This window comes from Microtus pennsylvanicus, chromosome 2 (assembly GCF_037038515.1).
Source record: "Microtus pennsylvanicus isolate mMicPen1 chromosome 2, mMicPen1.hap1, whole genome shotgun sequence".
NCBI classification, from domain to species: domain Eukaryota; kingdom Metazoa; phylum Chordata; class Mammalia; order Rodentia; family Cricetidae; genus Microtus; species Microtus pennsylvanicus.
This window is the reverse complement of record NC_134580.1, coordinates 83537356-83599440: the sequence shown is the minus strand read 5'-3', so window position 1 is coordinate 83599440 and position 62085 is coordinate 83537356. Positions and strand designations below refer to the sequence as shown.

Here is a 62085-nt window from a genome sequence, read left to right as displayed (position 1 = left end):
TCTATATCCAAAATCAACTGTAAAAAAAATAAAATCCTTAAATTAAAAGAGATAACAAGGGGCTGGAGAGATGGCTCAGTGGTTAAGAGCTCTGGCTGCTCTTCCAGAGGTCCTAAGTTCAATTCCCAGCAACCACATGGTGGCTCACAACCATCTGCAATGAGATCTGGTGCCCTCTTCTGGTATGTGGGCAGAACACTGTATACATAGTAAATAAATAAATCTTTAAAAAAAATGATTAACAAGAAAAAAGGGACCAGAAGCCTGTGCTGTGTGGGACAGAGTAACAAGAACATGGATTCAATCACAGAACAATGCACAGAGCGAAAACATCAAGCTGCATGTTAGCTGTTTTTCATATTTATTTGTTCATTTGTTTACTTACTCCTTAGTACTGAGATCTAACCCATATGCTAAGTTTTCACTCTACAGCTATACAACATCTCTAGCTTCAATATTTGGGAGAAAGATTTTCTCCCATCCCTCATAAATTTTCTAATAAACCCAACATTGATGGCTAAACGGTTTTCATGAAGAGTTCTGTTAAGTTGAGTATAAATGAGCTGAGTCCTGACACAGTTTCTCTGGTAGGAAGCACAGATGCACAGATAATACCTAGGTTACATGTTTTTTTTCTGACTGTTGCTTGGGTTGGTGTGGGATTTGGGGGTTAAGCAACTCTCCTGTGGTGTGGGATTCCCCTCTGTATCCTGTGAATATGTTTTATTACCATTGGTTAATAAAGAAACTGTGTTGGCCTATGGCAGGGCAGAATATAGCAAGGCAGGAAATCCAAGTAGAGACAGAGGAGGAAAGAAGGCAGAGTCAGGCAGACGCCACGTAGCAGCCAAAGGAGAAAGACTTCAGAACCTTACCAGTAAGCCAAATCCTCATGGTGATACCCAGATGAATAGAAATGGGTTAACTTAAGATGTAAGAGTTAGTTAATAGGAAGCCTGAGCTAACAGGCCAAACAGTGTTGTAATTAATATAGTTTCTGTGTGATTATTCGGAACTGGGTGGCCAGGAAACAAACATGCAATCTATACTCCTGCCTCAGTCTCCTCAGTAGCTTGCTGCAGGCCAAAGCGTATGTTTGTCTTTGATAGTGATACAAGTAACATCATTGGAGTGCTGGCTGTGCAATCTCGAAGACTACCCTTGGCACAAATTTCTATACATTAAAGGGAACAGTTTTGTTTGTTTGGTTGGTTGGTTGGTTTTTGTTGCTGTTGAGACAGGTTCTGTAACATGGGTTGGTCTTGAACTTACCACATAGAACCATTTTGGCCTTGAATTTGTGTCTGTAGTCTACTTCAGCCTCCCAAATGATGGAATTACAGACATGCACCACCACTGCTGACAAGAATAGATCATTCTAAAGGCTTTGTATACATGTTCATAAGTTACCCTTGGGAGTAGTTGAACCAATGTATCACTAGTAGAATATTCAGGATTCATTTCCTCATAGTTACATTTAACCTCTATCAAATTCATGGAGGGAAAGGTAGTTCCCTGTTGTCATGGGATTTTATCTCCAACTGCTGACTTTGTTCAATATTGCCCTAAATAGCATTTTCCCTTGTGTTTAGTCTTTCTCCATATCAGTTCATCTTGCATGCCCCACCAGTTCTGTATCAGAGTGTCTGTGCTCTAGTCCCCTGTTCAGAGAGCTTCAATTCGCTGTCTGTGAACTGAGGGTGAACTCTTCAGCCTGTTATTTAATGCACACCAATGCAGCCTCATTGCTCATCTCTTACCTCAGCCTCCACTTTCCTGCACATATTGTAGGACTCAGGGTCACAGGATTGTCACTCTCTTCTAAAGCATGACCCATAGTTTCTCAGCTCTTTGTCATCAGTCAGTGATGAAAGTTCACGTCACCAGCATGACACATCTCCCTTCCGTCACCTGTGGCAGACACTGCTAATGAATCATCCCACCTTTTCCCACTGAGCAGGGATACAGTGTCTCAGTGTTGAGCCACAGGCTGCTGCTACCAACGGAATGAACTGGGCACGGGAGGTGAAACTGACTTGCCAACTTTCCAATGGCCCTTTCACTTAGTTGGCATTCACCCTAGCTCCTCTTCTTGAATTTGCTGATTGAGATTCATTTCAAAGGCCCCTTCTTCTCATACTCCACTCTCCACCTCCAGTTCTCTAAACACATTCCATGGCTCCTCTACTTCTCCCTTCACTGTGCCTTCAAAAGAATAAAAAACTGTGTGCTATGTCATGTGTGCTAAAATAATAAGGATAACAACATCTCAGGTTCTGAAGCCAGACTATATTACATTGATGCTGGATCTGTGAGCTTTTGAACAAGTAGCTTAATATCTTTGAATGTCAGAATCCTATATGATGAGCAGAATAATGAGATAATGAGACCTACTACAGAAAGTTGTGAAATTCAATTTTTAAAAAAATGCAGGCCAAATGCTTACCCAAGTGTCTCTCTTTCTCACAAGCACACACACACACACACACACACAATAAAAAATAAAAACAGAAACCAAGCAGGGTGGCACACACCTTTAATCCCAGTACTTGGAGGCAGAGGAAGGTAGATCTCTGTGAATTCGAGCCACATAATAAAGAGACCTTGTCTCAAAAAGACCAGAATTAGTTAGAATTAAACTAAGGATTGGGAAAATGGCTTTGTGGTTAAGAGCACTAGCTGATCTCCCAGAGGACATGAGTTCAGTTCCCAGCAACCTTGAACACAGTACCCACATATTTCTCAAGAACTTAATCATAGGATTACCATATGACCTAGCAATTCAATTCGTAAATGTGTACCAAAAAAATTAAAACACGTTTACACCAGACCTTGGTGGTGCACGCTTTTAATCTCAGCACTTGGGAGACAGGGGTGTATCTGAGGCCAGCCTGGTCTACAGAGTGAGTGTCAGGACAGGCTCCAAAGCTACACAGAGAAGCCCTATCTAAAAAAACAAAAAACCAAACAGATTCAATGCAATGCCCAGCAAAATTCTTCAAAGACCTCTAAAGAATGGCGCTTAACTTCATATGGAAAAGCAAAAAACCAATGATAGCAAAAACAATCCTGTACAATAAAAGGCATCACAATCCCTGACTTCAAACTCTACTACAGAGCTACAGTACTGAAAACAGCCTGGTATTGGCATAAGAACAGAAAGGAGGACCAATCGAACCAAATAGAAGACCCGGATATCAATCCACACATCTTCAAACACCTGATTTTTGACAAGGAAGCAAAAAAAATTATCAAATGGAAAAAAGAAAGCATATTTAACAAGTGATGCTGGCATAACTGGATATCAACATGTAGCAGAATGAAAATAGACCCATATCTATCACCATGCACAAAACTCAAGTCCAAATGGATCAAAGAACTCAACATAAAGCCAACCACACTGAACCTCATAGAAGAGAAAGTGGGAAGTACACTTGAATGCATTAGCACAGGGAACCACTTCCTAAATATAACCCCAGCAGCACAGACACTGAGAGAAACAATTAATAAATGGGACCTCCTGAAACTGAAAAGCTTCTGTGAAGCAAAAAACACGGTCAACAAGACAAAACGACAGCCTACAGAATGGGAAAAGATCTTCACTAACCCCACATCAGACAAGAGGTCTGATCTCCAAAATATACAAATAACTCAAGAAATTGGACACCAGCTCTCTTTGCCCCATCTACTGAGAGACTGAAGACCATTCTCAGCAGTCAGACGGTCGACATTCCAGAAAATGTGGACATCACTCTGAAGGGGCGCACAGTCATTGTGAAGGGCCCCAGAGGAACCCTCCAGAGGGACTTCTATCACATCGATGTAGAGCTGAGCCTTCTTGGGAAGAAGAAGAAGAAGAAGAGACTCCGGGTTGACAAATGGTGGGGCAACAGGAAGGAACTGGCCACCATCAGAACCATCTGCAGCCACGTTCAAAACATGATCAAGGGTGTTACGCTGGGCTTTCGCTACAAGATGAGGTCCGTGTATGCTCACTACCCCATCAACGTCGTTATTCAAGAGAATGGGTCTTTGGTTGAAATCTGAAATTTCTTGGGTGAAAAATACATCCACAGGGTTTGGATGAGGACAGGTGTTGCTTGTTCTGTCTCTCAAGTCCAGAAGAATGAGTTAATTCTTGAAGGAAATGATAATTGAACTCATTTCAAACTTGGTGGCTCTCATACAACAAGCCACAACAGTTAAAAACAAGGATATCAGGAAGTTTTTGGATGGTATCTATGTGTCACAGGCTGATGAGTAAGAGAACTTATGAGGACACTAAGAGAGACTCACATAGATCTCATCTAATGGGAAGTAGAAAGTAGGAAAAGACAAGATATCCTGAGTAAATTGGGAGCATGGGGACCTTGGGGAAGGCTGAAGCAGGGAGGGGAGAGGCAGGGAGGGGAGCAGAGAAAAATGTAGAGCTCAATAAATATCAATAATAAAAAAAGGAAAACCAAACTACATGTTTACATAAAAACTTGTACTTATGTGTTTACACTCACATTATTGATAACAAGCCAATCGAAATCATCAACTGGTTAACAGATATGATAACTCACCTATGCAAGAAACTCAACCATACAAAGGAATGAAGAGTCTGGGGATGTAGCTCAGTGGTAGCACAGCTGCCTCCCGTTCTCAAAGCCATCAGCTCTAAACAAGAAAGTACTGATACACGCTAAAGCATGTACAAACTGCAATGAATACTGAGAACAAGTTATTAAGAACACATACTACACGATCCCATTTATATAAAATATGCAGAGAAGACAAATCCTTACAGAGAGACAGTAAAGTCATGGTGTCAGAAACTGGCAAAAGGGGGCATGGGGAGTGATTAACAGCTATGGGACATCTCTTAAGGAAATTGAAATGCTCTAGGTGGTGATGATTGTGCACAGCATTATGCGCAGACTGAAAGCTCCTGAATTGTGCATATAAAATGATGACTTGGGCTGGGCGGTGGTGGCACACGCCTTTAATCCCAGCGTTTAATCCCAGGGAAGCAGAGACAGGAGGATCTGTGTGAGTTTGAGATCAGCCTGGTCTACAGAGCAAGTTACAGGACAGGCCCCAAAACTACAGAGAACCCCTGTCTCGGTGGGGGGAAAAAAGAAAATAGAAAAAAGATAAAAGACAAAAAATGATATGATTTTCAATATGTAAATTTTAAATAAATTTTAAAAAAACAAAACAATACCACCTTATTGCACATGCCTGTGATCCCGGCATTAGTGAACTGAGGTAGGAAGAATGAAAGTTAAAAGCAAACCCAAGCCACATCTTGAGGCTTTGAGGCTCAATGCAGCACTAACCCAGCATGAACAAAACCCTTTGTTTAAAGCCGGAGAGATGGCTCAGCAGTTAAGAGCATTGGGTGTTCTTCCAGAGGTCCCAGATTCAATTCCCAGCACCCACATGGCAACTCACATCTGTCTGTACCTGCAGTTCCAGGGTTTCTAATACCCTCACACAGATATACATGCAGGCAAAATATCAATGATGATAAAATTAAAAAACAAAAACCTGTTTATATCCCCCAACACCACAAAAGGAAAGGAAAAAAATGTCAGGATAGCCAAACTACATATCAAGAACTTGTCTCAAAAAACAAACAAACAAACAAAACACCTAAATAAATAAATATGTGTTGACCGAGGTTTCTGTCTTGCCCAGTCCCACAGTTGTTCAGTTCCAAAGAAACACAGAGGTCTACATTAATTATAAACTGGTTGGCCTATTAGCTCAGGCTTCTTATGAACTCTTATATCTTACATTAACCCATAATTCTTGTCTGTGTTAGCCATGTGACTTGGTACCTTTTCTCAGTGAGGCATTCCTCTGTCTTGTTTTGTTACATAAACATTTATAATCCTTTCTGGAGGTTAATTTGAAAGCATGTGTAATATATACGCACATGATTAGGGCCAGCAATGGTCACCTCCAACTAGTGTACTTAGAGTTGAAATTTTTATTCTCCCCCCATCTTATTTTTCTATTCTAAATGCAGCTATTGCTTCTTTTCCCTTTTATTAATTTTTCATGGATTTCACATCATGAGTCCTGATCCCACTTTTCTCCCCATATCCTCTCATCTGCTCTCTGTCCTTGCAACCGCCCTCCAAATCATAACCAAATTTAAAAAAAAGAAAGAAAAGAAATAAAAACAGGGGGAAAAGGGAAGAAGGAGGAGAGAAGAAGAAGAAGAAGAAGGAGAAGGAGAAGGAGAAGGAGAAGGAGAAGGAGAAGGAGAAGAAGAAGAAGAAGAAGAAGAAGAAGAAGAAGAAGAAGAAGAAGAAGAAGAAGAAGAAGAAGAAGAAGAAGAAGAAGAAGAAGGAATCTTATAGTGGCAGCTGCACAGGGGCCCATGAGTCACAGTTTACCTTTAGCCCATACGTCTTACTTGCAAGTGTTCATTGCCACAAACCATTGTGACTCAAGGCCTCTGGTTTCTGCTACACCACCGATAATGGGCTGCAGCTATTACTTTTATAATAGAAATGATAAAACGTCTGTTTAGTTTTTAGAGTTTTGGTGTCTCAGAGATGGGGTTTGATTACTTGTTTTGAGGCAGGTCTGTAGCCCTGGCTGGCCTGGAACTTGCTATGTAGGTTATGGTAGCCTAGAAGTCGTCATTTCTAAGTACTGGTATCTCAGCCTTTGTCACCCATCAAGGCTGATGAAAGACATTTAATTTTTTGAAGATTCACGGAGGTCAGGATTGAGCTAGCTCAATTTTATTGAGGTCTCTCTAATTTTTTTTAAATTCATGAATAAACTAGAACTCTTTTGAGCTTGTGATTGTATGTCCAGAAAATGATGAAGTTGTAAACTACAGAAGGAACTGAAGAGACACGGTCTGCAATTAAACAATGACTCACGAGGTGCCTAAGGAAATCATCCGCCAAGTGCAATGGTTAAGTTCACAGAAATGGATGAGGCAAGGCTGAGGTGTCGGAAGAGCAGCATCCCCACAGTTACAGAAGTGCACAGCTGCCATCTGAAGCCGTGACTCCAGCTGTGAACTGAGAACGCCCTGGAGCCACGCCCTTCCCAGCCCTGATGGTGTCACTTTTTATGCCAACCAAAGCAGTAGAAACGAACCTTATTGTTTCGCTTACTACAGGCTAGTAATCTCCTAAAATTACTGACGACTTCGGTTTATTCTTTTATGAGTTGTCTGTTCGTAAGCCTGGAACTTGCTACATAGACCAGGCTGGCCTCATACTCACAGAGTTCCGCCTCTCTCTTTCTCCTAAACGCTGGAATTAAAGGCATGTGTCATAATGCCTGGCTTGTTATATCTTCGAGATTTATCTTATAATTTAGTTATTTGTATGTATGTGCCATGTGTGGGCGGGTACTCGTGGAGGTCAGAAAGAGGCATCCGATGCCCTGGAGGTAGGGTTACAGGCAGCTGTGAGCCGCTTCACTCTGGTCCTCGGCAAGAGTAGCAAGCTCTCTCAACTACTCAACATGTTGACTTCCGCACTTTAAAGATTAATCATCTTAACCTTTCATTTCTCATATACGATGCTAATATTTTTCCACTTATCATTTGTTTTAGTGGTTTATCATGATACCTAAATGTATTTGATTCTTATGAGGCAAAATCTATTACTGTTTTCTTTAATAATTTTCTTTCACTTTTATTATGAATCCTTTCCATACCAGAAGGATATTAGGGACTTGCATTTTTGTTGCTAAAATTCCTTCCTCAGAGGAGATGTAAACAGCATCTACCCAGCTCCCCAGGGTCCCAAACCAAACACAGTTCCACCAAAGTTTACTTTGGGAAGCCATTGAGTTTATTGGGCTTACCTGAAGAGCTTAGATAGGATGACTTACAAAGGCGTGGGTGCTCCTCCCCCAAAAGGCAGTACCTGGAAAGCCTTTACCCGGCAGGAATGAGAGCTTCCGTGTAACTGCACAGACGGATTCTGTCCTCTGGTTGGTCTGGACTCTCTACTCTAGCCCCTCCCTGAGGTCTCATGGAATTAACACACAGTTACATATAACAGGTAGCAGGGAGTGACTGGGTACTCAGATGAGTCTTGTGACCCCACCACCACCACTTTATAAGGGGATATAAACAGTCTATAAGGCCCATTTTATAAGAGGGTACACTTGAACTCCCCGAGAATGTAGCTGCTTGGCTCACACACAGTTTTTTTCTAGTGTTTCATTTAATATTTATTTTTTAAATTTCACTTCTTTAAAGTCATTTGGAATTTATTTCAGAGTGGCTACTAAAAATGTGTCTTAAAACACATTTACAAGGGCTAGACAGATGGTTCAGTAGTTAAGATCACTGACTATTCTTCCAGAGGACCTGGGTTCAATTCTTGCACCTACATGGTGGCTCACAACCATCTGTAACCCCAGTTCCAGGGAATCCAACACCATCTTCTGACCTGAGCAGCAGGCACTAAGAGGTACACAGACTTCCATGAAGGCAAAACATACATTCATATAAAATAAAATAATTTTTAAAAAAATCAACATTTAGAACTTTAGGTATCACAACAGATGCTATACAAAGAAAATAGTTACAATATTAAAGTGTCCAAGCAATCACCAGTTAACACTGCAAATTTTCCTATAACATAACTATTTAAAACTATTCTTCAGCCAGGCCTGGTGACAAAAGTCTTTGATCCCAGCATTCAGAAAGCAGAAGCAAACAGATCTCTTGGTCTGCATAGCAAGTTCCAGGCCAGCCAGAGCAACATTGTGATACCTCAAAAACCCAACAAAACAAAGCAAACTAGTTCTAACTGGTTCATTTTAATAGGTGTGAGCTATGCAAAAACTTCCCTTAGGGCTGAAGAGATGGCTCAGCAGTTAAGAGCCTTGCTGTGATAGATGCCTGGGGTTAGGTTCCCAGCACTCACATGATAGCTCACAACTGTTTCTAAGTCCAGTTCCAGGGGGATCCAACACCCTCCGTGGTCACTAGGCATGCACATGGTACATATATATACATACCTGCAGGCTAAACACCCATGCACTAAAATAAATAAATCTAAAAAAATAATTAAAAAAGGCTTTTACCAAACTGACTTTAATAGTCTTACTTTAGGAAAGGCATCCTTCTATATTATGTGATGTCTTTTGAAATGTACAGTTGCAGCCAGGTGGTGGAGGGACATGCCTTTGATCCCAGCACTCAGGAAGCAGAGGCAGGCGATCTCTATGAGTTCAGGGCCAGCTACAAAGCGAAAGCAAACAGATCTATGAGTTCAGGGCGGCGGCCAGGGCTACACATAGAAATCTTGTCTCAAACAAACAAACAACAACAAAATTAAATTTAGCTGGGCAGAGGTGGCGCATGCCTTTGATCCCAGCACTCTGGGAGGGAGAGGCAGGCGGATCTCTGAGTTCGAAGCCAGCCTGGACTATGAAGTGAGTTCCAGGATGGCCAAGGCTTACAAAGAAACCCTTTCTCGAGGAAAAAAATAAATAAAAAAGTACAGTTGCCTTGATATCAAATACTTGGAATTTTCTTTTTAAAATGAAAATATAAGGCATGTTGTTCATTGCATGAGCAGTTGATGCCCTTGGCAGGGTAGAGTTTGAATTTCACCTGTTTGTGACCGAAAGAGAACAAAAGCCTCCCTTCATGATTCATGGGGCAGGAATCACAAGAGCAATTACTGAATGATTAAGCAGAATCCAAATGCCAAAGGGGTGAAGTCAAAATCCTACTACGGTAGAAACCAGAAACCCTGGTTTCATTGCCCCTCCTAACTCACTTACCCAATTTCCTTAAACTAACCTCTCACAATATCTGCACCTGTTGGCCAGTGCATTAAAGAAAGATCTCGTTTGATTTGTCCGAAGCCACGAGCGTATGAGTTACCATATTAAAATACTAAAAGCACCTTGAAGTCCAAGTCTCCGCGGACAGGGTCAGCAGTCATCAGCAACTCGGGAGCCTTCAGTGTTTTCCCAAATTAGGAAATCTCCTTTGCAAGCCTCATCTGTAACCTCAATGCTCAAACGTTCTGAAGCCCACCGCGGATAGCAGAGTGCCAGAAGGAACGGCTTGGGAATCACAGATATGCCACATTTGCTAATGAGACTGAAATGATAACTCATTTTAAGGAACATAACCTTCCTTCCAACACCTGTGATATGTTAACAAGCTTTTTATCTCTTTCCTAATAGTTCAGATCTGTGAGATGTTAGTTTGTGGATATGTATCTGTAGGACCGCTCGCAAGAAGATGCGTGTCTGTAGCATTGTGAGATGTTAGTTTATGTATATGTACCTATAGGACCACACACAAGAAGATGCGTGTCTGTAACTTTGCTCACTGCCGCCCAAACATGTAGAGAATAGCACTGAGGTAGGGAACCAGGAGACTATCCTGAGCCTTCTCTGCAGCGCATTAGTGACAAGGATAAAGGAATGAACAGTCGGTAAGTGTACTGTAACAGTCTGTGATTACACACTCTGTGTCCAGTGGTGGCACTTGCCTATCACCCCAGCATTCTGGATGGAGGAGCAGAGGTGACAAATTTGAGGATAGCCTGGAATACTTGGCAAAAAAAAAAAAAAGACCTCCTGAATTCACAGCTGATACCAAGTCCTTGGACTCTAAATGTAAATTTCCTAGAATCCTTTCATGAGAAAAGCCTTTGCTTGGTCATCCATTCGGTCAATGTGGAGTGCTGAGGAAAACTGTTAGGCTGAACTGTGTGGAACTCCAAATGCTGGAGTATTGGATTTATGTTTTACTTTCAGTTTACAAAAAATGGTATTTTCATATGGTTGAGCACAGAAAGTTACACAAATCCTTAGAGAGGGAAAGAATATAGCTGAGGATTGAGACTCCAGGACACCGCTCTGTGGGAGAGCACATGTATAGCATGCATGAGGTATGCAACCCCAACATCAAAACAGGAAGGAAGGAAGGGGAGGGAGGGAGGGAAAGATAAAAAATAACAATCATTAGAATATTTACCAGGCCAATTTTGAAGCAATTCAAAGGGATAAAAGGAGAAAAAAGTTAAAATTGGGAAGGGAGAAAAGGAATATACAAAAACAAAAAGAGAACAGGATATCAAAAGCAATAGTCTTGAGATTGAGGAGATGGTACAATGGTCAAGAGCACTGGCTGTTTTTCCAGAGGACCTGGGCTCAGTTCCCAGCACCCTCCTGGCAGCTCCCAAATGTCTGTAACTCCAGTTCCAGGGGGTCCGACACCCTCCTGTGGTAATTACAGACACCAGGTACATGTGTGGTCCAAAGACATTATATATAGGCAAAACACTCATACACATAAAATTTTTAATTTTAAATTAAAAAATAAGTTATTTGTTTGGAGACAGAATCTCACAGAGATCTGCCTGCCTCTGCTTCACTAATGTTGACGTTAAAGGCATACCTTACCATGCCTAACCCAAAGATAACTTCTTAATAAATAATTTAATTCATTTAGAATTTTTAATGTGTAAGACTTTATAAAGAAAAGACATTGAGACTTTATAAAGGAAAGACACTGTTCTCTTCTTCTTCTTCTTCTTCTTCTTCTTCTTCTTCTTCTTCTTCTTCTTCTTCTCCTCCTCCTCCTCCTCCTCCTCCTTCTCTTTTCTTTTCTTTTCTTTTCTTTTCTTTAGAGAAGAAAGTTTATTTCAGCTTACAGCAGTTCCAAGAGTAGAGCATGGTGGGGAAACCATGGCACAGCAGTAGGGGCAGGAAGCTGACTGACAGGTTTCATTAGCATGGGAAGCAGAAACAGAGAGAGAGAGAGAGAGAGAGAGAGAGAGAGAGAGAGAGAGAGAGACAAAGAGAGAAAGGGAACAGGAAGTCAGAAAAGACAGTGTTCATAATTATGTATTCTTTATGTTTTTCAAATCTAAATTCTGAAAAGAGAAGATAAATCTTTAAAAAGGAATATTGAGGAAGTAGAACAGTTTTTTAAAAAATCATAGAAGTCCTTAATAATGCGCACATGCTGGCATTTGCCTGTAATCCCACCCATCTAGAGCAGGAAAACTCCTTTCGTGCTCAAGGTCAGGCTAGGGTACACAGTAAAATCCTATATCCAAAACAAAAATAAGAACGGAAAAACAAAATCCCCAAATTACAAAAAAAGCAGGTGATTCAAGACTATCCAGATGGGAAGAACAATCAGCAAATTACTGAAAAACCTACACTCCATATCTTAACATTTGAGAGTTTAAGACAGGATGCTATGAAATAACTCAGTATTAAATAAAAGAGAACAAAGGAACCCTGTGTGCACGTTACCTAGGAGGGCTCCCGCGCAACCTGTCTGTCAGCCAGGAGCAGCTCCACTGCCACTGCGTTACTGTGCTGTACAGCTGTGCTGCCCAGGTGACTCCAAGCTCATGATCCCCCTGCCTCAGCTTCCAGAGTAGTTAAGAGTATAGGAACTCGCTATGTGGTTTCTTCCTCATCCTACTGGTGTGGAGAATGGAACCCAGTGCCTTCCAAAAGCTAGACAAATGCTCTCCTGGTGACTGCATCTCTCACCCATGCTAACGTGTGGGTGCCTCACAGACAGAAATGCATGGCTTGCTTCAGTTCCTATATGTGACTTGTATGGAAAGTTAGCTTTTGCAAATGATTCTGCATAAAATCTGCATTAAAAAATCTGTTCATTCGGAATACTATGATTATTTGAATATGTGTTTACAAAAGAAGCCAGAAGAATTGTGTGGCATCAGGAGTGGTGGTGACTACCTGTAATACCAGTTTTGAGAGGTTTAGGCAGGAGTAATGAACTAATTACAGCTGTAAAAAAAAAAATGCAACGTCCACATGCACACAGAAAGTTCTGTGACAAACAGTGACAAAAGTCCTTGTCACAGGGCCCTGGGGGCAGCTCAGAAACCACACCATTTCAAGTTCCCGAGTGCCTTGGAAGGACTATCGGGTTATTTATATATTTTCTAATCGTAACATGTGGTTCTCATAATGGTCCATAGCACGAGAGGAAATAGATGACATTTCTCAGGGTGCTTGATCTCATTGAATTGTTTTCCTATTAATAATCACTGCTCTTCAATGATGAAATTATATCTAAACTCTGTCAAAAGTTTCCCAAGAGGGCCCCTGGCAAATGTTTAAAATAGACTCTTTACCCCCTATGCAATAGCTCTGGAAAATACCTACACACGGATACACAATTCATGTCGAGCCGTAGGAGTCTTTTCTTTTCTGCTTGCTGATTTTACTGGGAAAAATTAAAACCGCAGCCAATTGCTGTTGAAATGTCAAGGCTAAATGTCACAGAACATATGTTCAGTTCCTCTCCTGTTCCAAACAGTCCATTGCTACAGTCAGCCGCGTGTCTCCTAGGACGTGGATGTGACCCTACATCGAAGAGCTTCATGACCATGACCTGAGCATTTCCCGTCACAGCCTTGAGTCCATCCTCGTGCCCACACAGAAGCCAGTTTCTATTTCATTCTTGAATTCACAGAGGTGAGTGGGTGGGCGTGATGTGCTCAAACCCAGAGCTGCACCAACACATCAACCAAGTCCATTAACCGCATGGCTCTCTGTTTTTGTTTTCTCTTATTTCCTTTGAAATTAAATAATTCTTTGCCCATAGGCCTCATTGCTTAATATTTCAAAGCAAGCACTGAAAAGAGTCAAGACCCCGGCTCCTCACATTCACTTCTTCATGTTTCGCTGTCCCTCTGTGTGAAATGAGCATCAGAGCATCTGACCCAACAACACAGACGCCAGAGTAAGAGAAACACTGTCTAGGAGAGAACCTAAAACACTTTAGGAAAAAAAGTGGAAGAATATTGTGATTATTTTTTAAAAAGTAAAATAAAAATTCAAATGCAGAAAGTAAACAACAGAAGAAATCAAGAGTCTGCTACTAGCTCCCCCGCTCCCCCAGCTAACCTTGGAATATCTGAGTTCCATAGCGGTTGAGCGCCAATTGTGCCCTTCTTAGGAAACATGCAGGCTGAAATTCACCACTGAGAAACAGCCTTGTCTTTCTGACTCCCCTCTCAGCCAGAATAAAGGCTGTTATCTGTTGCCAGCACAAAGCCTCAATTGTCTGAGCCCAAATTTCCAGAGATGTGGGTAGAATCATTCTATCAAAGAATACTGTCAGATTCCCAGCTGCTGACCTCACAGCAGGGAGCTTCCCACTATGCGCCTCTCCTAACAGAGTGTGAAGCTGACAACAAGCCCAAGACCCTCCTTCGAAAGCTCAAGCCAGGTAAGAGCCCAGCATCAGCTGAGGAGCTATCGGCATTCTTCAGTTTTCCTTAAGGATGTGTGATTCCTGATAGGGCAGGGAAAACCCTTCTCCCAAGAGCAGTTGGACAATGTAAACTGGATTAGATTGGGGGGAGTCAAAGTTGAGTGGGTAGAGAGGTGAGGGAGGATATGGGAGGAGTGGGGTAGGAGAGGGGACTATGAGTAAGTCACATAGTATGAAATCTCGGTGGTAGCACGTGCCTTTAGTCCCAGCACTCCGGAGGCAAAGACAAGCAGATCTCTGAGTTCAAGGCCAGCCTGGTGTAGGTAGTGAGTTCCAGGACGCCCAGGGCTACACAGAGAAACCCTGTCTCCACCCCTCCCCCATAAATAGAAAGAAAGAAAGAAAGGAAGGAAGGAAGGAAGGAAGGAAGGAAGGAAGGAAGGAAGGAAGAGTGTACTGAATATAAAAATGAGGAGGGCCCTTTTCTGAGTACTGTGAAAGAAGTAAAGAAATCTGCTCTTGTCTAGGAGAACTTGACAGGCCTGCATTCTTAGATACAGATCTCAGAAAGATCCAGTTCTCCCGAAGGAAAATGGAGTTTATCTCTCCAAGGTCAGGGCTTCCAGTAGTGGACTGACGGAGTAAGCAGAAGAATGGCTAATTCTCAGAAAGGTATTTCCGGTTCTTGTGTTCAGCAAAAAGAAATTTCTGTCTTCTCCATAGTCTGATCTCAATTGCTTAAACAAGGGGGAAAGAAGACTCATTATCCAGACGGTTTAAAACCCAAGGCGGAAATGAGAAGGGAAAGGCGTGGGCACAGACACTGTTTAGAAGGAACAAAAAGTGTTGATGGATAATTAGGGAAAATACTTGGCTCCATTAATCAAAATAAAATAGATAATAGCATTGTGGGGAGGAAAAAAAAGAATTAATTGAAGAATAGAAAGGAGTCGAAATGGTATTTCGTCTTGTTTCACCTTTACCAAATTCCAGGCCACTTTGGCCAGAGAACAGAATGTAAAATATTGTCCCAAGAGTGACAGAGCATGTGACTTGGCCATGAAGAATGTGGAGATGCACGGTCCCTATCTTCATTCTCAAACGGTGAGCTCAGGGCCTCTTCAATTATTTATTTGTAATGATAGTCCTCACATAACGTTTTAAAAGAGGCATTTCCAAAGTTTTACTTCAGCTCATGACAACGAAGTGAGCTTATTGTTCTTTTTGTTTCTGAAAAAGTCAACGAAAAGTTCAAGACCTAAGATTACTTGTCCAAGAAGGATGAAGTTATTAGTTGTCCCGGGAGCTATAACCAAAAATACCTAATAAAAGCAGAAACATACTGAGAATGGGCACAATTTGTTAAAGTCTGCTTAAATTTGCATGCGGACACTAACCTGGTAGAATGAGAGGTACTAAAAATCACAAATATTCATCCACTGGTGTTTTATTCGTTAGCAGAGTGATGAAATCATTGCATGTCAAATAGCTTCTGGAAATTTCCACTGTAAATGAGAGGGAGGACGGAGGGAGGGAGAGGGAGGGAAAGAAAGAGAATATGAAAGTGAAAGAGGTGAAAGTATGCCTTGTTATCTTCTCATCATGGAAAAAATTTTGACATAGCAGACATCTTGAAAGGACTCTACAGACATCCCAGAACTGATGAACCCATCGAAGAACTAAAGTAATTAATTAATTTTTGGTCACGTGTCAATTCAAATCACGAACAAAGTGCATTTTTCTCTGATGAACATTGTGTTCTCGCCCCCTACTCCCACCCCGTGAGAACAGCTGGCCAAAGGTAACCCCAGGAGCCCAAGTTTTGCATCTAAATTGGGAAAACTCCCCTTGCGCCCCAGGCGGTCTGCTTTTGCCGCCAGCTGCTGAGAGCGCTGTAACTGGTCGCACAGGGCGGAGGTCTGAGTCCGGGAGGAGGAGCTCGGCCAGGTGGCCTCCAAAGACTCGTCTCTCCTCCCTGTCCTACAGCGGTGACGGCGGCCCGGGAACGCCGGCTGGGCTCTGCGCCGCGCACGTACCCCGAGCGCCCCTTCGCGGATCCTAGACGCCTCCTCTGCGCGCTGGTGTCACCCGGGCGCCGTGAAGAACCAGGCTCCAGCTGTCGCCAGGATCCAAACAGCGTCAGCGACGCAGGGCCAGGCCGCCCCGGCGACTAGGAGACAACTCGGTTCCCGCCCAAGGCCTGGTGGAACATGTTTTCGGGGACGCAGGTGCGGCACGGGTTGGCGAAGTGGGGAGTCACCGGGAGGGGATGCCTATGCGGTGGCGTCCAGATATCTAGTTGCGGGTCTGCTCCGGCCAGAGTCGTGTCTGCCTTGGCCAGTGTCCGACCTCTCCTCCGCAGATTCCAGATTCCGGGGAGCAGCTTTTCCTCCCCGGCACTCCTTGGGGTTTCACCTGCCTGGAGCGCCTTGCATCTGATAGATTAAATATCGCGCGTGGGGCGCAGTGGCATGGCGGTTTTGGATACAACAGGTCTCTGACTCCGTCCCCACTCAAACCCAACCCACTGAGACGGGGGCACAGGGTTTTTTTGTTGTTGCTGTTGTTGTTTCCTTTTTTTAAAAAAAAAATGTGTCTTTATTCCTTTTGTTTTAGTTTGCATGACAGTTGCTAGACTATGTTTCCACTTCTGATCGCACTCAGTCAGCTGACCAGACTTACCCTCGCGGTTCCTCATTGGACAAAAAGCCTAAAGGATTCCGAACATGTCCGAGAAGAAGGTAAGTTTGCCACCTATTGGGAGAAAACCCTTCTGGAAACCAGGAGCGGTCTACTATATAGATCTCAAGCCGAAGTGTGGTAGGGTTCACGCCCTCCTGAGCCACAGAGCAACAATGCATCTTTTGTTTTGTGTGTGTGTGTGTTTGGTATAGGGTTGTGGGTTTTTATGTTCTTTAACTACAATATGTACAAATTTATCTCTGAGTTTCCCTTGGTAAACAGATGTTTTAACACCTGGCTTGTGGTCAACTGAATTGAAGGCCTATTTCTAAGTCCGAAAATCTTTGAGTTGCCTTTTCCGAGATGAAGCTATGTGTAAAGAGCAGGCTTCTTGGAAAGCCTGAGATGGAGGCCAGACTCTTGTCAGGACTTGTTTGTGCGCTGTTGGGAGTCCCCGCATAGAGAAGCGCTCCACCACTGCCCACCAGTCTGGACCTGTGAGACCTGAGCAAAGAACTCTACCCCCTTAGTCTTGACCAACTTCCTCTGTAGAACATGGCACAGGGAGGCGGAATAACCCCGCTGGTCTTTTTCCCCCCCAAATGTTATGTTGTCCATACAAAGGCAGGTGATTGAGAGATAAGTGTGTGGCTTGCTAGCCCAGAATTTTCGGTTTCTGGTCACAAAGGGATTGGTTCCTACTTCCATTTTAAAAGCCTAACATAGCAAGACCAGGAGGGGAAAAAAAGAGAGCCCTAGGCTCTCTGCACCCTTTCCCCTACTTAGTCACTGCACTTTGAATTTACTCACACGTACCTGTCCCTTATCCCTTTTGATCAGATCCAGTTCTGTTGATGAGGTTTTTGTTGTTGTTTGTTTGTCTTTTACTCTTTGAGGGGCCCACCACCCAGCTCCCAAATAAATACACAGAGATTTATTCTTATTTAAGAATACTCAGCCTTAGCTTGGCTTGTTTCTAGCCAGTTTAGCTTAATTTAAATCATCCCGTCTACCTTTTGCCTCTGGGCTTTTACCTTTCTGTAGATAAGACCTTCCTTGACTTCATACTCCTTGGCTTGCAGCATAGCTGGGTGGTTGGGTGGCTGGGTGGCTGGCCCCGGATGTCCCCTTCTCCTTCACCTTTTTTCATTTCTTCCCCTGTTCTTCTTCTCTTTATTCTCTCTGCCTGCCAGCCCTGCCTATCCCTCTCCTGCCTTGCTATTGGCCGTTCAGCTCTTTATTAAACCGATCAGGTGTTTTAGACAGGCAAAGTAACACAGCTTCACAGAGTTAAACAAATGTGATATAAAAGAATGCAGCCCAATTTGCATTATTAAACAAACATCCCAGGGCATAAAAGAATGTAACACATCTTCAGCTAACATTCCACAACACAGTTCGCAGTTCATTTTTCACTTGAGTAGGCTGTTACTAATACTCCTGACAGGTTTATTAATGATTAACAAAGTGTGAAGTGTGCTCCCCTGCCGTGTGTGTGTGTGTGTGTGTGTGTGTGTGTGTGTTGTGTGTTACGATGGGGTAATATTTAGCCTAGGCGATTGGGTAGATGGATTTGAAACAGACAAGTTTTCAGAATGAGGGGACCCTTCTTGGGCTTCCCAAGCCTCTATGCGATGTAGGACGCAGACAGTGCTCTAGGTTGATCAGGAGGGCAATTGTGACAGGCATTGACTGGCATTGCCATCACAAACAGCGTGAAGTGGTCTAGAAGTCAGACCCAAGTGCAGAGAGGCCATGTTCATGGGACGTGACAATGAGCGGGGAGCCGTATATAAGCACACACGTGTGTCACGCCCTCTGCTGGCTGCTGGGGTTGTAGAGAGGGCTATCTTGCCTTTGAGGAAAGTTTGTTCTGCTGGGCCAGGTGAAGAAACAGATGCTCTCCCCAAGCACAGTGACAGAGGGAGGAAGGGAGGACCCTGAAAATGGAAAAGAGTAGTGGCAGCTGGAAGAGCTGTATGAAACACAAAGTTTCCATCTGCAAATGAGACAGAGTGAATGGAAACGTTAAAAGCACAGTGTCCTCCCCTTATCTTCAGCGGGTGCATCCTAAAACCCCCAGCAGATCCCTGAAACCTCAGACAGTACTGAAACCTGTGGGCAAACACAGCCTACTTCCAGGCGCCGTCTGTCAGAAGGGCCACCAGATGGCTAATGAGCAGGTAGTGCCCGTACTGTGGACACTGTGAGCAAAGGGACGAGTCATAGTCTGGACAGAATGAAGTGAAAGGGATAGGAGGTTTTATCACGTCACTCAGAAGGACATACAATTTTTCCATTCCGTATTTTTAGACATTAGTTGACCTGGGGTAATTGAAACTATATAAAGTAAGATCATGAATACGGAAGTACCCCTGAAACTGAGAGTCAGGAAAGGAACCCCCAGAACAGCTCTATTAAAAAAAAAATCTTAAGACACTGTTGAACTAGAAGGGTCTTATTTAGAAAGCATAGGGAAGAGAAGAGAAGAAAAGAATGGAATATTTGAGTATTGGATTTGTAACAATGGACTGCATGATAAGAAAAACACCCCCTCTATACCAGCACCCCCTCCCAGGCTCAAAGGCTAGCACCCACCACCTCTACACACACACACACACACACACACACACACACATACACACACAGGCTCAAAGACCAGCACCCACCCACCCCTTCTACACCGGTCACCCCTCCCCCACATACACACAGGCTCAAAGGCCAGCACCCACCACCACACACACACACACACACACACACACAGTGATCCAGGGGGAGGAAGGAAGCAGCCTTCCCTGGGAACACTGGGCACTCCAGGGAAGTTTATTGCATTCCAAATGGGGGAAATTTGACAGTGTTTCTCCTGAGATCAGGAGTAAAGCGGGGAAAGTCTGAACTGGCCCTGGAGGTCATGTGTAAGGTTACCCCTGACAGAACCGACACTTTCACACTCAGAGGAGAGGCAAACTGTAGATCTGCGAAGGCAGGCTTTTTGGTTTTCGTTTTCGTTTTTTTTTCTGGGGGTTGTTTGTTTGTTTGTTTTGAGACAGGGTTTCTCTGTGTTACAGCCCTGGCTGTCCTGGAACTCACTCTAGACCAGGCTGGCCTTGAACTCACAGAGATCCACCTGCCTCCGCAACCAGAGTGCTGGGATTAAAGGTGTGCGCCACCACCACCCAGCCCAATAAGGCACGTTTAGGTAAAGTTCAATTACAATGTCATGTGTACCCAACCATAGGTTATATTTATGACATTAACAGGAATATAATTTCAGGAAAAGTAAAAGTATTATAGCTCTTTGTCTTTTGTCTTCTAATTAAAAGTATTTTTAATAGCCTGGTGTGGAAGCACATACCTATAATCCCAGCACTTAGGAGAATCTTTGTGGGTTCTAAACCAGCCTGGACTATATAGTAAGTTCTAATCCAGTTTGGGATACATAGGAACACCTTATTCAAAAAGAAAAGTAGCTTTGCTGGGTCTTAGGGTAAGCTGGATGGGTATTTATGAGTTGGATGATTGTCCATGAGAAAGTTGTCAACAGTTCTTTGTAGCATGAATAATAAAAACCCAGAGATAGATATAGGGATTAAAGACAAAGATCAGAGAAACAGAAGCCACTAGAGAGACCTTTTACCTCTACCAATGCTCAGACTGAAGGGGCGTTCCTCAGACTGCCTAGACTGCACTGTGTCTCCACCAAACCTCAGATTCCACACTCCAGTGACTTCCTGTCTCTTCCCCTTTATATTCCTTTCTCCGCCCAGTCAATATCACTTCTATCTTTACCTCCCTTGTGCTGGGATTAAATGTGTGTAACTTCCAAACCCTGGGATTGAAGATGTGAGCCACCACCACCTGGATCTGTTTCTGGATCAATCCTGTGTAAACCAGAGTAGTTTGAAGTCACAGATATCGGTCCGCCTCTGACTCCCGAGTCCTGGGATTAAAGGTGTGTGCTACCAATCCCTGGCCTCTTGTGGCTTAACTTTGCACTCTGATCTTCAGGCAAGCTTTATTTATTGAAATATAGATAAAATATCGTTATAGTTCTTTTTACTTTGTTTTCTTTTACAAAGATATAATCTCACTCTATAACCCAGGCTATCCCATGTGCATGGTAATCGATCCCTGCTTAGCCTTCCAAGTGCCAAGATTGATGACTGATTGGTTCTGAATCTTTAGCCAATAAAATGTAAAGATCTGAGCTTACCTGAGAAGTAGCAGTACCCAGCATGCTCATGAGGCTGAGCTGGGCAGGCTCTAAGCTGTCTCCCCAAGGGTTTCCTCTTTAATCCTCTGCTAAATTGAGTTACACCAGCTTTTTTCTATCAATTGCCTTGATCTATAGAGCTGAGGTCCATGTTAAGGGCTGGAGATACAGTTAAGGGCACTTGCTGTACAATCTGGGGGCCTGAGCTCGGATGCTAATGCCCACGTAACAAGCCAGAAACCAGCCTACCAGGAAATGGGCTAAGAGTAATAGAAAAGACACCAGATGCCCGCTTCTGGCCTCTGTGCATTCGTGTTTGCTTTGTGCGCCCTCTCCCTCTCTCTCTCTCTCTCTCTCTCTCTCTCTCTCTGTCTGTCTCTCTCTGTCTCTGTCTCTCTCTCTGTCTCTCTCTCTCTCCCTCCCTCTGACCTCTGTAGGCACCTGCACATATACTGTACACATAAGCTCATCTAGGCACATATGCATACACATAAATTAATTAAAATTTTTTAAATTTATTTATTCATTATGTATACAGTGTTCTGCATGTCAGAAGAGGGCACCAGATCTTACTACAGATGGTTGTGAGCCACCATGTGGTTGCTGGGAATTGAACTCAGGACCTTTGGAACAGCAGGCAGTGTTCTTAACTGCTGAGCCATCTCTCCAGCCCCTAATTAAAAAATTTTAAAGAGAACTTCGTGGTAACAGATAGTAAGTGAGGAATATTAAAAGCAGGTTGGGGCTCAGTGCTGTCAGGAAAAGCAGAACATGACAAAATATGCTGACTGAATAGGATGGGGGTCAGAGTGACATTGAACTAAATCCCAGAGAAGGCAATAGAGCAGGCTGAAATAAGGAAGTTCCTCTTGGGAAAATCAGCTAGCACACAGGTGGGGAGGACACAGTGTGGTGGGAGACAGCAAGCTGCAGCAGAAGACAGGAGAGTGGAAGGAACCAGCCCAGAACGGCAGGGACCACACGGCAGAGGACCACGTGGAAGAGGACTGGGTCATTAGAAGGGCTTTGCTGTTCGCTCTGTGGGAAGTAGATGCCATTAGGAAGTTTGGTTGGTTTTGTGTTTTGTTACATTTCTGGGTTTTTTGTTTGTTTATTTTTGCTTTTGGTTTTTGATTTTTCAAGACAGGGTTCACTATATACCTCTGGCTGTCTTGGAACTCACTCTGTAGACCAGGCTGACCTCAAACTCACAGAGTTCCGCCTACCTCTCTCTCCCACATACTGGGATTAAAGGTGTGTGCCACCACCACCCGCCTTTGTTTTGTTTTTAATGTAATATTTTTTATTAACTCTTTGAGAATGCTACTAGAAGATTTTGAGAAGGCAAAGTAGGAAGAAAGTAATTTTTAAAAATTTTTTCATTATTTCAGACAGAGTGTAATTATGTAGTCTTGGTTGGCCTGAAACTTGCCAGGTAGACCAGACTAGCCCCAAACTCTCAGATTCACGTGCCTATGCCTTCTGAGTGCTAGGATTAAAGATTTTTGCCACCATACCCAGAAAAGGGTTTTGTTTTCATTTGAGGCGGGGGGGGGGGTGTTGGTTTTTTTGTTTTTGTTGTTCCTCTGCAACATTGGGGCATCTATCTTTGACCTATAGGCCTAGCATATCTGACAGAGTTTCCTGTAAATCAGGATTTTGAAAGAACTTCCTACTTTGTCTTAGCAAAGCTCAGCAGTCACCTTTCTTGTATTCTGCTGGCCCAGTTGGGACAGTAACTGTCAGTAGATGAGGAATGGGCAATTTCTTTGCTCATATGGTTAGCCTTTGCCATAAAGAAAATAAACTCTGTTGGATGGTAGTGGTTCCTGCCTTTAATCCCAGTACTTAGAAGGCAGACACAGGTGGATCTCTGTGAGCTCAATGCCAGCATGATCTACCAAATGAGTCCCAGGACAGGCTTCAAGGCTACAGAGAAACCCTGTCTTAAAAAGAAAAAGAAAAGAAAAGAAAAAAAAAAAACGCAGCAAACAAAGCAATAAAAAAAAAAGGAAAGAAAATAAATTCCATACAGAGTTACTTTGATGCCCATTATCTTTTCTTGAGTATATTGGTGCTGCCAGGAACAGACATGTCTCACTGTCAAGAAAAGTTTAAGTTATTAAAACATTTTAAATGCCATATTCTGTAGGTTTTTGAAATATTTGAAGAATACCTATCTATCCAAAATATATCTTTGTATATCTAGAAAACCTAATTAACATGACTAGAAGTTTGGCTATTATAGATGACTAAGTATATTTTATAAATCTGTATTTCTTAATTATGCATTACATTTTCAATTGAGCTGCATAAATACAATATCTTAAACAAGAGTAGAAATATATATACAGTATAAAAAGTTAATCTTAAATTTTAATCAATAAACTAAAATTCATACCAATGTAAAATACTCTGAGATTAACAGTCATTTTTTGGAAAAAAAGTGGATTCAATAGTCTACCCTTTTATCCTATTTCTATATTAGGCTTTGATCACCAGCACTGTCAGAAAGAAAGAGCAAGAAATTGACACTCTGGAATAATGATAATAAAAGAAATATTATATGAATCACAAAAATAATTTAACTTTTTTCTAATAGGCATAATAAAAACCAAAAAGAAGCCAGGTGTGGTAGTGTGTGAATCCCAGTGGTCCTTGTGGATTTCTGTAAAAGTTCAAGACCAGCCTGACCTATAAGAGTTTCAGGCCAACTAGAACTGCATAGGGAGATCCTGCTTCAAATAGTTAATTAATGAATTAAAGCAAAAATAAAATAACAAGCAATGTTGTGGCAGTCTGGACAAAAATACCACTTGCCAGAGTAGGGGTGTGGAGATCAGAAAAATAATAAAGAAGACAAAGACGCAAATAAAATAATAAAACAGAAAACATAGGATAGTATAGAGAGGGAATTCCAGTGAATACTAAAATCAACTGCAGTTAATTTTCCATGTGCTTTTATACCCCAATACAAAAGGAGAAAGAAGGCAACAAAAGACTTGTTTAACATGATACAACGGACAACTGGACCAGTTAATTGTTTCAATACTTTGAGACATCAAGTCATTAGCATTCTGTTGTTTAGGCAGTAAAGTCACCCTAGACCAAGTACCCTGAAAGCTGCCATTCCCTGGGTTAGACTTCCAATTACAAAAGAAGGAGCAGAAGCAGAAGTATTCTTGCATATCCTGACCATCAGTCAGGATGGAGTGGATCTACCTGATGTGCCATCTTAATGTCAAGAGAACCAAGTAACCACATCCTGAGTCAGGCTGTGTAGTACTGGTTGCTGTTAAATATTGAGCCACCTCCAAACTCTCTGACATTCGGACAAGGTGGAAGTAGGTTCACATTTTTGGGCCTCTACAAAGCAAAAGGAAATAGGTAAAATAGATTTTTAATAATGTTTATGACATTATCTAATATCCACAATGCCCATTCAAAGTATATACAATATATAACTTGCCTGTGCTCTCTCAAATACTTTTAATATGAAGTCTAAAATTCTGTGTTTTATGTATCAGTTAGACTAGCCACATTTTTGGTGCTTAGCCAACATATATGACCCAGAACTCATAAACTGGCCAAGACAGATCTAGAAGATTCTAACCTACTTAGATAGTTAATGTATAGAAAAATATCTTGGGCAAAATATGAGTATTCTCATGATATTAAGGATAATGGCTAGTCTGAGATTTCAAAACTTAACAAGTCATATTCCCCTCCTAGTCAAAATAGACTACTTCCAAATAGAGAGGCCAGCAAAATAACATATAAGGAGATTACTAGAAACTTTACAAATACATCTCACTATTCTCAACTCTCTATAAATAAAAGTATGTTTGCTCCAAATATTTATATGGCTACAAGGAAAGCGGAAGGAATGCACACGCACACACAATCACACAAACCCAACCCAACAAGACAAACCATACGGTCTAGAGACAATGCAACCTGTTAGAGGTAATTCTACCTATTTATAATAAAGGGCTAGGAACTAAAATTGTTCAAGTAACATCATTTCCTTCAAGAAACCTTCATTTCAATATATTTAAACAAATATACTAAACTTTGATTGTGAGGGGCTTTAAAAGTCCTATTTTAAAGATTACTTGGCGGAAAACTTATTTTGTCTTCCTATTAATAGTGAAGGGATATTCTTTATGCTTCTGATCACTGAATAGAGAGGTTCACACATGCAATCCCTGTACCCAGGGATCATAGAACTTGGTCCTGGGCTATCTGGAATTTTCCAGAGCTATATTGGGAACCTGCTCTACACGCGCACACATGCACCCCCCAGCCCCTCCCACACGCATGCACACACACGCGCACGCACGCACAAGCACACACACACACACGTTTTTTTTCTCACTTCGCTGTGTAGCCAAGGCTGACTTTCAGTCCACGCTTGCCCTGCCTCATCCTGTCATGCGCTTCACCTGATTGTGTTTCCCGTTGATCTCTCAGCGAGTGTGGAAGAAATCCCACAAGGTGCTGTGAATGCCTGTCTGGAGGGTGAGATGCACGGGTGAAAGGAGCCATTCCTTTGGGATGGACTGAGTAGCTCTAAGCTAATCTTCTAATTAGCCTATAATTTTATACACAGTTTAGAATTCTACCTTTTAGTATCAGACTATATAAAACCTTCAATATAAAAATGTAAAATTGGGGCTGGGGAGATGATTCTAGTGACTGAGTTCCCGCTATGCAAGCCTGACAGCTTCAGTTTTGATCTGTACCAACCCAGGTAAACACCAAGAATGGCTACTCGTGCACCTGTAACCCCAGGCCAGGCAAGTAGAGACAGGTGAATTCTGGGAGCTTGCTGGCCAGCCAGCATATCCAAAGTTACAAGCTTCAGGTTCGGTGAGAGACCCTGCCTCAAAGGAGTAAGATGGAAAGTAATAGAACAGGACACCTAACATCCTCTTCCGGCCTCCAAATGGGTAGGTGCGCCAACACATGAACACACACATCACACATACAGCCCAAAAAAAGCATACTAACTTATCATTAAGGCCCTAAGTTGGATTCTAGCACTAAAAAGAAAAGCAGGAAAAATCATAGGGAAACAACCTTTGGGGAAGTAGTCTCATCTGTTATTTTCAGGAGAAAATAATCACTGGGAAGGGTAACTGAAACTTTAATAAGCTTTATTATGTTAATAATTTGGGGCATAAACAACTCAAGTATTGTCCGGAATTGCCAAGATTTCCCGGAAGCCGTTTTACCAAAGCTATTTGGGGGGCTAAACTATAAAGCTACCCAGAAAAGGCTGGTATAGTTTACCCATATCAAGAGAATGGTTTTTCCTCCAGTTAAAACAGGAAGTTTCTGCCTTAGCTTAATTGTGTTTGAAATCTTTTTGTATTTCTCTTTCAGTCTTTGCATCAAAAGAAGCAGCAAACGTCTTCATGCACCGCCGCCTCCTGTACAACAGGTTTGATTTAGAGCTCTTCACTCCCGGGGACCTGGAGAGAGAATGCTATGAGGAATTTTGCAGTTATGAAGAAGCCAAAGAGATCTTCAGGGATGATGAGAAAACGGTAATTTGCCTAGGGATGTCAGTCACCTGGAAGGTTATTTCAGCATACTTTGAGAAAGTGGTGGCAAATATGTCATAGACCTGTGTGCTTTAAACAAAATCAAAACTGTATGCTTAATACCTCTTTCCACTTCTTAAAGTGCCAAGGAAGCCTCTTTCAAGTAGGCTTTGTGCTTAATCAGCTTTCATTTATAGTAATTAGCAAATTACAAGCTATGTGATGATTTTGTTTAACTTTTTTTAAAAAATTTTATTTATCTGTTTGTTTGTTTATTTGAGACATGGTTTCTTTGTGTAACCCTGGATATCCTAGAACTTGCTATGTAGACCAGGCTGGGCTCAAACTCACAGAGATCCTCCTGCCTTGGCCTCTCAAGTGCTGGAATTAATGGCGTGTGCTACTGTGCCTAGCCATGTGTTCAGTGTTTATTATATCCAAAAATAGTCTCAGGCAACAGGGGATTTCAGTTCACAATGTTATTTGAAGATGACTCAGAGGCCACAGCACTAGACAGCACAAGGCCCTGGGTTCCATTCCTAGCAACTAAGACATCATTAGTTAGTACTTTGACTTGAAATTCAATTATTTAAAACTAAGTGCAATTTTTCTTCTTAGTAATCTTACCTTTTTGATTGCCTATATCTATAGTTCAACTATTTATTGACAATCTCCTATGTGCCAGACACTGAGAATGATATGTGTTTGTTTTTTTTTTCTTTTTAAGATTTATTTTATTTTATAGCCAGGGTTAAGGGTGAAGGGGTGAGGGTGGGGGACGGGGACAAGCCTTTAATTGCAGCACTCAGGAGGCAGAGGCAGGTGGATCTCAGTGAATTCAAGGCCAGTCTGGTCTTCAAAGTGAGCTCCAGGACTGCCAGGACTATTACACAGAGAAACCCTGAAACCCTGTCTCAAAAAACAAAAGCCAAAAGAAAGGTTTCTTTTCTTTATGTGTGTGTATGTATGTGCTGCTTGTCATGTGAGTGCTGGGGTCTGAACCCTGGTCCTTGGGATGGCACAGCAGCCCTCTCACCCACTGAGGCATTCGCAGCCTCTGCACTGAGGGTGGAAAGTGGCCGCTCGTGTTCAGGATTTTATTGATCTGTCTGTGTAAGTTTAAGGGAAGGTGTTTTTGGTTGTTGTTTTGTTTTTTGCTTTTTGAGCTGGGAGTCTTGGTAAGTGGAAAACCTCCTGACTCTGTCTCCTGAATGCTGAGATTAAAAGCATGTGCCACCATACTTGGTCTAAATAGGAAAAAAGACTTTTTAAAAATTAAGTCCCGATTTTTTATGCATGTGAGTGTTTTTTTCTGCATATATGTCTGTACATCACATACTGGCTCGTGCTGGAGGAGGTCAGATGAAGGCTTCCCAGTCCCCTGGAACTGGAGTTATGGGTGATTGTGAGCCACAGGGTCACAGGGAACCAGCCCTGGGTCCTCTTGCAAGAGCAACAGGTACTTCTAATCCACTGAGCCATCTCTCCAGCCCCCAGTGTTGTTTTACTTTTTAAAATTTTTTTTTAAGTCTCCAGTAAATCCTGCCCATTAATCTAGATAATACAGAAAACAGACAGGTAACACTGCTGTCATTTGGATTCTGGAGAAATGCTAAGTGCTTCACTTCCTCCATATGTAAATATTGCCAGCTCCTATGCTCCTTTCTCAAGCATCCATCCTCCTTTGCTCTTGGTTGAATAAGAGGTTCCCCAAGGATCCTCCAAATTCATACTGAGGGAACCTAGTTATTCATTTTTCCATAACCTTTTCCAGTCACTCATTTCCTGCAAATGTTTACTACATGTAGGAAGTGGGAAAACAAAGAATGTATTTTGTAGTTGTGCCTGTTGGGATTTAATTATGTTTTTCATAGTTTAAAAAAATTATTTTAAGCTGGTAGTGGTGTCTTACACCTTTAATCCCAGCTCTCAGGAGGCAGAGGCACGTGGAATTCTGAATTTGAGGACAGCCTGGTCTACAGAGTGAGCTCCAGGACAGCCAGGGCTACATGGCAAAACCTTGTCTTGATAGAGAGAGAGAGAGAGAGAGAGAGAGAGAGAGAGAGAGAGAGAGAGAGAGAGAGAGAAAGTTCTAATTTAATCATGGTTCCTCAAAACTCTTCTATTCTTTCAAAGCACATAGAACTTGGACAGCCTCAGAGATAAGTTTGCAAGTCAGTAATCTCAACTCTCCTAGTAAACGGAGCCCCACACCCCAGTGCAGAGAACCAGCCTTTCACAGACGGGCAGCTGGGTAGGGGAGACTGGCAGGGCATGGCAGTGGAGACCTGGGACCAGCGCGATCCTTTCACAATTAACCGGACAGCAGACACAGCACAATGAGTCAGAGTCAGTGCCTTCAGCTGGATTGAACTGGGCTCCTGCCTGTCACATGACAAGAGTTTACCCTCCAATCTAGGACACCGGGAACAAATGAAATGATCCTAGTTACAGAAACGTGAATGTCCTTTTCCCGCAGATTACATTTTGGCGGGACTATTCGCTGAAAGGACCGACCACACGATCAGGTAAGGTGAACTCCTGACGGGCGCGCCGTCCTCACCGCTCACCATTTAACACATTTTCGTTTCCATGTTTGAGTTTGGCTATTGCTCAACGTGCATACCAAGGACGGTTTCTCAACTATGTGCTGAGCTGCGAGAGACAGAGGCTCCCTTCTTCGTTTACATACTGAAATCAAGTTTGGTGAGATATTAGGGAAATGAGACAATGGGCTTAAAGGTTGTTTAAGCCGCTGGGCTAAGTTAAAACTTGCACAGAAGTAAGACTCTGTGAGTTTCAGCTTTATAGTACAACTTTATCTTTTGTTAGCATTACAAGTGAACAAAATACCTGTGACAGGTAAATGAGATTGCTGGGTAAGGCTGAAGGTCGGGCTGGGGCCGCAGCACAGAGAGAGTGCTTAGCTACGAACTCATGCACCTGGACTTGATCTCCAGAAAGGAACACACACACGCACACAAACACACTCGGTGCGGGCGTGCCCACAAGGAGGCAGTGAAATGATTGCATGAAGCCTGGGAGACCGCAGCCCCACCCCCACCCCCATACCCCCACCTCCTCACCCCCCCGGAGCAGGAAGAAGAGAAAGACTGAAGATGTATCTTAGTGGGAGAACACATGCTTAGCCTGGGTTCAGTCTGCAACGCCAAGAGAAGAAAAAGAAACACACCAGGAAGACAGTATTAGAAGTCCTAGCTTCTGGGAAAGGGAAAGCCCCTGTCTTACCTGTAGTGGTCATCTCAAGCTGCTTGCTTTTCTTTGTAATGGTTTGATACATAATAATTGAACCTGTTTATGGAATACAGTGTGGTATTTAAACACTTATACGTGTGGTAATCAAATCAGGACAGTTAGCATATCTGTCACATCAAACATTTGCCATTTATTGAGGTGATAATATAAAAATCTTCTATTTTGAAATATCCACTAGATTATCAACAATAGTTATTCCAGCTTGCTACAGAGCAGTAAAACCGACTGATCCTACTTGATCGTCATTCTGTTCCTGATACCTAATTTTTTTAATGCCTTCCACCTGTTTCTCCTAGCTGCATATTGGTCATTTATTTAATTAGTCTTGCCTTTGATTCTTTCATTTGTCTTAGGTAGGCACCTCCTGCAGGGACCGTGACAAGACTGCCTAATAATGTAGCCACCTATGTCTAGCCGAGCCAAGGACATGTTTGTCGCACTTACTGTTGGATATTCTTCATATAATGTGACTTACTTAAGTAAATAAAATAATAAACGTAATTAGGAGTCTAAGAAATATCATGTAAGAGCTGGCAAAATGGCTCAGTAGGTAGAGATACTTGCCACCAAACCCATGTTCAACTCTCAGGACTTACATGGCAGTAGGCAAAAACAAACTCTCAAAAATTGTCCTCTGACATACACGTGTGTCGTGACAACACGCCCTCACGTGTGCTCTGACATACACGTGTGTCATGACAACACGCCCTCACGTGTGCTCTGACATACACGTGTGTCATGACAACACGCCCTCACATGTCCTCTGACATACACGTGTGTCATGACAACATGACCTCACATGTGCTCTGACATACACGTGTGTCATGACAACATGCCCTCACACAATAAATATTTTTCAAAAAGAGAAAAATAAATTTAAATAACAAATATTATTTAATTTTTTCAGGTAGAGTCTCTAACACAAAGATAAATAAATCTTGCCTGGCAGTATTGTTGTGCACACCTTTAATCCCAGCCCTTGGGAATCAGAGGCAGGAGGATCTCTGTGTGTTCGAGGCCAGCCTGGTCTACAGAGCCAGCAAAGGCTACACAGAGAAGCCCTGTCTCGAAAAAGCAATAAATAAATAAGTCAGTTATCAATTATGAAATTCTCCTTAATAATGTGTGACATTTATTGAAATTATAGGTGATTCTTTTCATTCATGCTATTAACTTCTTTTACTGCTTTCTTTTAAGATGCTAACAAAGAGAAGATAGATGTTATGGGCCTTCTGACTGGACTCATTGCTGCTGGAGTATTCCTGGTTATTTTTGGCCTATTTGGTTACTATTTGTGCATCACCAAGTGTAATAGGCAGTCATATCTGGGGTAAGTCAAACATTAACTTAACTCATGTACATTCTGTTTTGTTATTTTAGTGGGTCAGACTGATAGCTGTTTGTTTTGGGGTTTTTATTTTAGAACAATCCTAGATAGTCAAAGATTGCAAAGGCAGTTCAGAGAATTTTTGTTCACCCTTTGGTCAGTTTCTCCCATGATCTCCAATTATGTTACCATATTAGATCTGTCAAGACTAAGGAAATATGAACAGAGGTGTGGCTCTGTAGTCAACTGCTTTCTGCACAAGCAGAAGTCCTGAGTTCAGATCACCAGCAGTTAGAAAAGCTTGGTGGGGCAACTTCCGGGTGGTAGGGACAGAGGCTTCCTAGGGCTTGCTGGCCAGCCCAGCTTGATCAGCAAATTCCTGGTCAGGGGGAGACCCCGTCTCAAAAATCAAGGTGGAGTGTGGTTGAGAAAAACACTGATGCTGACCTCTGACACGCACATGCGCGCACACACACAATGCACACACACATGCGCACACACACAATGCACACACACACATGCGCACACACACACATGCGCGCACACACACAATGCACACACACATGCGCACACACACAATGCACACACACACATGCGCACACACACAATGCACACACACATGCGCGCACACACACAATGCACACACACATGCGCGCACACACACAATGCACACACACATGCGCGCACACACACATGCGCGCACACACACATGCACGCACACACACACAATGCACACACACACACACACACTGTACTATCATCATTAACTAAACTCTACGCTTACATTTTGCCAGTTTCTCTGTTAGTGTCCTCTCCCTACTCCAGGGCCTGTTAAGGGCCCACATTACATCTAATTCTGTCTTCCCAGAATCTAGGCTGACAGATGTTTGATGTTTTAACATCCACATTAACAATCCAATGATGCTATTTCTAAAATTTCTTAAATGTATTTATCTCTTTAGTGTATGTGTGTATGGGCACCTGTGTGTCGTGGCAAATGTGGGCTAAAGATGCTATTTCTAAGATCCTTCGAAAGAATATAAGATCTAGGTGTATTACTAGACCTGGATGGAGGAGGGTGGTCCCTGGACTTCCCACTGGGCAGGGAACCCTGATAGCTCTATGGGCTGTCAAGGGAGGGGAGCTTGGTTGGGGGAGGGAGAGGGAAATGGGAGGAGGTGGCGGGGAAGAGACAGAAATCTTTAATAAATAAATAAATAAATAAATGGGAAAAAAAATAAGATCTAGGTGTAGCTGCTGAGATCTACAGTCCCAGCAGTCAGGAGGTAGGGAAACAGGATTCAAGATCGTACCAGTCTGGGCTACATACAGAGACCAGAGATACCACTGAGCAGCGGAGCACTTGCCTCAAATGCATACACCACTCCCTGTGACACCGCTGCCCCATTATTTTCACAAACAGGACATCTATTACTTTAGTGGGTCATAAACGCAATAGATCTATGTAGAACTTAAGGACTGAGGGTATAACTCAGTTGGTAGAGTGCTTGCCTAGTGTGCAAGAAGCCCTGGCTTCAATCCCCAGTACCGCATAAGCCTGGTGTGGTGGCACACGCCTACAAACACTAGCACCACGAAGGTGGAGGCCGCCCGAGGGTCAGAAGTTCCAAGATCACCCTTGGCTACATAACAAAGTGGAAGCCAGTCTGGGACATATGACACTTTGTTTCAAGGGAGAGGGGACTGGCTTTAACCTATTATTGATACCTTAAAATTAATAAAATTATTACCAATTAAGGATTAAATAGTACATTAGCAGAGATCGATAAGAATTCATAGGGACCATAATAATGTGCAAAACTGTCTTGGTTAAGGGTTTCTACTGCTGTGATAAAAAGCAACTTGAGGAGGACAGGGTTTGTTTGGCTTACAAATCGTGGGTCACAGTCTACTGAGGAAAGCCAAGGCCGGAACCCGGAGGCAAGAACTGAAGCAGGGGCTGTGGAGGAGCTCTGCTTCCTGCTTTGTTCCCTGACTTGTTCAGCCTGCCCGCCTTCTTTATTTTCTTTATTAGTTTTGTTTCTGGGTTTTTTTTTTCTTTTTTTTTTTCAGTGTTTTTTTTTTTATTTTTTTTTATTGATAAAAGAAGAATAAAGAAAAAAAAAACAAATTTCCACCTCCTCCCAGCCTCCCCTTTCCCTCCCCCTCCTCCCACTCTTCTCCCTCTCCTCCCACTCTTCTCCCCCTCCTCCCACCCCTCTCCCCTTCCCCCCACTCCTCTCCCCCTCTCTCTCCAGTCCAAAGAGCAGTCAGGGTTCCCTGCCCTGTGGTAAGTCCTAGGTCCTCCCCCCTCCGTCCATATCTAGGAAGGTGAACATCCAGACTGGCTAGGCTCCCACCAAGCCAGCAGATTGCGTAGGATCAAAACTGCGTGCCATTGTCCTTGGCGTCTCATCAGCCCTCATTGTTCGCCATGTTCAGAGAGTTCAGTTTTATCCCATGCTTTTTTTGGTAATAGTCCAGCTGGCCTTGGTGAGCTCCCAGTAGATCAGCTCCACTGTCTCAGTGGGTGGGTGCACCCCTCGTGGTCCCGACTTCTTTGCTCATGTTCTCCCTCCTTCTGCTCCTCATTGGGACCTTGGGAGCTCAGTCCAGTGCTCCAGTGTGGGTCTCTGTCTCTATCTCCATCCCTCGCCAGATGAAAGTTCTAAGATGATATGCAAGATATTCGTCAGTATTGCGCTAGGATGGGGTCATTTCAGGTTCCCTATCCTCAGCTGCCCAAGGAACTAACTGGGGACCTCAGCTTGGGCTCCTGGGAGCCCCTCTAGGGTCAATTCTCCTGCCCACCCTAAAGTGGGTCCCTTAACTAAGGATTGTGGTTCCGTGCTCCCCTATCCAACCTTCCTTTATCCCGATCCTCCTATTTCCCCAAGTCCCCCCTCCTTCCCTTCTACCTTTTCTCTCCCCATCTCCCCTTACCCCCTTCCCACCCCACCCCCAAGATCCCACTTTTCTCCCCGGCAATTTTGTCTACTTCCCTTATCCAAGAGGATAACGATATGTTTTTCCTTGTGTTCACCTTCTTACTTAGCTTCTTTAGGTTCGCCAATTGTAGATTCTGTGACCCCTATTTATGGCTAGAAACCAATTATGAGTGAGTACATCCCATGTTCTTCTTTTTGGGTCTGGGATACCTCACTCAGGATAGTGTTTTCTATTTCCATCCATTTGCATGCAAAATTCGAGAAGTCATTGTTTTTTACCGCAGCGTAGTACTCTAGTGTGTATATATTCCATACTTTCTTCATCCATTCTTCCATTGAAGGGCATCTAGGTTGTTTCCAGGTTCTGGCTATTACAAATAATACTGCTATGAACATAGTTGAACAAATGCTTTTGACATGTGATAGAGCATCTCTTGGGTAAATTCCCAAGAGTGGTATTGCTGGGTCCAGGGGTAGGTTGATCCCGAATTTCCTGAGAAACCGAAACACTGACTTCCACAGTGGTTGCACAAGATTGCATTCCCACCAGCAATGGATGAGGGTACCCCTTCCTCCACAGCCTCTCCAGCAAAGGCTATCCTTGTTGTTTTTGACTTTAGCCATTCTGACAGGTGTAAGATGGTATCTCAAAGTTGTTTTGATTTGCATTTCCCTGATTGCTAAGGAAATTGAGCACGACCTTAAGTATCTTTTGGCCATTTGAAGTTCTTCTGTTGAGAATTCTCTGTTCAGTTCAGTGCCCCATTTTTTAATTGGGTTAATTAGCATTTTAAAGTCTAGTTTCTTGAGTTCTCTATATATTTTGGAAATCAGACCTTTGTCTGTTGCGGGGTTGGTGAAGATCTTCTCCCAGTCAGTAGGTTCCCTTTGTGTCTTAGTGACAGTGTCCTTTGCTTTACAGAAGCTTCTCAGTTTTAGTAGGTCCCATTTATTCAATGTTGCCCTTAATGCCTGTGCTTCTGGGGTTATACCTAAGAAGCGATCACCTGTGCCCATCTGTTGTAGGGTATTTCCCACTTTCTCTTCTATCAGGTTCAGTGTTTTCGGGCTGATAATGAGGTCTTTAATCCATTTGGACTTGAGTTTTGTGCACGGTGATAGATATGGGTCTATTTTCATTCTTCTACAGGTTGACATCCAGTTGTGCCAGCACCATTTGTTGAAGATGCTTTCTTTCTTCCATTGTATACTTTTAGCTCCTTTATCGAAAATGAGGTGTTCATAGGTTTGTGGGGTAAAATCCGGGTCTTCTATACGATTCCATTGGTCAACTTCTCTGTTTTTATGCCAGTACCACCCTGTTTTCATTACTGTAGCTCTGTAATAGAGTTTGAAGTCAGGGATGGTAATGCCTCCAGAAGATCCTTTATTGTATAGGATTGTTTTGGCTATCCTGGGTTTTTTGTTTTTCCATATAAAGTTGATTATTGTCCTCTCCAAATCTGTAAAGAATTTTGATGGGATCTTGATGGGGATTGCATTGAATCTATAAATTGCCTTAGGTAGAATTGCCATTTTTACTATGTTGATCCTCCCAATCCAAGAGCAAGGGATGTCCATCCATTTTTTGGTATCCTCATCAATTTCTTTCTTCAATGCCTTAAAGTTCTTGTCAAATAGATCTTTCACTTCCTTGGTTAGGTTTACCCCAAGATATTTTATGCTGTTTGTGGCTATCGTGAATGGAGAAGCTTCTCTGATTTCCCTCTCTGCTTCCATATCCTTTGTGTATAAGAGGGCGACTGATTTTTTGGAGTTGATCTTGTATCCTGCCACATTACTAAAGCTGTTTATCAGCTGTAAAAGTTCTTTGGTGGAGTTTTGGGGGTCGCTTATGTACACTATCATATCATCTGCGAATAACGAAAGTTTAACTTCTTCCTTTCCAATTCGAATCCCCTTGATCCCATTATGTTGTCTTATTGCTATTGCTAGAACTTCCAGCACTATATTGAAGAGGTATGGCGAAAGTGGACAGCCTTGTCGTGTTCCTGAGTTAAGCAGGATGGCTTTGAGTTTCTCTCCATTTAATTTGATGTTAGCTGTCGGCTTGCTGTATATAGCTTTTATTATATTTAGGTATGACCCTTGTATCCCTAATCTCTCCAAGACTTTTAACATAAATGGATGTTGAATTTTGTCGAATGCTTTTTCAGCATCTAATGAAATGATCATATGGTTTTTTTCTTTCAGTTTATTTATATGCTGGATTACATTGATAGATTTTCGTATGTTGAACCAGCCCTGCATCTCAGGAATGAAGCCTACTTGATCATAGTGGATAATTTTTCGGATGTGTTCTTGGATTCGGTTTGCCAGTATTTTGTTGAGGATTTTTGCATCGATATTCATGAGTGAGATCGGCCTGTAATTCTCTTTCCTGGTTGAGTCTTTGTGTGGTTTTGGTATCAGAGTAACTGTAGCTTCATAAAAGGAATTTGGTAATGACCCTTCTGTTTCTATATTGTGAAATACATTAAGGAGTATAGGTATTAGGTCTTCTTGGAAGTTCTGGTAGAATTCCGCGTTGAAACCATCTGGTCCTGGGCTTTTTTTGGTAGGGAGGTTTTTGATAACCTCTTCTAATTCTTCGCGACTAACAGGTCTATTTAGATTGTTCACCTGGTCCTGATTTAACTTTGGTAAATGATATTTATCTAAGAAAGTATCCATTTCCTTTACATTTTCCAGTTTTGTGGCATATAGGCTTTTGTAGTAAGATCTAATGATTCTCTGAATTTCCTCTATGTCTGTGGTTATGTCCCCCTTTTCATTTCTGATCTTATTAATTTGCAAATTCTCTCTCTGCCGTTTGATTAGTTTGGATAGGGGTTTGTCAATCTTATTGATTTTCTCCAGGAACCAGCTTTTTGTTTCATTGATTCTTTGGATTGTTCTCTGTGTTTCTATTTTATTGATTTCAGCCCTCAGTTTGATTATTTCCAGTCTCCTACTCCTCCTAGGTGAGTCTGCTTCTTTTTTTTCTAGAGCTTTCAGGTGGGCTGTTAAGTCTCCAATGTGAGCTTTCTCTGTTTTCTTTAAGTGGGCACTAAGTGCTATGAACTTTCCTCTTAGGACTGCTTTCATAGTGTCCCATAAATTTGAGTATGTTGTTTCTTTATTTTCATTGAATTCCAGGAAGACTTTAATTTCTTTCTTTATTTCTTCCTTAATCCAGGTATGGTTCAGTAGTTGGCTGTTCAGTTTCCATGACTTTGTGGGCTTTCCGGGGGTAGCCTTGTTGTTGAATTCTAACTTTAATCCATGGTGATCTGATAAGACACAGGTGGTTAGTAATACTTTTTTGTAACTGTGGATGTTTGCTTTGTTACCGACTATGTGGTCGATTTTCGAGAAGGTTCCATGAGCTGCAGAGAAGAAGGTGTATTCTTTCCTATTTGGGTGGAATGTTCTATAGATGTCTGTTAAGTCCATTTGTTTCATTACCTCCATTAATTGTCTTATTTCTCTGCTAGGTTTCTGTCTGATTGACCTGTCCATTGGTGAGAGAGGAGTGTTGAAGTCTCCTACTATTAGTGTGTGCGGTTTGATGGCTGCCTTGAATTTTAGCAATGTTTCTTTTATGTACGTGGGTGCTTTTATATTAGGGGCATAGATGTTCAGGATTGAGACTTCATCCTGATGAACTGTTCCTGTTATGAATATAAAATGCCCCTCTCCATCTCTTCTGATTGATTTAAGTTTGAAGTCAACTTTGTTAGAGATTAGTATGGCCACACCTGCTTGTTTCTTAGGTCCATTTGCTTGATAGGCCTTTTCCCAACCCTTTACTCTGAGTAGGTGCCTGTCTTTGTGGTTGAGGTGTGTTTCTTGTAAACAGCAGAATGTTGGATCCTGTTTTCTTATCCAATCTCTTAGCCTGTGCCTTTTTATAGGTGAGTTGAGACCATTGACATTAAGTGATATTAATGACCAGTGGTTGTTAACTCCGGTCATTTTTTTTTAGTCGTAGAGTTTGTGTGTATCCCTTCTTTGGTTTGTGTTGATGAAGGGTCTCTAGATGCCTGAGTTATTGTGGTCATTATTGGACTCCTTGGTTAGTGATTTTCCTTCTATTACTTTCTGTAAGGCTGGATTTGTGGCTGCATATTGTTTGAATTTGTTTTTATCCTGGAAAATTTTATTTTCTCCATTTATAGTGAACGAAAGCTTGGCTGGGTATAGTAATCTGGGCTTGCATCCATGGTCTCTCAGTTTCTGCAGTACATCTATCCAGGACCTTTTGGCTTTCATGGTTTCCATGGAAAAGTCAGGTGTAAGTCTGATAGGTTTACCTTTGTAAGTAATTTGGCCTTTTTCCTTTGCCGCTCTTAATATTTTTTCCTTATTCTGAATGCTTTGTGTTTTGATAATTATATGGCGAGGGGATGTTTTTTTTTGATCCAGCCTATTTGGTGTTCTGTATGCTTCTTGCACCTTCATAGGTATATCTTTCTTTAGGTTGGGAAAGTTTTCTTCTATAATTTTATTAAATATATTTTCTGGACCATTGAGCTGCACTTCTCCTTCTTCTACTCCTATTATTCTTAGGTTTGGTCTTTTTATTGTGTCCCATATTTCCTGAATGTTTTGTGATGAGAGTTTGTTGGACTTGCTGTTTTCTTTGATCAGTGTGTTTATTTTCTCTATGGTATCTTCAGAATCTGAGAGTCTTTCTTCTATCTCTTGTATTCTGCTGGTTATGCTTGTTTCTGTAGTCTCTATTCGTTTACCTAGATTTTCCATGTCCAGCCGGCCCTCTGTTTGTGTTTTCTTCTTTGCCTCTATTTCAGTTTTCAAGTCTTGAACTGTTTCCATTATCTGTTTGATTGTTTTTCCTTGGTTTTCTAGGGTATCATTCACTGATTTATTCAATTTTTCAAACTTTCTGTTATATTTCTCATCCATTTCTATAAGGGCGTTTTTTACATGCTGTTTAAGGGCGTCAATAACTTTCATGAAGTTAATCTTTTCTCCTTCTTGATTAAGGTGTTCATGTTCTTCTGTTGTGAGGTCGCTGGTTTCTGGTGGCTTCATGTTGCTTTTCAGTTTGTTGGGCGAATTCTTGCCTTGGCGTCTGCCCATCTCTTCTTCCAAATACTCCCTTATGGATCTTCTTTTACCAGATCAGGTCTCCTTGCCTACCCAACGCGGCCTCCCCAATGTTGGCTCTCCTGGCACCAAGGGATCAGGTCTCCGTGCCCAACCCTGGCTCGTCCCAATGCTGATTCTCCCCACTGCTGGTTCTCCTGGGGCTGAGAGATCAGGCCTCCGTGCTGGTTGGGCAGCTCGCAAACAAAGCGCCTACCCTGCTGGGTGCAGGCAGGCCACAGAAGCAAAGGAACTGCAGCCCGCCTGGACGCAAAAGAGGGCGGGGGGGGGGGGGGGGGGGGGGGGGGGGCCGAAGGGGGGGGCTCTGGACGGAAGCTGGGTGGGCCAGGAAGAAAGAGGCAGTACCCAGGGAATAGAGGTCCTGCAGAGAGCCCACGAAAGACAGGAGGCCAAGGGACCCCCGAGATCCCTGTCCCTGGCTGGCGCCGCGGGCCAGAAACTCACCCCAACGCTGGTTCTCCTGGGGCCGAGAGATCAGGCCTCCGTGCTGGTTGGGCAGCTCGCATACAAAGCGCCTACCCTCCTTGGTGCAGGCAGGCCACCGAAACAAAGGAAGTGCAGCCCGCCCGGCCGCCCCGAGGACTGGGACCCAGCTCCCAATGCCACGCGCCAAAAGAGGGCGGGGGGGGGGGGGGGGGGGGGGGGGGGGGGGGGGCAAGTGGGGAGGGCTCTGGACGGAAGCTGGGTGGGCCAGGAAGAAAGAGGCAGTAACCAGGGAATAGAGGTCCTGCAGAGAGCCCAAGAAAGACAGGAGGCCAAGGGACCCCCGAGATCCCTGTCCCTGGCTGGCGCCGCGGGCCAGAAACTCACCCCAACGCTGGTTCTCCTGGGGCCGAGAGATCAGGCCTCCGTGCTGGTTGGGCAGCTCGCAAACAAAGCGCCTACCCTCCTTGGTGCAGGCAGGCCACCGAAACAAAGGAAGTGCAACCCGCCCGGCCGCCCCGAGGACTGGGACCCAGCTCCCAATGCCACGCGCCAAAAGAGGGCAGGGGGGGGCCAAGTGGGGAGGGCTCTGGACGGAAGCTGGGTGGGCCAGGAAGAAAGAGGCAGTAACCAGGGAATAGAGGTCCTGCAGAGAGCCCAAGAAAGACAGGAGGCCAAGGGACCCCCGAGATCCCTGTCCCTGGCTGGCGCCGCGGGCCAGAAACTCACCCCAACGCTGGTTCTCCTGGGGCCGAGAGATCAGGCCTCCGTGCTGGTTGGGCAGCTCGCATACAAACCGCCTACCCTCCTTGGTGCAGGCAGGCCACCGAAACAAAGGAAGTGCAGCCCGCCCGGCCGCCCCGAGGACTGGGCTTTTTTTGGTTTTTTGAAGACAGGATTTTTTTTTTTCTGTTAACAGTCGGGCTCTACTGGAACTCATTCAATAGACCAGGCTGGCCTCGAACTCACAGAGATCCGCCTGACTCTGACTCCTGAGTGCTGAGATTAAAGGCGCACGCTACCACTGCCCAGCTAGGTAACTGCATCTCATGTCAAGCTGACAAAAGCTAATGCAGTTGTCGAGCATCTTGGTGATTCAGTGTGGAGACATTTCTGAAAGGAACACCAGACGCTAAGCAGGCTGCTTGTACTGATGCTCACGTATTCCTGTTCACACTTTCAAAGTCAACGAAGAGGCTCATAATGGGGACCCCATGCCCTTTTCCCACTGCTTGGAACTGAGCCCAGGCCTCACACAGGGGAAGCAAGTGTCTATCACACAGGTGGAGCAAGTGTTCTACCACTAAGCGATAGCCCCACCCTGGACTGGTTAAAAGTGGAAGGTGTTTGTTCATTTAAATTTTTTATTCAACAATTTATTTATTCTTATTTCAGGTGCATCTGTGTTTTACTTGCATGTATGTCTGAATGAGAATATCAGATCCCGTGGAACTGGAGTTACAGACATTTGTGAGCTGCCCTGCGGGTGCTGGGAATTGAACCCAGGTCCTCTGGAAGAGTAACCAGTGCTCTTAATCACTGAGCCATCTCTCCAGCCCCATTTTAATTTGAGTGGTGGTGGTGGGGGGGTGTTTTCAAAACAGTGTTTCACTCTGTAGACCAGGCTGGCCATGAACTCACAGAGATCTATCTGCCTGCCTCTGCCTCCTGCGTTCTGGGATTTAAGGCATGCAGCACCACTGCCCAGCATTTTGTTCATTTTGAAAGATGATTATACAACCATTCAAGTCTAAATGTAGACCAATATGAAACCAGAAAAATTTAATTACACTCTTTAAACTAATGGGATAAGACTTTTTAATTATTTCATATCAGATATAAATAAATAATGGAATAATTTGTAGAGGAAGAACACTCAACTAGTAATTAGAAGGCAAAGGTTCTCATGCTAATTCTGCTACTATTTAATAATGGATCTAATAATGGATCTGAAAGCAAATTCTCCCCTCGCTCTCTGTCATTTGAGACATTATCTAGGTAACCTATGCTGGCCTCAAACTCTGTATCCCAGGTGGGCCTTAAATTAATAAATTCCAAATTCTGAAATTACAGGCATACCACTAAGCCCCATTAAATCCCTTAATTTAAAAAAATATTATTTTTGCATATGTGCTTACTTATATGAATTTATGTGCACCACATGTGTGCAAGTGCCTGAGAATCCCAGAGGGCATTGAATCCCCTGGAGCTGGAGTTACAGGCAGTTGTGAGCTAACTGGTGTGGGTGCTGGGGACCAAAGAGTTCTCTGGAAGGGCAGTGTACTATCTCAATGGCTGAGCTATCTCTCCTGCCCTCCTTAAGTTTTCCTCATCTTTGAAATGAATAGGAAAAACAAAAACAAAAAAAACCTTGATTCCTCTAAAAATTTCAGAGTATCCTTTTCTTTCTTTTGCCAGTTTTATGACTTTGGCTGTTAGTTCATCAGAATTATCATTTTAAAGGTTACTTATTTAAAAATAAAAATCCTTTATATGGGATCAGTAAACACAAAGGACACATTTCTCCACAACATTTAGTAGAGTATTTTTCCTCAGGAACTAGAGATGAAGCTCTTTTAGAGTAAAGCTCTTGCTTAGCATACAAAGCCCTGAGTTTGATTTGTAGCCCCACATAAGCCAGGGGTGGACCGTGACTGCCATCCTAGCACTTGGGAGGAAGAGCTGGGGGACCAGGAATGCAAGAGCATCCTCAGCAATATAGCCGGTCCAAGGCCAGCACAGCATTCCCTCTTGAAGGATTAAAGGAGATCATATTAGCTCATCGGAGAGAATCACAATCACTTAAGTTATTTTACTGCTATATGAATGTCTGGAAAGGTATCGATAATGAAGATTAAGGTCTTCAAATTTTTTCATCCTATATTTTGCCCACGGAAGCAATGTTTTTAGGGTCCTGAGAAATAGCTCAGCCAGCAAGAGTGTATGCTGCTTTTCCAGGTGACCCAACTTTGACACCCAGCACCCACATTAGGAAGCTCACAGCCACCTGAAACCCTTGCTCCAGGAGACAGGACTCCACCTGCGCCTGCACTCATTTGCACAGAGCTACGTGCACGCACGCGCACACATGCATACACGCACGCACACACATGCACACACGCACACACACAAATTTTAAAATGTTAACAAAGTAAAAATTAAAATAAGGAAATAAACAAAATTCCTGGAATGCATGCCTTTAATCCCAACAGAGGAAGGCAGAGGCAGGCAGATCTCTGTGAGTTTGAGGCCAGCCTAGTCTATAGAGCAAGTTCTAAGACAGTCAGGGCTGTTACACAGAGAAACCCTATCTCGAAAAAAATAAAAAAACAAAAACTGAAAGAAACAACTACGAGGCTGCAGATAGCCCAGCCAGTAATACGCCTGCAATGCAAGCATGAGTGTCTGAACTGGACCCCAGCACCCATGTAAAAAGGCAGCACGTATTGGCATGTGTTTGCAGTACCAGTACTGGGCAGACAGACAGGTGAATGCTTAGAGCTCTCTGCGTAGCCAGGACAGCCTAATTTAGTGAGCACTGGTCTCAGTGAGAGACCTGTGTCAAAAAAAACAAAAAAAAGCCAGGATGAATCTCTGTGAGTTCAAGACCAGCCTGATCTACATTCAGAATTCCAGGGCAGCTAGGGCTACATATGAGACCCTGTCTCAAACAAACAAACAAATGAAACACCCCAAAATATCTCCTGAGGAACAACACCCAAAGTTGTCCTCTGCACATGAATACACACACACACACACACCATACACACACATACACACGCATACACACACACACACACACACACACATACACACACATACACACACACATACACACACACACACATACACACACACACACCATACACATACACATACACACACACACATACACACACACACACCATACACATACACACACACACATACACACACACCATACACATACACACACACACATACACACACACACACACACCATACACATACACAAAGAAAAAGAAAACACTATTGTAGATTTAATGCATTTTGAGAATAGCAATTTATCTTCTTTGTTATTTGTAAGTAAGTAGTTCCAGTTCAGAATTCATCTCGTTCACATGACTTTACAGTCAGCTCCAGCTCCATGCCACTCCCCGTCTTCTGCTCAAGCCCCCAGCCCCCCGCCCAAGCTCTCCACCAACCTGCCTTCCGCCTCTGGAATCTTACTACTCTGACTCACATAAGTGGAACCACACAGTCTTCGTCTGACTGGTTAATCTGGTACAGTATTTTCCAAACACTGAGCATCTTGTACACTTGCATTCATCGATTGATTTATATTTTCTGGCATATTCCTCTAAGATATGATTCCATCCTAAAATAACCAAGCACAAAACCTGTTCAGAGATTATACTGATTGTAGATTTACGTAGCATTCATATGCTCATATGAAATTTAAGTTGAGACATGTCATAAGTAAGTTGTTTTGTTTTGTTTTTTAACTCAGCAGGTGACAGTGAATCTGCCCCAGTCCCGGTATAACTTCTGCACAGCTGGTGTCTAGCTACGGGCTGCCGTTGCTGCTGTATACCTCCTAGTCAGGGGATTCTGTGGCTTGTGAAGGAGAGTTGTTCAAAGAAGGCATAGAGTGGTTACCATTTAGCTAGAGAATGGGAGGAAGAGAGAGAGCCCAAATTATGATAGGATTAGGTCATTTAAGTTTAGGGAAGATGGTCACAGGTGATCCCCATGGAACAAGAGAAATAGAAGGTTTCTTTTGGGGAAAAGGTTTTTAAGAAAGCGGTAATTTGTTCCCTCCTGGAACACAGTGATGGCAGAAGCAGACACATTTCTTAAACAATACACAGCGGAGCAGGAAGAATCTGTGAAGTAGAGGAGCGCCCATTGGAATGCCAGCGTGGGACTCCCGGGGGAGTCGGGAGTCTGGACTTGTCTGAGGGAAGAGAAGCTGTGAGACTCGATGGCTACGAGAAAGCTGGAGGACATACAGGGAGAATGTGAGCTGAGTCCTGACTTCTGGCTGAAGGACTGAGGGAAAAAATAAAACTGGGATTTGACAGGATAAAATAATATTTTATTTCTAAGATTTTTAAAGGCAAACTAAGAGGGTCTGAAAGAGATGGCTCAGTAGTTAAGAGCACTGGCTACTGATATAAAACAAAGCAGTGTTTTTTAAAAAAGAAGGAAGGGCAAAACAAAAAAAGACAACCTATAATAAGATAAAGGGCTTGAGCTGACTTTTCTCCAAAGCAGATAGACAAATGTCCAACAAACACTTGAAATGACGATGAGCATGCTGGGATTGCACACGCATTTGCTACTGTGTCTGGCTTTTACATAGCTTCTGGAAACCCAAACCCAGATCATCAGGTTTGCAAGACAACTCCCTAGACCTATGTGAACTGTCCCTTAGTAGTAAAAATTCTATAGACATGGATTAGAGGTTTGTCAAACTTGTCTGAATCTTAATTATCATATTGCCCTTATCCATAGGAGATTAGGTGATGCCCTGATACTTTATAGTCAGTCAACTTCAGTCTAAACAGCTCAGTTTACTAACATTTACATTGTAGCTTCTGGACTGGCAAGATGGTTCAGTGGGTAAAGGACTGGCCACCAATCCTGATGACCCAAATTCAGTCCTTGAGATCTCCATGAGCCTGGTAGTGGTGGTGCACACCTTTAATCCCAGCACCATGGAGGCAAAGAAAGGCAAATCTCTGTGAGTTTGAGGCCAGCCTGGTCTACAGAGCAAGTTCCAGGACAGGCTCAAAAGCTACAGAGAAACCCTGTCTTGAACCCCATCCCATCCCCAAAAAGAGAGAGAGGGAGAGCTACGTGATAGAGAGAACCAGCTGAGAAAGTTGTTCTCGGACTTCCACAAGCATAGTGCGGCATGTGTGTGTATATGTGTGTGCATGTTTATGTATACATGTATATATATACATATACATGAGATTTAAAATTTTTTAATGTAGTTTGCAATTCACAGAAGAGAGTGGAAAGCCATAGGCTGAAAACATCAGACCCACGTTGCATTAAGTTTTCACTGGCTGATGAAGTTTCATGAAACTGTTGGGATTTTTTTTTAGGTGTGGTGGTACAAATCTGCAGTTCTAGAACTCAGGAGGTTTGCCAGTTCAAGGCCAGTTACAATAATGAGTTCAAGTCCAGCTCAGCAACCTGAAAAGACCCTTTCCTAACATTTCAGAATGACTAGAGATGGTAGCTCAGTGGTACAGTACTTGCCTTCCAGCATGCCCATGACTCTGGGCTCAATCCCAAAACAAAGAGAAAACAGGAGAAGAGAAGAGGAGGTTAAACTTTGTGTTTCAGCGCTGAGGGTGGAGCCAGGTGTTTATACTCTAGGCTACTGCTTTACCATGTGCTTGGCCAAGCGTAAATGGGCTTAGGTCACTCAAGCTGGAGAAAAGAAAGAGACAGCATTACTAGAGGGTAACAATACCAGTCCAGGCACAGAGGAGCCGGCTGGAGGGAAGCTCAGCTGTACATCTCTTGCCTGGCATTTACAGAGTCAATGATTCCATCTCCAGCACGTCATGCCTATAATCTCAATACTGGGGAGGTAGAGGCAGAAGTTTGAAGTCATCGTCAACTACATAGTGAGTTTGAGGCCAGACTGAGCTACATGAGACCCTGTCTCAGGGGGTGAAAAAAGAGCAGAGAGACAGATGGGGCCTGAAAATTCTATTTGACAGAGAAGAAAGCTATAAAAAACACAATGAGGCCAGAGTAAGGGAGGCTTGGAAAGGAGGGTTCAGGAGGTACATAAACATGGAGGGCAGGCCATGTCTAGATCACATGACAGAAATACTGCTTGGGAAGGGTCAAGGGTCAACCAGGCAGCAACACTGTGGAGACTACCTCTGTGGCTTGGCATCGTGCCCCCTCACAGCAAAGCCTGGGCTTGGTTTCCGGAGCAGGAGGGAAAGAGAGTCACTCTGCTGGAAGTATTACATCAAACGTCCTCCTCCATCCACACCAACAACTCTGCTGAGATAGCTTTATTACCCAGTTTAGAGAGGAGGAAACTGAGTCAGGGAGCTTGACTTTGATCACAGGATGACAGAGTACAGTTTCTGACCCACGTGTACCTTCAGTGCTCTTAGTCCGTCTGTCTGTCTCTGTCTGTCTGTCTGTCCGTCCGTCTGTCTGTCTGTCTTTCCTTATTTCTTTCTTCATTTAATTTTTCTAGGCACAGTTTCTCTGTGTAGCCCTGGCTCTCCTGGAACTCACTGTGTAGACCAGGCTAGCATCAGACTCAGAGAGATCTGTCTGCCTCTGCCTCCAGAGTGCTGGGATTAAAGGAGTGTCCCACTACTGCCTGGCTTCTAGAATGTTTAATGTCATAACTTAATCCAGAAATTTGCCTCTCTTAAACCTAAATGTCATCTCTCTCTCTAGTTCCTCAGCTGTCTACACAAGAAGGACCAGACACATACCCTCCATCATCTTCAGAAGCCCTGAGGAGGTTGTCTTGCCTTCATCGCCACCTTCAGAGGACGTAGGGCTACCTTCCTATGAACAGGCAGTAGCACTGACCAGAAAGCACAGTGTCTCACCACCGCCTCCATATCCTGGGCCAGCCAAAGGATTTAGGGTATTTAAAAAGTCTATGTCACTCCCATCTCACTAAGCCCATCTTGCCGCCTTTCTGTAAGACATTCATGTGGTTTGAATGATTTGTTCTCCCCAAAACAAAAAATGACTTGCCTGTTCAGCTTTCTATGACAAACTGCAAGGAATAAAGAAGCAATACTGAACAGAACTCACCACAGTTCTGCTTCTGGCTCGGACTGGAACTGGATCTCTATCATCTTGGTAAGAGACTTCAGCTCCATTTCCTTGAAGTGAAGAAAAAAGTGCCGTTTTGCAATGTACGTTGTACTGGTTCATAAATCTTTGTTATAGCTGGGTAGTGTAATGTGTGTCTATAAATGTATGTTGTACTGGTTCAGAAATCCTTGCTATAGCTGGGTAATGCGATGCGTGCCTATAATCCCCACACCTAGGACACTGAGTTGGGAGGGATGAGAGTTCAAGGACAGTCTTAGCCCTATCCAGACCCTGTCTCAAAACAAGACAAAGTTTGTTAACAGAAGGAGCAAACTAGGAACTGTCAATCATTAGTTTATTTCAAGTCATGAAATTGGATCCTCTCTTCATTAGGATTTCTTCTTGGCTGAGAATACTTCACAGAATTTGACATTTTGGTATAAGTCTGGGGCCTTGTATAATCACCTGGCTTTCTGATTTAATTGGTGCAGAGCCTTCACCAAATTTGCAGGTCTTAGTTTTTTCACTTGCTATCAATCATGTTTCCATGGGATAAGAGGGGCCAAGAGAGTTTTGTTGTTGTTTCTAAAAATTGCTATTCATAGGCTTAAGAGACATCTAGTTTGGAAAAGTGCTTATCATACAAACATAAGGATCTGAGGTCAATCCTCAGTATCCATGTCTGAAACAAAACACACACACACACACACACACACACACACACAAAATATCAACAACAGCGTGAGTACTTGGATGCATACCTATAATCCTAGCACTGGGGAGAAGGACATAGGAGGACCCCTGGGGTTGGTGGCTAGCCACTGTAGCTGAATCAGGAACCTCCAAGTTCAGTGAGAGACTTGGTCTCAAAAGTTAAGATGGAGCCAGTGAGCTAGTACATGCCTTTACACCCAGCACTCAAGAGGCAGAGATCTCTGTGAGTTTAAGACCAGTTTGTTCTACATTGTGAATTCTGGAACAGCTAGAAAGCCTGCCTCAAAAAAAAAAAAAAAAAAAAAACAAAAAAAAAAAAAACAAAAACAAGAACAAGACAGGCAGCGGTTGTGCACACTTTTAATTCCAACACTTGGGCAGCAGAGACAGGTGGATCTCAGTGAGTTCAAAGCCAGCCTGGTCTACAAAGTGAGTTCCAGGACAGCCAGGACTGTTACACAAAGAAATCCTGTCTCAAAAAAAAAGAAAGAAAGAGAGAAGGAGGGAGGGAGGGAGGGAGGGAGGAGGGAGGGAGGGAGGGAGGGAGGGAGGAAGGAGCCTAGCAGTGGTGGCACAAGTCTTTAATCCAGCACTCAGAAGGCCAGCCTCGTCTACAGAGTTAATTCCAGTACAGCTAGGGCTATACAGTGAAACCCCGTCTCAAAAATCATAAAACAAAATAAAAAATGAATTAAGGTGGAGAGCAATTGAAGAAGATACCAATATCACCCTTTGGCCTCTACATACATGTGTTGGCATGCATATGCATACAAGCATGCATAATATCGAGCTAGAAATTTAGTGAGAGAATGGTAGAAGCAAGAGGTTGAGCACTGGTTTTATATGCCTGGGGCCCTGAGTTAGATTCCCCAGCAATATCAACTGAAGTCATCAGAAAGCCTCTGTGTGTGTGTGTGTGTGTGTGTGTGTGTGTGTGTGTGTGTGTGTATTGAACAGAGCATCACATATGCTAAGCACGTGCTATATCATTAAGCTAAACTCCCAGTCTCATTTTTAGTACAGCCTAACATATGGAAAAACACACCACAGTTTCAGCAGATGCTTCTCTATTGTAGACATCAGGGTGCAGAAGAGGAGTTCAGTGGAAAAGCCTGTGCTTGACATGTGTGCAGGGCCCTGGGTTAGAGCTCCAGCACCAGAACAAAACAAACCGCAGCAGAGCATGACTCCTAAGCGTGGAGCACATGCTAACTTACATGCTTGTCTGCTGGAGCTCGTTTGCTTGTTCCGTGGCAAGGAACCGGGTTCTCTGGACTCCAGGAACCACACAGTCCTGAAAACTCACTAGAAAAAACACTGGCGCTTTTCTTTGTTGTCTGTTTCTGTCAGACATTTCCCTATTCCTTAAGCTCCTTTATAAATTGTTACTTTGTTTTACAATGTTATAGAGTTGATATTGCAACCTGCTTGCATTTGATAGCTCCACCCAAATTAAATATTTAGAAAATCCATATGATTTTGCAGTGTGTGAATGTAAGTGTGTGTGTGTGTTTCTTTTATAGCATTGTGATTGGTTGGGCCTGGTGTGACACTCCAGCAGTCTCACCACTCAGGATCACAAGTTTGAGCACAGCCTGGGCTACATCCTTAGGTCAGAGGTCACGTGGAGTAATTAGGGAGCTCTTGTCCCAGATAAAGCAAACACAAGACAGCGTGATGTTCATTAGGGCAGATAAAAGGAGGACAGCAGTCCTTAGAGACTGGAAACCTTTATCCTTTTACATTTTCAGACCTATAGGATGCATGTCACAAATAAATCATCTGTCAACACTTTCATGGAATTAGAAGTATTTTTAAGTCACCCATATTTCCTCTTACGTTCTGTTCTTCGTATCTTCTCTCCATAACACCTTTCCTCATATAACTATGTGCTTGATGCTGACTTTAGTTCTCTTTTGAGAAGGTTCCTAGCACTGACCTTGCTCACTTTGTAACCAGCAGAGCTAAGGCATGACTTGTCTGAAATCTGCTAGGTTGCTGAAAGCTGAGTTTGTGGTGAGTAATCCACTTCATCTAGTCCCATCTCACACTCTACAGGAGAGTATAATCCTAAGTACATAGGACAAATACAGATAAAAAGACATGGGCGAGTGGGAGAGATTGTTCAAGTGGTGAGCATTCGCTGCTCTTCCAGGAGACCCAAGTTTGGATCCAAGCACCCATATTGGGCTGTTCACAGCCACCTATAACGCCATTTCCGGGGGGCGGGGTATCCAGTGCTGCCTTCTGGTCTTTTCAGGTACCTGAACTTTTGCGGCATACACTCACACAGATATGCACGCATGTCCTGGAACTCCATCTGTGGATCAGGCTAGCCTGGAACTCAGAGATCCACTTGCCTCTGCGTCCCAAGTGTGCTGGGGATTAGAATCCAGGGCCTCGCTCATGATAGGGAAGAGTTTAACCCCTGGCCCCCCCACACCATACCCTATTCTTTTACTGAATCCTAATTTGAAATAGTCTATTGCCTCCGCAAGTCTAAGTTAGCTTCAGGACCTGTGACAGCCTCACACCGTCCCATCTGCAGCCTTACATTTGCCGTCTACCCTAACTTGAAGGGATCTCAAAATTCACCACAAAAACTGTGAAATCACTGGTGTTTCTAGAGCATCTAGGTGTCAGGATACTTGGACTGCCAACAGAAAACTGTAACAGAACCATTGTTAGCAAGCACCGGAAAACTGAAAGGGATCTCACGGTGTAAAGCCACCAGACTTGGGTCGCACTGCCGGCTCCCTTCCCGTGGTGCCTCTGGAGCTGTTCAGTGTGGTTACTGCAGAGCGGTTCAGTCTGTGGTTTAGTTTCGGCTTCTTCTCCGGGGAGTGGACTGTTGTGAAACATTAGGTCTGTTTTCGCATAGGTTTTATTTTTGATAGACCAGTTTTTCTTCCGTTACAATTAGGAAATGGATAGAATATGGCTATAATCAGATTTGAAAGTGACAAAGACGCAGCTATAAAACTCCATTTCGTAGGACAGGAAAAGAGCACGAGCTCGGGCTGTGGGAGCTGCACATCTGTTAGCAATGTGCTCCTGAGTGGGGGGCGGGGGAGGGACTCCCAGAGCGAGCCACAGCTGGAGAGGATCACGGTCCTCTGCGCCTTTCTTTCCCACTTACCTCCAGACGTATTTCTTTCTTGTGGTGACGTTGGCGTTGCCAGACAGACACCTAGCAGTGATTTGTACCAACACCCCCGTTACATTGATCTCCAAATTTCTCATCAGATTTTTTCTATTTCTCATATAATTTATTTGTATGTATACTCCTCCTAAATGTACAGGAGAATTTTAATGGCAAAAGATTTACTCGTGCTTAACAAAAAATCATATTATTCATAATCTTTTTGTTTTAATTGAATGTGAATTAAATTTTACTCATTGTTTGATCTGAAATGTTATGGATGACATTTATGCTAGTAGAGGAATGTCAAGTATTTCTGTAATTTTTTAAAGATTAGATTTTTGGAGACAGGCATGCGGACATATACCAGTACTTAGGAAGCTAAGGGAAAAAGATTGATACAGCTTCCAGGCCAACCTTGACTACAGAATGAAACTCTGTCTCAAACAAAAGAATGAAAGAAGGAAAGAAACAAAGAAACAGAAAAGAAAACCAAAGCCAAACAAACAAAATACCATATTGGGTTGAGGGAACTGTGGTGAAATACACACTTTGCTTCTACCGGGCACCTGGGTTTGATCCCCAACACCAAGTGAATTTCAATACTGGGCTGAAGAGAAGGCTCAGTGGGTAAAGACACTTGCTGCTAAGATGGACTACCTGAATTCAATCCCCAGGTCTCACAAGTTTCTCCTGCAAACTGATCTCTGATGGCTTCCACATGTGTGCAGTGGCATGCATACATTCGCCACCCTCCAATAAGAAAATAAATGTAATTAAAATTATTTTTAATTAAAGTAAGATAAAAATAAAAATAATTACCTTTTGTAGATGTTATCTTTGGTCAGCTGGAACATATATAATACATGTTGATGCCTTCAGTCTGATGAACTGTGTTTCTGCCATGTTTTGCTTTACAAACATGTCCTTAACAGTTTGGAGTTAACCAGTACAACTGTTATCAGTATTCGTATTATCTGGAAAAAGCAACCCATTTTTGAATGCATAGCCTTCCTAAAAAATAGCTGTGTTTTATTTTAATGAACTTCTTGTTACATTTACTTTTTATACATGTGAATAAACTTTATACTAAGTAATATTTATTGCTTATTCTATAGTGACTTTCATGTGATATTACACAGGTTAAGCCTGACCAACTAATTGCATATTTTCAAAATAATGTTTATAGCATATATATCTCTGATATGGCAGGGCCAGCATCCTATTTAAACAATTCAGCTACAGTTGTATGGGTGTTACTGTTTAATAAAGTTTTAATATTTAATATACCATTTGAGGCAAACATATTACTCCTTAACACTCAATGTATGTGTGTGGCGATGTGGCCTAGCACAAAAGTCGTAACGCCTGCATTTGACTCTTAACTCAGCACCGAACCAAGAAAACACCCCTTCTTCTCGCTGAGGCTCTTTCTAGCACTATAACATACCCTTGTCTGGATGGACCACAGTTTTTCCATTTACCCTCTCAAGCACATCGCATTCGCTTCCGGTTTATCAATTTTAAATAAAGATACTGTAATCAGTCATTGATAGGTTTTGTGTGGAAATGAATGTACCCAAGCTCTAACCATCGGTCACCGTCTACTATTTTATCATTTTTGTGTTCTGATGGCTACATAGTGATATCCCATTGTGGCTAATGAAATGTGCTTAAGCTTCTTCCCTGTCTTCTCCGGACTTGATAGCTGATTTCTTTTTTTTTTCTTCTTCTTCTTCTTCTCTTTTTGGTCTTTCAAGGCAGGGTTTCTCTGTAGCTTTGAAGCCTGTCATGGCACTCACTCTATAGACCAAGCTGTCCTTGAATTCACAGAGATCTGCCTACCTCTACCTCCCGCCTCCCGCGTGCTGAATTAAAGACACGAGCCATCACTGACCAGCATTTCTTTTTTTTAAAAAAATATTTATTTATTTATTATGTATACAATGTTCTGCTTGCATGTTTGTCTACACAAACCATGGTTTGTGGTTGCTGGGAATTCAATCAGTACCTCTGGAAGAGCAGTCAGTACTCTTAACCTCTGAGCCATCTCTCCAGCCGAATTTATTTCTTTTGAACATTAAATATTTTATGGACCTCTGTTAGAGAAGGCCTGAGGAGTGACCTCTACAAGGGAGCTACCACCAAGGCAGTAGGACAGAACCAGAGACCTCTGCAGGCCCTGGCCAGAGCCAGGGACCTCCACTAGAGCTATAACCCCAGTGGGAGCAGGCCCGAGCCAGCGACCTCCCTTGGAGCAGGCCTGAGCTATAACCTCAGTGGGGGCCGGCCCAAGTCAGCAGCCTCCCTGGGAGCAGGCCTGAATGACCTCCAGGATTACAGAACAACCCCTGGGAGCGCCAAGTGACATCCAGAAGGCCCAGTGACCGCCCCCCCACACCCCCCCCCCCCCGCGCCCCTGGTGACTGGAACCCTGGCCCTGACCACACCAGGAGGAGCAACCATCTGAGCCTTGGATCCACTGGCAGCTGGAAGGTTGATCACCAGAGACACAGCCCCAACTACACCAATCAGAGGAAAAGATGGGTAGACAAGAACACACTCAACACCACAAAGAACAATATGACACCAACAAAAACTAATGGCTCTACAACAGCAGGACTTGAACACTGTAGGACCTCACCCCTTATTCTCAAAGGGGCGAGAAGACATTTCCTAGCAGAATGTTTTTCCAGGAAGATAGTGGCCTTCCCCTCTACCCGGGAGATTCTGAGCACAAGGTCACTTAGCTCAGCCCAGCCACCTGGTACAGGCTGATAAAGATGGCCTAACTCAGGAACACTAGCCTTGCTCTAAGAACAAGGAAAAAGCTGACTTAGCAAAATGGGAGGGAGCAAAAGTCCCTGCACCCGTGCCAAAGCAGCTTCAAATATTCTCTTTGGAGTTATGCCTTTAAAAGCTTACCCCACAGAGGAGATACAACTCCTCTCTACCTCACTACAACAGGGGTGGAGATGAGTTCCAAACATGTTTGTATTATGCTGATTAAACCTTGCTTATTACAGTCTGAGCCTCTCTGGTGGTCTCTCTCTGGGGGTCGTAATCTGGGCAACACAAACACACCAATAAAGATGAAGCAGAAGAAAATGACCTAAAAAATAACTTGGAGGCTGGAGAAATGGCTCAGCGGTTAAAAACACCGCCTGCTCTTCCAAAGGTCCTGAGTTCAATTCCCAGCAACCACATGGTGGCTCACAACCATCTGTAATGAGATCTGGTGCCCTCTTCTGGCCTGCAGGCATACACGCAGACAGAATATTCTATATATAATAAATAAATAAATTTTAAAAAGATAACTTTAGGAGAATGTTTGAGGCCCTTAAAGAGGAAATGAAAAAATCCCTCAAGGAAATAGAGAAAAAGACAAACAAAAAATGAAAGAAATCAACAAATCCCTTAAAGAAAACCAAGAAAAAGCAATCAAACAGATGAAAGAAATGATTCAAGAGTTGAAAACCAAAATAGAGACAATAAAGAAAACACAAACTAAGAGAATTCTGGAAACAGAAAATATGGAAAAATGATCAGGAACCACAAATGCAAGCACAAACAGCAGAATACAAGAGATGGAAGAGAATCTCAAGAGGTAAAGATACGGTAGACGAAATAGACTCATCGGTCAAAGAAAACATTAAATCTAACAAAAATTTAACACAATATTTCCAGGAAATATGAAACACCAGGAAAAGACCAAACCTAAGAATAATAAGGATAGAAGAAGGGAAAGAAGTCCAACTCAAAAACATAGAAAATATATTCAACAAAATCATAGAAGAAAACTTTCCCAACCTAAAGAAAGATATGCATATGAAGATACAAGAAGTTTACAGAACATCAAATAGACTGGATCGAAAAAAGAAAAGTCCCCTTGCCACATAATAATCAAAACACTAAACATACAGAACTACACAATAACTACAGCATGAAGAAAGAATATTAAGAGCTGCGAAGGAAAAAAGCCACGTAGCATATTAAGGCAAACCTATTAGAATTACACCTGACTTCTCAATGGAAACAATGAAAGCCAGAAGGTCCTAGTCATGCATTATGCAGACACTAAGAGACCATGGATGCCAGCCTAGACTATTATACCAGCAAAACTTTCAATCATCATAGAAGGACAAAACAAGATGGAAGAACCAAATTTAACCAATACCTAACCACAAACGTAGCCCTACACAAAGTACTAGAAGGAAAACTCCAACCCAAGGAAATTAGTTAGCTACATCCACAAAAACACAGACAATCGATGGTCTCATAGCAGCAAATCCCAAAGAAGGTGAAAACACACACAATAACATCACCAACAATGAAAACTAAAATAACAGGAACTAGCAATCATTTGTCATTAATACCCCTTAATATAAATGGACTCAACTCACCTATAAAAAGCTAACAGATTGGATACCAAAACAGGATCCATTCTTCTGCTGTATACAAGAAACACCCCAACAGACATTGCCTCAGAGTAAAGGGTTGGAAAAAGATTTTCCAATCAAATGGACTTAAGAAACAAGCTGGTGCAACTATCCTAATATCTAACAAAATAGGCTTCAAACTAAAAATTAATCAAAAGAGAGAAAGAAGGACATTTCATGTTAGTCACAGGAAAAATCCATCAGGAGGAAATCTCAATACTGAACATCTATGCCTTGAATACAACAAGGGCACCCTCATATGTAAAAAAAAAAACTGGTGTAGGATGTCCTTCTGTCTATGTGTTGCTTTCATTAATGAACAAAGAATTGCCTTGGCCTGTTGATAGGGCAGAACTTAGGTAGACAGGGAAGACAGAACTGAATTCTGGGAGGAAGAAAGCAAAGTCAGCTAAGAATTTTACCCATTAAGTCACTGCCATGTGGCAATATACAGATTAATAGAAGTGGGTTAAACTAAGATGTAAGAGTTAGCCAATAAGAAGTTAGAGATAATGGGCCAAGCAGTGATTTAATTAATACAATTTCTGTGTGATTTTTTGATTCTAGGCGGCCAAGACAAACAAGCAGGCCCTCCTCCTACAAGAAACACTTCTGAAGCTTAAATCATACATAAACCCCACACACTAATAGTGGGAGATTTCAACACCGCTTTCTCACCACTGAACAGGTATGCCAGACAAAAAATGAACAGAGAAATAAGGGACCTAACAGATGCTATGACTCAAATGGACTTAACAGACATCTATAGAACATTCCATCCAAACACAAAAGAAAATTACCTTCTTCTTAGCACCTCATAGAACCTTCTCAAAAAATTGACCAAATAATTGCTAACAAAGCAAACCTCAACAGATAGAAAAGAAATAGAATAACTCCATGTATCTTTTTTTATGTTTTTATTGATTTTTATTGAGCTCTACATTTTTCTCTGCTCCCTTCCCTGTCTCTCACCTCCCCTTCAACTCTCTCCTAAGGTCCCCATGCTCCCAGTTTACTCAGGAGATCTTGACTTTTTCTACTTCTCATGTAGATTAGATCCATATATGTCTCTCTTAGAGTCCTCATTGTTGTCTAGGTTCTATGGGATTGTGATTTGTAGGCTGGTTTTCTTTGCTTTATGTTAAAAACCACTTATGAGTGAGTACATATGATAACTATCTTTCTGGGTCTGGGTTACCTCACTCAAAATAATGTTTCCTAGCTCTATCTATTTGCCTGCAAATTTCAAAATGTCATTTTTTTTCTGCTGTGCACTAATCCATTGTGTAAATGTGCCACATTTTCCTTATCCATTCTTTGGTTGAGGGGCATTTGGGTTGTTTTCAGGTTCCAGCTATGACAAATAATGCTGCTATGAACACAGTTGAGCACATGTCCTTGTGGCACGATTGAGCATCCTTTGGGTATATATCCAAAAGTGGTATTACTGGGTCTTGAGGAAGGTTGTTTCCTAATTTTCTGAGAAACTGCCACACTGAAATGCAAAGTACCAGCTTGCATTCCCACCAGCAATACAGAAGTGTTCCCTTTACCTCACAAACTCTCCAGCATAAGTTGTCATCGGTGTTTTTGATCTTGGCCATTCTTACAGGTGTAAGACAGAATCTCAGAGTTGTTTTGATTTGCATTTCTCTGATGACTAAGGATGTTGAGCATTTCCTTAAGTGTCTTTCAGCCATTTTAGATTCCTAAAATTGGATTATTTGTTCTTTTGATGACCAGTTTCTTGAGTTCTTTGTATATTTTGGAGATCAGACCTTTTGTCTGATGTGGGGTTGGTGAAGATCTTTTCCCATTCTGTAGGCTATTGTTTTGTCTTGTTGACCATGTCCTTTGCTTTACAGAAGCTTTTCAGCTTCAGGAGGTCCCATTTATTAATTGTTTTTCTCAGTGTTTGTGCTACTGGGGTTATATTTAGGACGTGGTCTCCTGTGCCAATGCATTCAAGTGTACTTCCTACTTTCTCTTCTATGAGGTTCAGTGTGGTTGGCTTTATGTTGAGTTCTTTGATCCGTTTGGATTGAGTTTTGTGCATGGTGATAGATATGGATCTATTTTCATTTTTCTACGTGTTGATAGCCAGTTATGCTAGCACCATTTGTTAAATATGCTTTCTTTTTACCATTTGATATTTTTTGCTTCTTTGTCAAAAATCAGGTATTCAAAGGTATGCGGATTAAAATCAGGGTCTTCGATTCACTCTCATTAATCCTCCTGTTGTTTTTATGTGAATACTAGGCTGTTTTCAGTACTATATGTAGCTCTGTAATAGAGTTTGAAGTCAGGGATTGTGATGCCTCCAGAAGTTTTTTTTTATTGTACAGGATTGTTTTGGCTATCCTGTGTTTTTTGCTTTTCCATATGAAGTTGACTACCGTTCTTCCAAGGTCTGTGAAGAATTTGGTTGGGATGTTGATGGGCATTGCAATCACTCTGTAGATTGCTTTTGGTAAGATTGTCATTTTTACTATGTTAAGAGCATGGGAGATCTTTCTACTTTCTGGTGTCATCTTCAACTTCTTTCTTTAAAGATTTAAAGTTCTTGTCATACAAGTCTTCCACTCATTTGGTTAGAGTTACTCTGAGATATTTCATGCTGTTTGTGGCTATTGTGAAGGGTGATGTTTCTCTGATTTCTTTCTCAGCGCATTTGTCATCTGTGTACAGGAGGGCTACTGATTTTTTTTTTTTAGTTAATCTTGTATCCTGCTACATTACTGAAAGTGTTTTTGAGAACTCCATGTGTCTTATTACATCACCATGGCTTAAAATTAGAATTCAACAGCAACACTAATTTCAGAAAGCCCACAAACACATGGAAACTGAACAAAGCTCAGCTGAATCACCAATAATAGGTCAAGGAAGAAATAAAGGAATTAAAGACTTCCTAGAATTCAACGAAAATGGCCACACATCATACCCAAACTTATGAGACGCAATGAAAGCAGTCCTAAGAGGAAAGTTCACAGCACTAAACGCCTACATAAAGAAGCTGGAAAAATCCCACACGAGCAACTTAACAGCACACCTGAAAAATCTAGAACAAAAATAAGCAAACTCACCCAGAAGGAGTAGATGGCAAGAAATAATCAAATTGAGGACTGAAATTAATAAAATAGAAACAAAGAAAATGTAGGGTAAAAAGGCCAACTGGAGCAGGAAACCATCTCTGCCCCTGATCAACTGACCAACTGACCAACAGAATCAACCAATCCCTGAGCAGGAAACCAACCAATCACTGAGCATCCTGACTCTAAATCCAGAGCCAGTAAAAGAAATACACCCTGCATTTGAGACCTGAGCCAGGAAAAGAAACAGCTTTATCCCTGGACCCACAACCAGAGAAACATGCCTCGACTCTGAAACCAGTGCCAAAGAAACACATCTTTCTCCATAGAATCAGAGCCAGTGAAAGGAATATGCCCTGGTCCTAAGATTAGAGTCAAAGGCTAAAAGGGACCAGTGAAAGAAACAGTTTGGCCCTAAGATCAGCGCCATCTCTGCCTCTGACTAACTAAACTAACCAATCCCTGAGCAGGGAAAACAACCAATCCCTCTTTTCCCTGGGAAAACTCTGCCTAAGAAGTCCTATATAAGCCTAACCGCCTGTTCAGTTGGAGGCTGTCTTACATCACACTGGCAGAGGCAGTCACTTTCCAGACTCCCTCCCAAATACATCTCTTTCTCAAAAGAGTCTTGGGTGATCTTCATTTGCCAGTACAAAATAGAAGAACCTGGCTGGGACCTCCCTTAGGGAACTGAGCTGAAAAACCTTGCTGAGATGCTGAGCAAAGCTGAGCAGAACAGAGGAACAGAAGAACCTTGCTGGGATGTTCCCTAAGGGGGTCTGAGGAAGCCTGGGCAGAACAGAAGAACAGGAGAACCTTGCTGGTATGCTCCCTAAGGGGGGGGGGGGGGCTGAGCAAGGCTGAGGAGAAAAAGTAACAACTTATCGCTGGAGCCTGAAGAGATTGCTACATTTCTGCAGGAGCTTCCGCTTCCCCTTTAGGAGCGTGTTAGCCAAAGAAGTAACATCTTGGCCTAAGAAGCTGATAGCTCTGTCAGGACATTCCCTTAGGGGAACAGAGCAGAGCTCAGTTGTAGCAGCTCTCCAGGAGAAAAGTAAGATTGCTATATCATGCTGGGAGACCATTCCCGCCCCCTCCCCCACACTGCACCCCAGCTTCAGGTAGCCTGGGCTTCCCAATAGGTCAGGACACCTTTCCTCTAGGGCCAAGCTGTCCTTTTGGGACTTCAGCCTCCAGAACTGTACTATTGTGACTCTACCCCTCCAGAGCTGTCCTATTGTGTCTCTAATTATAGCCTGGCTTCCTGATAAGTCAGGATATCTTTGCAACTCCGAAGCTGTAATGCTTACATTTCCCTACAGAAAACACTACAAAGAATCAATGAAACAAAGAGTTGGTTCTTCCAGAAAATCAACAAGATTGACAAATCTTTACCCAACCTAACAAAAGGACAGAGACGGAGAATATTCAAATTAACAAAATAAAGAATGAAAAGGGGAACATAACAAGATACACTAAGGAAATTCAGAGAACCAATCATCAAGCCATACTTCAAAAACTTGTACTCCACAACCTTGGAAAATTTTAAAAAATGAACAATTTTCTGGATAAATACAACATACCAAAATTAAATCAAGACCAGGTAAAAAATTAAATAGATCTATAACTCATAAGGAAACAGAAGTAGTCATCAAAAGCCTCCCAACCAAAAAAAGCCCAGGACCAGATGCTTTCAGCACAGAATTTTACCAGAATTTGAAGAGCTAATACTAATACTTCTCAAATTGTTCCACACAACAGAAGCAAAAGTAATACTGCCAAACTCTTTTTACAAGGCTACAGTTACCTGATCCTCAAACTACACAAAGACACAACTAAGAAAGAAAAATATAGACCAATCTCCCTCATAAGCACTGATACAAAAATATTCAATAAAATACTGGAAAACCCAATCCAAGAACTCATCAGAAACATCATCAACCATGATCAAGTTGACTTCATCCCAGAGATGCAACAGTTCAATATACGAAAATCTATCAATGTAACCCACCGTATAAACAAACTGAAAGAAAAAAAACACATGATCATGTCATTAGATGCTGAAAAAGTCTTTGATAAATTCCAGCAACCCTTTATGATGGAGAGAACAAGGATACAAGAAACATTCCTAATCATAATAAAGGCAATATATACAGCAAGCCAACAGTCAACATCAAACTAAAATGGAGAGAAACTCAAAGCAATTCCACTAAAATTAGGAAGAAGACAAGGCTTTCCACTCTCTCCATACTCATTCAATTTTGTACTCAAAGTCCTAGCTAGAACAATAAAACAACCAAAGGAGATCAAGCGGATACAAATTGGAAAAGAAGTCAACCTTTCACTATTTGCTGATGATATGATAGTATACATAAATGACCCATAGAAATTCTACCAGGGAACTCCAACAGTTGACAAACACCTTCAGTAATGTGGCAAGATACAAGAACAACTAAAAAAAAAAAATCAGTAGCCTTCCTATGTATAGATGATAAACAGGCTGAGAAAGAAATCAGAGAAACATTACCCTTCACAATAACCACAAACAACATAAAATATCTTGGGGTAAGTCTAAACAAACAAGTGAAAGATCTGTATGACAAGAATTTTAAATATTTGAAGAACAAAATTGAAGAAGATATCAGAAAATGCATAGATCTATGCTCGTGGATATGTAGGATTAACATAGTAAAAAATGGCAATCTTACCAAAATCAATCTACAGACTAAATTCAATATTTATCAAAATACCAACACAATTGTTCACAGACCTCAAAAGAACAATACTAAATTTTGTATGGAGAAACAAAAAACCAAGGATAGCCAAAATGACTAGGAGGCATGATGCCCCTGACTTCAAGCTCTAGTATAGAGCTACAGTAATGAAAAAAGACTGGTGTTGGCATTAAAACAGACAGGTGAAACAAAGGAATCGATTGAAGAAACCGATATTAACCACATACCTATGAACACCTGATTTTTGGAAAAGAAGCTAAAAATATAAAAAGAGAAAAAGAAAGCATCTCAACAAATGATGCTGGCATAACTGGATGTCAACATATAGAAGAATGAAATAGATCCATATCAATCACCATGCATAAAACTCAAGTCCAAATTGATCAAAGACCTCAACATAAAACCA

The 62085-nt window shown here is 42.5% G+C and overlaps 1 protein-coding gene and 1 pseudogene across 1 annotated transcript; both read left to right on the top strand.

Moving 5' to 3' along the window:
- The window catches only part of LOC142844283 (large ribosomal subunit protein uL6 pseudogene), a 5152-nt pseudogene extending 888 nt beyond the window's left edge, over nt 1–4264 (top strand).
- Nucleotides 4265–16115: 11851 nt separating this feature from the next.
- On the top strand, nt 16116–48253 carry Prrg4 (proline rich and Gla domain 4). Its single transcript, XM_075961611.1, has 6 exons — nt 16116–16437; nt 16826–16950; nt 26493–26656; nt 29133–29181; nt 31127–31259; nt 47189–48253. The coding sequence occupies exons 2-6, from the start codon at nt 16848–16850 to the stop codon at nt 47418–47420; spliced, it is 681 nt and encodes a 226-aa protein (XP_075817726.1). The 5' UTR covers nt 16116–16437; nt 16826–16847; the 3' UTR covers nt 47421–48253.
- The last annotated feature ends 13832 nt before the right edge of the window (nt 48254–62085 follow it).

Excerpts from the sequence above, each read along its gene's own strand:
- Prrg4 (XM_075961611.1), top strand. The coding sequence starts at position 16,848 with ATGTTTCCACTTCTGATCGCACTCAGTCAGCTGACCAGACTTACCCTC. Across the intron at positions 29,182-31,126 it reads AGGACCGACCACACGATCAG|ATGCTAACAAAGAGAAGATA; the intron begins GTAAGGTGAACT and ends CTTTCTTTTAAG. Across the intron at positions 31,260-47,188 it reads AATAGGCAGTCATATCTGGG|TTCCTCAGCTGTCTACACAA; the intron begins GTAAGTCAAACA and ends CTCTCTCTCTAG.